This window comes from Somniosus microcephalus, unplaced genomic scaffold, assembly GCF_052327205.1.
Source record: "Somniosus microcephalus isolate GS21.2 unplaced genomic scaffold, FLI_Smic_1.0 unresolved_chr1, whole genome shotgun sequence".
Taxonomy (NCBI): Eukaryota; Metazoa; Chordata; class Chondrichthyes; order Squaliformes; family Somniosidae; genus Somniosus; species Somniosus microcephalus.
In genome coordinates, this window is record NW_028225179.1 from 115,503,443 (window position 1) to 115,575,253 (window position 71,811).

Below are 71,811 nucleotides of genomic sequence, written 5' to 3' on the forward strand. Positions count from 1 at the left end.
CTAAACAGACAATACAACATGGCTGAATACCTGACCATGGTAAAGGATAACAAACTGAGAAAAAGCTTGACAAGGTACAGACTTAGTGAACATAGCCTGGCCATCGAAAAAGGCAGACACAGGCAGACCAGGCTGCCAAGAGAGGACAGGATATGCTCTCACTGCAGTCAGGGAGTGGTGGAGACAGAGATGCACTTCCTCACAGCCTGTGGAATATATCAGGGCATTAGGGAGAATTTCTACCAAAAATTCTCACAAATATGCCCTGAATTCAGAAATTTGAATGACGACCAAAAACTCCCATACCTACTAGGGGAACAGAGAAACTGTGTAACCTTAGCGGCACACTATGTTACAGCTTGCCATAAACAGAGGGACAACCAGTAAACCTAAGAAAAGAGTATATATAAATTATGCGAATGTATATTTATACACTCAGGGATATATCTGTTTATACACTGTATGAATAGATCTGCGTTTATGTGTTCAACCATAAATGTATTTTGATGCTTTGGCAACAAAAGGTGTACCTTATCATGCCAATAAAGCGATTTGAATTGAATTGAATTGAATTGAGAGAGAGAGACATGAAAGACAGAGAGAGAGAGAGAGACATGAAAGACAGAGAGAGAGAGAGAGAGACAGAGAGAGAGAGAGAGAGAGATGAAAGACAGAGAGAGAGACATGAAAGACAGAGAGAGAGACACGAAAGACAGAGAGAGAGAGAGAGAGACATGAAAGACACAGAGAGAGAGAGACATGAAAGAGAGAGAGAGAGAGACAGAGAGAGAGAGAGACACGAAAGACAGAGAGAGAGAGAGACACGAAAGACAGAGAGAGAGACATGAAAGACAGAGAGAGAGAGAGACATGAAAGACAGAGAGAGAGAGAGAGAGAGACATGAAAGACAGAGAGAGAGAGAGACATGAAAGACAGAGAGAGCGAGATAGACATGAAAGACAGAGAGAGCGAGATAGACACGAAAGACAGAGAGAGAGAGAGACATGAAAGACAGAGAGAGAGAGAGTGGAATAGGGGGCAAAGTCTATGACCTTATTAAATCGATGTATCTGAAAAATAAATGCGGTTTCAAAATTGGAGACAAACGCACCGGTTTCTTCACCCAGAGAAGAGGCATCCGGCAGGATTGCAACTTGAGTCCGACCCTGTTCAACATATACATAAATGAGTTAGCAGACAAGCTGGAGCAAAGCGAGTCACCGGGTCTCTGTCTCCTGGATGGGGAAGTGAGGTCCCTGTTCTATGCGGACGACCTAGTTCTGCTGTCTCCCACAGAACAGGGATTACAGCAACATTTAGACCTACTCGACAAATACTGCCAAAATTGGGCCCTGACAGTAAATCTAAAGAAAACCAACATCATGATTTTTCAAAAAAGGCCCAGATGTCAGGAAAACAAATACCAGTTTACTCTCAGTGATACCATCATAGGACACACTATGAGCTACACTTACCTTGGTCTAACCATTACAGCATCAGGGAGCTTCAACATAGCAGTGAATGCACTAAAAGAAAAAGCCCAAAGAGCCCTATATGCAATAAAAAGAAAATTCTACAACATCCAAATTCCAATCAAAATCTGGCTCAAAATATTTGATAGTATAATCCTGCCCATTGCGCTGTATGGTATGGGCCCACTCAATCACCGTAGCTACACTAAATGGGAAAAACACACAATAGAAGCCCTACATGCAGAATTTTGCCAAAGCATTCTTCGCACCCAAAGGAAAACACCAACAAATGCATGTAGAGCCGAACTAGGCAGATACCCACTGATAATAAACATCCAAAAACGAGCACCAAACTTTCTAAATTAGCTCAAATCTAGTTCCCCAGACACCCTTCATTTTAAAGCCCACCAGACCCAAGAGCTGAACCCAGAAACGAGTCCTCTGAGTCAGTTGTTACTGAAACTAAGTTCTCCTACCCAGCCGGACCTTGACCAGTCCCAGACCAACACTGCTCCCCAAACACCAATCCGAGTGAACCAAATCATTAAACAATGCAAAGAAACCTACCTGGAACATTGGAACACAATAACCAAAAGCCAAAGCAGATTAGAATGCTACCGGGCCCTAAAAAGAGAATATAAACTGGCAGACTATCTCTCGACCATCAGAGACACAAAACAGAGACAGACCCTCACCAGATACAGACTAAGCGACCACCAACTGGCAATTGAAAAAGGAAGATACAAGAAATCCTGGCAACCTAAAGAAAATAGAATATGTGATCATTGTCTGGCCGGCGAGGTTGAGACAGAGGTGCACTTCCTCCTAAAATGCGAAAAATTAAACAAGACAAGAAACATATATTTTGACAAGCTCAGCCTTACAACCCCAGATTTCAAAGAATTGGATGACCTGTCAAAATTAAGAATAGTCCTGGGGGAGGGAGACAAACCATATCTTGGTGCCCAATATGTAACAACATGTCACAACCTGAGGAACAGTGAGTGACTAACGAGCACACCCATAGCATATATACGCTAAAAATGTTTAAATCAATACCGAATGTACCCAACGAATGTTTTAAATTAATACTGAATGCACCCAACGAGGGTCAACGACTGTTTAAATTAATACTGTCTGTACCCAACGAGGGTGAAAAACGTTTGACACCTACAGAATGTTGGAAACCTGTACTTTTTGTTATGTAAGCTTTGGCAACATGGTTCCCTGTAAACTTTCATGCCAATAAAGCATTTGAATTGAATTGAATTGAAAATTGAGAGAGACATGAAAGACAGAGACAGAGAGAGACATGAAAGACAGAGAGAGACATGAGAGACAGAGAGAGAGAGAGAGACATGAAAGACAGAGAGAGAGACATGAAAGACAGAGAGAGAGAGAGACATGAGAGACAGAGAGAGACATGAAAGACAGAGAGAGAGACATGAAAGACAGAGAGAGAGAGAGAGACATGAGAGACAGAGAGAGAGAGAGACATGAAAGACAGAGAGAGAGACATGAAAGACAGAGAGAGAGAGAGACATGAAAGACAGAGAGAGAGAGAGACATGAAAGACAGAGACAGAGAGAGACATGAAAGACAGAGACAGAGACATGAAAGACAGAGAGAGAGAGAGACATGAAAGACAGAGAGGGAGACATGAAAGGCAGAGAGAGAGACATGAAAGACAGAGAGAGAGACATGAAAGACAGAGAGAGAGAGAGACATGAGAGAGAGACACGAAAGACAGAGAGAGACACGAAAGACAGAGAGAGACACGAAAGACAGAGAGACACGAAAGACAGAGAGAGACACGAAAGACAGAGAGAGACACGAACAGGGAGGGCAGAACTAGGCCAATATCCATTACTAATTACTATCCAAAAAAGAGCCACAAAATTTTGGAAACACCTAAAAATGAGCAACCCCCACTGCTATCATTACGAAGCCCTGAAATGCCAAGAGAGGACCATAAAGAAGAATACCCTCAGTCAACTAGTCCTGGGGCTCAGTGAAGCAACCACTAACACTACTAACAATAACCAGCCCCAGGACAGTGACATCGTAGCACAGAGAATTCGACCCAACACAATTGTCACTAAGCAAAAGGAAAAATACCTGTCATACTGAGCAGAAACAACAAAAACCCAAAACAAACTCAATTGCTACTTGGCCCTAAACAGACAATACAACATGGCTGAATACCTGACCATGGTAAAGGATAGCAAACTGAGAAAAACCTTGACAAGGTACAGACTTAGTGAACATAGCCTGGCCATCGAAAAAGGCAGACACAGACAGACCCGGCTGCCAAGAGAGGACAGGATATGCTCTCACTGCAGTCAGGGAGTGGTGGAGACAGAGGCACTTCCTCACAGCTTGTGGAAAATATCAGGGCATCAGGGAGAATTTCCACCAAAAATTCACACAAATATGCCCTGAATTCAGAAATTTGAATGACGACCAAAAACTCCCATACCTACTAGGGGAACAGAGAAACTGTGTAACATTAGCGGCACACTATGTTACAGCTTGCCATAAACAGAGGGACAACCAGTAAACCTAAGAAAAGAGTATACACAAATTATACGAATGTATATTTATACACTCAGGGATACATCTGTTTATACAATGTATGAATAGATCTGCGTTTATGTGTTCAACCATAAATGTTTTCCGATGCTTTGGCAACATAAGATGTACCTTATCATGCCAATAAAGCGATTTGAATTGAAAAAAAAAATTGAATTGAGAGAGACATGAAAGACAGAGAGACATGAAAGACAGAGAGAGAGACATGAAAGACAGAGAGAGAGACATGAAAGACAGAGAGAGAGACATGAAAGACAGACAGAGAGACATGAAAGACAGACAGAGAGACATGAAAGACAGAGAGAGAGAGACACGAAAGACAGAGAGAGAGAGATGAAAGACAGAGAGACAGAGAGAGACATGAAAGACAGACAGAGAGACATGAAAGACAGAGAGAGAGAGAGAGACATGAAAGACAGACAGAGAGAGAGAGAGGCATGAGAGAGAGAGAGACACGAAAGACAGACAGAGAGACATGAAAGGCAGAGAGAGAGACGAAAGACAGACAGACATGAAAGACAGAGAGAGAGAGAGAGAGACAGAGAGAGAGAGAGACATGAAAGACAGAGAGACATGAAAGACAGAGAGAGAGACATGAAAGACAGAGAGAGAGAGAGAGACAGGAGTTATTTGATACTCTCCACATGGAAATCAGCCATTTCCAGGCCCAAGGAAAGGTGCTACTATGTGGGGACCTAAATGCAAGGACCGGATGTGAACCTGACTTCATAGACCCACAGGGCAACAACCATGTGTTTGGCCAGACCCCTCTATATGTCACACCAGCCATCGCAAATCGGAACAACCTCGATTGTGAAATAAATAAAAGCGGTAGGGAGGTAGTGCAACTCTGCCGAGCCTTAGGCCTGTACATAGTTAACGGTAGGTTCAGAGGGGACTCCTTAGGGAGACTCACATATTCCTCAACTCTTGGGTCTAGTGTGGTGGATTATACAATCACTGACCTGGACCCCTGCGATATCAACGCATTCACTGTCAGGCAGCAATCCCCCCTCTCAGACCATAACCAAATAAATGTGTACCTTAAATTTTCTGCCCAAACTACAGACACAAAAAAGGAACCCAGTAAGCTACATAAAATAAACCAGACATACAGATGGGCACCAGACAGTGGAGATAAATTCATCACAGCACTAAATTCACCTGATCTCACAAGTAAAATATCAAAATTTAAAGAAAATCTATATGAGGTCACCAGAGATGGTGTAAACATGGCCATAGAGGATATAAATATGATCTTCCATGAGGCAGCTGTAAAAGCCGACCTTGTGAAACAGAAGAGGAAACGTTACAAAAGACAAAATAAAAATGAGAAATGGTTTGACCACGAATGCAAAAATGCCAGAAAAGACCTGAGAAAAATATCAAACCAAAAGCATCGCCAACCAAACAATCCAGACCTACGTATTAGATACAATGAGACCCTCAAAAGATATAAACACACCATTAGAAACAAAACACAAAATTATACCCACAAAATACTCAAAGAAATTGAAAACTCCACTAATCCAAATCAATTCTGGGAAATGTGGAATAACCTGAGTACAACACAATTGCAAGCATTACCAATCCAAGATGGCGACATCTGGAGAACACATTTTGAAAACCTCTACAAAGACATCCCAATAAACGAAACAAACCCAAGTCAACATCATGTCACAGAAAAACTCCACACATTAGAAGCAACAATTAAAGACAACCAAAACCCTCTAGGCTCCCCAATCACATGGAAAGAACTGGCCACAAAAACAAAATCTCTCCACCTAAAGAAAGCCTGTGGTCCAGACAACATCAAAAATGAAATGCTCAAGTTCAGCAATATGGAGATGCGGGGTGCGGTACTCAAGTTATTCAACATCATATTACGTTCAGGCTGTTTTCCCGATATCTGGTGCCAAGGTCTCATCTCTCCCATATATAAAAGTGGAAACAAATCAGACCCAAATAACTACCGCGGCATCTGTGTCAACAGTTGTCTAGGGAAATTATTCTGCAGTATTCTAAATAGTAGATTACTGGATTTTCTTAACAAACATAATATCCTCAGAAAAAATCAAATAGGCTTTCATCCAAAACACCGCACCACCGACCATATCTATACCCTTCACACTCTCATTGAAAAACATATACACCAAACAAAAAATGGGAAAATATTCACTTGTTTCATTGACTTCAAGAAAGCCTTTGACTCTATCTGGTACGAAGGGCTCTATTATAAACTTCTTCAGTGTGGAATAGGGGGCAAAGTCTATGACCTTATTAAATCGATGTATCTGAAAAATAAATGCGGGGTCAAAATTGGAGACAAACGCACCGGTTTCTTCACCCAGAGAAGAGGCGTCCGGCAGGGCTGCAATTTGAGCCCGACTCTGTTCAACATATACATAAATGAATTAGCAGACATGCTGGAGCAAAGCGAGTCACCGGGTCTCTGTCTCCTGGATGGAGAAGTGAAATCCCTGTTCTATGCGGACGACCTGGTTCTGCTGTCTCCCACAGAACAGGGATTACAGCAACAACTAGACCTACTCGACAAATACTGCCAAAACTAGGCTCTAACAGTAAATCTAAAGAAAACCAACATCATGATTTTTCAAAAAAGGCCCAGGTGTCAGGAAAACAAATACCAGTTTACTCTCAGTGATACCATCATAGGACACACTGTGAGCTACTTACCTTGGTCTAACCATTACAGCATCAGGGAGCTTCAGCATAGCAGTGAATGCACTAAAAGAAAAAGCCCGAAGAGCCCTATATGCAATAAAAAGAAAATTCTACAACATCCAAATCCCAATCAAAATCTGGCTCAAAATATTTGACAGCATAATCCTGCCCATTGCGCTGTACGGTAGTGAAGTATGGGGCCCGTTAAATCACCATAGCTACACTAAATGGGAAAAACACACAATAGAAGCCCTACATGCAGAATTTTGCCGAAGCATCCTTCGCACCCAAAGGAAAACACCAACAAATGCATGCAGAGCCGAACTAGGCAGATACCCACTGATAATAAACATCCAAAAACGAGCACTAAAATTCCTAAATCACCTCAAAACTAGCTCCCCAGACACCCTTCATTTTAAAGCCTTCCAGACCCAAGAGCTAAACCCAGAAAAGAGTCCCCTGAGTCAGCTGCTACTGAAACTAAGTACTCCTACTCAGCCGGACCCTGACCAGTCCCAGACCAACACTGCCGTCCAAACACCAATCCGAGTGAACCAAATCATTAAACAATGCAAAGAAACCTACCTGGAACATTGGAACAAAATAACCAAAAGCCAAAGCAGATTAGAATGTTACCGGGCCCTAAAAAGAGAATATAAACTGGCAGACTATCTCTCGACCATCAGAGACACAAAACAGAGACAGACCCTCACCAGGTACAGACTAAGCGACCACCAACTGGCAATTGAAAAAGGGAGATACAAGAAATCCTGGCAGCCTAGAGAGAATAGAATATGTGATCAATGTCTGACCGGCGAGGTTGAAACAGAAATGCATTTCCTCCTAAAATGCAAAAAATTCAACACATCAAGAAACATATTATTTAACAAGCTCAGCCAAACAACCCCAGATTTCAAGGATTTGGATGACCTGTCAAAATTAAGATTAGTCCTGGGAGAAGGAGACAGACCATACCTTGGTGCCAAATATGTAACAACATGTCACAACCTGAGGACTGTTTAAAATTAATACTGAATGTACCCAATGATGTACAAAGACTGTTTAAATTAATATTGTTTAAAAGTAATATCGTATGTACCCTACAAGGGTCAAAATTGTTTGACACCTACAGAATGTTGGAAAACTGTACTTTTTTGTTGTGTAAGCTTTGGCAATATGGTTCTCTGTAAACTTTCATGCCAATAAAGCATTTGAATTGAATTGAATTGAATTGAATTGAGAGAGAGAGTGAGACATGAAAGACAGAGAGACATGAAAGACAGACAGAGAGACATGAAAGACAGACAGAGACATGAAAGACAGACAGAGACATGAAAGACATAGAGAGAGAGAGACATGAAAGACAGAGAGAGAGAGAGAGAGACATGAAAGACAGAGAGAGAGACATGAAAGACAGAGAGAGAGACATGAAAGACAGAGAGAGAGGGACATGAAAGACAGAGAGAGACACGAAAGACAGACAGAGAGACATGAAAGACAGAGAGAGAGGGACATGAAAGACAGAGAGAGAGAGAGGGACATGAAAGACAGAGAGAGAGAGAGACACGAAAGACAGAGAGAGAGAGAGGGACATGAAAGACAGACAGACATGAGAGACAGAGAGAGACATGAAAGACAGAGAGAGAGAGAGACATGAAAGACAGAGAGAGAGACATGAAAGACAGAGAGAGAGACATGAAAGACAGAGACAGAGAGAGAGAGAGAGACAGAGAGAGAGAGACATGAAAGACAGAGACAGAGAGGGACATGGGAGACAGAGAGAGAGAATTTATAAAGTGCCTTTCACATTTTTGGGAGGCCTCAAAGTGCTCCACGGCCAAGAAATTGCCTTTGACATGCAACCATTTTTTGTTCTGAAGGCAACCAATATGCGCACAGCAAGATCCCAAAAGAGCAATGATAAAAAATAACGCGAAAATTGATGTGCAAATGCTGCAAGTTCATGAAATCACTTTCGCGAAAGCTCACGGCAGGGCCAGCGTAATCCGGCCAGCGCGTTGTGGCGATCCGCAGCACACGGGATACTTCTCTCTGATTTGCGCGTCAATCGCAGCGTCCGTTGTTCAGACGCCGTTACTTTTTGTTTTCAGGTGACACCTGGCCAACTCCAGCTCCCTCAATTCCACTCACTCCTTAGCACCTTAAATTAGTGACTCCCAGTTTTGGGCAATGAACTCTAAAGTGCATAAAACTGCTTATCTCCTGTCGTGACTGTTTACATCATTTACTGAAGTGACCACACAAGAAGACCAGTGTTCATAATTTAATCATTTTATCAGGCAATCAGTCAGGCGAGTTCGCCTCAATTGCTCCAATTCAGCTCTGAAACGCAGGAAGTCAATATCTCAAAAAGGACACACCCATATATTCATCAAAACAAAAGATGAGACAACAGATGCTTACCAATGCCCAATAGATTACAAGTTATCTTCTTTTTTCCCCCTTTGGCATAATCTGATAAATCTACTGAAAGTAACCAAGGAGAGATTAGCTCTTGCAGCAAAAACAAGGATCGAAATATTTGTAACATTCTTAACTGTTAACGCCACTAAAGCTTACAAAAGCGACCGAAAATTGAACAATCCCACCGCCGTTCGTCGACAGCACATTAAAAACAAAAGTCATCCTGTGCCCTTTTTCCCCCTCGTTTCAGTTTTATCTTTCAGTTTCTGGTGTTTGCGGTGAGCTTTTAATTTCTCGCTCCCTGTTGTTGAAAAAGGGTTCCTCCTTTTTCTCCATGGTGTCAGCCAGTGGCTCAGTGTGGTAGCACCCTCGCCTCGGAGTCATGAAGGTTGTGGGTTCAAGTCTCTCTCCCGGGACTGTGAGCACGTAAAGCTAGGCTGAAATTTATCTAAATGGAGAAAAACTGCAAAGTGCTACAGTACAAAGGGATCTGGGGGTCCTGGTGCATGAAACACAGAAGGTTAGTATGCAGGTGCAGCAGGTGATCAGGAAGGCCAATGCAATCTTGGCTTTTATTGCAAGGGGGATGGAGTATAAAAACAGGGAAGTCTTGCTGCAGTTATACAGGGTATTGGTGAGGCCACACCTGGAATACTGCGTGCAGTTTTGGTTTCCATATTTAAGAAATGATATACTTGCTCTCGAGGCGGTTCAGAGAAGGTTCACTCGGTTGATTCCGGAGATGAGGGGGTTGACGTATGAGGAAAGGTTGAGTAGGTTGGGACTCTACTCATTGGAGTTCAGAAGAATGAGAGGCAATCTTATCGAAACATATAAGATTGTGAGGGGGCTTGATCGGGTGGATGCAGTGAGGATGTTTCCACTGATGGGTGAGACTAGAACTAGGGGGCATAATCTAATAAGGGGCTGCCCTTTCAAAACTGAGATGAGGAGAAACTTCTTCACTCAGAGGGTAGTAAATCTATGGAATTTGCTACCCCAGAGAGCTGCGGAAGCTGCAACATTAAATAAATTTAAAATGGAGATAGACAGTTTCCTAGCAGATAAGGGAATTAGGGGTTACGGGGAGAGGGCGGGGAAGTGGACGTGAGTCTAGATTCGGATCAGCCATGATCCTATTGAATGGCGGAGCAGGCCCGAGGGGCCGTATGGCCTACTCCTGCTCCTACTTCTTATGTTCTTATGTATGTATATGTATGTATGACACTCCCAGTGCTGTACTGATGGAGTGCTGCCCTGTCGGAGGTGCCGTCTTTTGGATGAGACATTAAACCGAGGCCCCGTCTGTTCTCTCAGGTGGATGTAAAAGATCCCACGGCCACTATTTCGAAGAAGAGCAGGGGGGTTAACCCCGGTGTCCTGGGGCCAATATTTATCCCTCAATCAACATAACAAAAAACAGATTATCCGGTCATCATCACATTGCTGTTTGTGGGAGCTTGCTGTGCGCAAATTGGCTGCTGCGTTTCCTACATCACAACAGTGACTACGCTTTAAAAGTACTTAATTGACTGCAAAGTGCTTTGAGACATCCGGTGGTCGTGAAAGGCGCTATATAAATGCAAGTCTTTCTTTTTTATTGGTGGAAATGGAGAGGTAGAATGACATAGTGCACAGGGTGGGGGGAAGGTGGCTCTGCCTAACCAGCCGAGAGTCTCAGTCCCTTTCTCGGTCCACTTGGCAGAACCGCTACAACTGGTCCTATGTCCTGCAGCACTTCCCATTCTGCATTCCTCGATACTCACGTTCCCTCTCTAGCTGTTTGCTAATCAGGGCCTCTCCACAACTTACACTTTGTGCCCTCTGCTCTGTTAATTGAATCTTTACTATCTCATTCTCAGCTTGCAGGCGGCCCCTGGCTACAGAAACCCTGAAGCCGAGCCACCGAACAAGCCGTCTGCTGTTCTGAAATCTTGCCCTTAAGCTCCTCGATTTCATTCTCCTTTGATTTGTTGCACTGTGCTGAGCACTGTTCTAACTGCTTGGTCGAGACTGGACAGGTTATAGATACTCCTTGAACCCTCAAGAGCTTTAAGAGTCTTTGGACTCCTCAACCAAGAGGGCTTTAATGCATTTAAATGCGTCTCTCTGGCCAACGCAAATTCTACTGAAGGATAAATTTCTCCAAACTCTCATCATCGAGGGCAGGTTTTAATTCTATCATGGCTTTACTGCAACAGGCCAGTGCTGAAAGCTGGCAGAGCGCTCAAAGCACTGACCCTACCTAACAGAGAATTCAGGTTGCGACCCTTAAGTCTGCGTTCTATGATGCACCAACACAATGCCAGGCTGGGGTCCCAACTGTTGGAGGAGGGGGGGGGTCTTATTAATAATTCACTCCTTCAAAGCAATAAGGTTCTTAAACATGGAAGATCAGGTGTCATACGTTTATTAATCGTACAGTACTGAAACATACACGTAAAAGGCAATACTAACAATGATCCCTGATGGGTATCCGAACGTGCTACCATTCTCAGCTGAGTATTTTAGACCTTTACGAATCCAAATACTAATTATAAACCGCCAATTTATCTACATTTCTCTATGTGACAATCCACAAAATTCTGCATTACATAATTATATAAAGGTTAAGCTACAACTCCATATAAAGGAAAATGTAATTGACTTATCGCTTACCAATAACTTTAGCTATCCTTACTTGACAAGCTCCTTTTTTGCACTGAGTGAACAAGAGCAGGGGCGGGGGGTGGGGGGGTGGGGGGGGTGGTTATGCTTCAACTGTATAAAACACTAGTTAGGCCTCAGCTAGAGTACTACATGCAGTTCTGGTCACCACATTACAGGAAAGATGTGATTGCACTAGAGAGGGTACAGAGGAGATTTACAAGGATGTTGCTGGGAGTAGAGAATCTTAGCTATGAGGAAAGACTGGATAGGCTGGGTCTGTTTTCCTTGGAACAGAGGAGGCTGAGGGGAGACCTTATTGAGGTGTATAAAATTATGAGGGGCATAGATAAAGTGGATAGAAAGGACCTATTTCCCTTAGCAGAGGAGTCAAAATCCAGGGGGCACAGATTTAAAGTAATTGGTGGAAGGTTTAGAGGGGATTTGAGGGGAAATTTCTTCACCCAGTGGGTTGTGGGGGTCTGGAACTCACAGCCTGAAAGGGTGGTAGAGGCAGGAACCCTAACCACATTTAAAATGTACTTGGATGTGCGCTTGGGATGCTGAAACCTGCAGGGCTACGGACCAAGAGCTGGGAAGTGGGATTAGGCTGGATCGCTCTTTGTTGGCCGGCGCGGACACAATGGGCCGAAATGGCCTCCTTCCGTGCTGTAACTTTTTATCATTCTATCTATGATTCTAAATAGAACTCCCTTATTTTCTTACCTTATCCACAGTTTCACTCTTGCTCCATGCAATTGCTATTCTACTGAGTGAAACCTTTAATGATAAAAGTCTGCCTTTGTTCCTGCATTATCTGTGCCAATTTTTTAAAAAGGATGATGTATGCCCAGAGGTTTTTCTTTGCCGGGGTAACTGTTTCCCCCCCACACAAATGGCGTGTCTTTAATTAGACCTCGTGCTTACTCCAGCCTGAAACTGTCCACAGCTGCAGGATCAGCCCCCGGCCCAAAACCCAACAATGGTACTTTAAATTGGCTTAAACGCTCCTGCTAAACAGCCAAAGGCTAAAGGTTAACATCACTACAACATAAAAAAAGAAATCAATAGCAGTATAACATTAGTTGACTTCAGGACAGTCTGAAACTGCCCCCCTCAAACTGAGTTGTAACACTTTTCTGCTGCCCCCAATCCCATCAGGGAGAAAATCATGGATTGAAAATTGGTTAACGGACAGGAAACAGAGAGTAGGAATAAACGGGTCTTTTTCGGGGTGGCAGGCGGTGACTAGTGGGGTACCGCAGGGATCGGTGCTTGGGCCCCAGTTATTCACAATATATATCAATGATTTGGATGAGAGAACCAAATGTAATATTTCAAAGTTTGTTGACGACACGAAACTAGGTGGGATTGCGAGTTGTGAGGAGGATGCAAAGAGGCATCAAGGCGATTTAGACAAGTTGAGTGAGTGGGCAAATAAATGGCAGATGCAGCGTAACGTGGATAAATGTGAAGTTATCCACTTCAGTAGGAAAAACAGAAAGGCAGAGTATTATTTAAATGGTGATAGATTGGGAAATGTTGATGTACAGAGGGACCTGGGTGTCCTTGTACACCAGTCACTGAAAGCAAACATGCAGGTGGAGCAAGCAGTTAGGAAGGCAAATGGTATGTTGGCCTTCATTGCAAGAGGATTTGAGTACAGGAGCAAGGATGTCTTACTACAGTTATATAGGGCCTTGGTGAAACCACACCTGGAGTACTGTGTGCAGTTTTGGTATCCTTACCTCAGAGGGTGGTTAACCTGTGGAATTCTCTACCACAGAAGGCTGTGGAGGCCAAGTCACTGAATATATTGAAGAAGGAGGTAGATAGATTTCTCGACACAAAAGACATCAAGGGGTATGGGGAGAGAGTGGGAATATGGTATTGAGATAGAGGATCAGCCATGATCATATTGAATGGCGGAGCAGGCTCGAAGGGCCGAACGGCCGACTCCTGCTCCGATTTTTCTATGTTTCTAAAATACACATTCCACTGATTATGACTGGCGACATGGATTAAGTCATTTATTCTTTAAGATGCGGCTGCGTGCAATGTTCCCGTTAGGCTGTGCGGCCGTGCAGTGGTCTTGAGGTCCCGTGTCAGCTGCTCAACGGCTATTACATGGAAAAATTTGAAATTTGAAGGGAGCTGTGCAGCCCATTAATGGGGCCGCACAGCCCCTGAAAAAAATTAAGTGGGGGTGGGGGGCATTGACTGCGTGGTGCGATTCAGTCCAACCACCATATTGTAACCAGCCTACGGAATAAAGCGAGTTTGGTATTTGCCCTACAATTTAAGCTGGACTTTTGAATTATTAATTGCGACCGTGCGACGTGATTGCGTGGCTCAAAGACTGGTGTGGGAGAAATGGGTTTCGATTCCTGGGACAGTGACACCAGTACTGGGGAAAGTGGGATCTGTATCGTTGGGATGGTCTTCACCTGAACTGTGCTGGGACCAGTATTCTGGCGAGTCGTATAACTAGGTCGGTAGAGAGGGCTTTAAACTAAATATTGGGGGCATCGGATCAAATTTGGGAAGATGTGATAAATCAAAGATTAGAGACAAGGCAATAGAGAAAGGTATTAATATGGAAAATGATAAACAGACCGTGACAGGAAGGGATAGAGAGTACAAATCTAAGAGTAAATCAACAGATAAGGTTAGAGGTTACAAAAATAATGAAAGGACAAAACTGAAGGCTCTGCATCTGAATACACGTAGCATTCGAAACAAAACAGATGAACTGATAGCGCAAATGGAAATAAATAAGTACGATCTGATAGCCATTACAGAAACATGGCCGCAGGATGACCTAGATTGGGACCTGAATATTGAAGGGTACATGACATTTAGGAAGGACAGGGAGCTAGGAAAAGGTGGAGGGGTGGCTCTGTTAATTAATGATGGTATTGGTACAATAGAGAGGGATGACCTAAGTTCAGGAAACCAGGATGTAGAAGTGATTTGGGTAGAGATAAGAAATGATAAAGGCAAGAAGTCACTTGTGGGAGTGGTGTACAGGCCCCCTAACAGTAACCACACAGTAGGATGGAGTATAAAGGAAGAAATAATGGGAGCTTGTCAGAAAGGTACAGCAATAATCATGGGGGATTTTAAGATACATATAGACTGGAAAAATCAGATGGGCAAAGGTAGCCTCGATGAGAAGTTCATGGAATGTTTTCGGGATAGTTTCTTAGAAGAGCATGTTCTGGAGCCAACCAGAGAGCACGCTATACTAGACCTAGTATTGTGCAACGAGATAGGATTCATTACTGACCTCATAGTGAAACGCCCCTAGGTAGCAGCGATCATAATATGATTGAATTTTACATCCAGTTTGAGGGAGAGAAGAGTGGGTCCAAGACTAGTATTTTAAACTTAAATAAGGGCAATTATGAGGGCATGAAAGCAGAGCTAGCTAAAGTGAACTGGCAAATTAGGTTAAGGGATAGGTCAATAGAGTTGCAATGGCAGACATTTAAGGGGATATTTCAAAATACACAGAATCTATACATTTCAACGAGAAAGAAAAATTCCAACTAAAAAAGTTAAAGATAGTATCAAACTTAAAGAAAAAGCATATAATTGTGCAAAGATGGGTGGCAGGTCAGAAGATTGGACAGAATATAAAAAACAGCAAAGACTGACTAAAAGATTAATAATGAGAGAAAAATTAGAGTACGAGAGAAAGCTAGCTAGAAATATAAAAACTGATAGTAAGAGTTTCTACAGATATTTTAAAAAGAAGAGTTAACAAAGTGAGCGTTGGTCCTATAAAAAGTGAGTCTGGGGAATTAATAATGGAAAATAAGGAGATGGCAGTTGAATTGAACAGGTATTTTGCATCGGTCTTCACTATAGAGGATACAAGTAACATCCCAGAAATAGCTGTAAATCAGGAAATGGAAGGGAGGGAGGAACTCAACAAAATTATAATCACCAGGAAAGTGGTACTGAGCAAACTGTTGGAGCTGCGGGCTGACAAGTCCCCGGGTCCTGATGGACTTCATCCTAAAAAAAGTGGCTAGTGAGATAGTTGATGCATTGGTTTTAATTTTCCAAAATTCCCTAGATTCGGGGAAGGTTCCATTAGATTGGAAAATAGCGAATGTAACTCCTTTATTCAAAAAGGGAGGGAGACAGAAAGCAGGAAACTACAGGCCAGTTAGCTTAACATCTGTCATAGGGAAGATGTTAGAAGCTATTATTAAAGACGTTATAGCAGGGCATTTAGAAAAGTTCAAGGCAGAGTCAACATGGTTTTGTGAAAGGGAAATCATGTTTAACCAATTTATTGGAGTTCTTTGAGGAAGTAACATGTGCTGTGGATAAAAGGGAACTGGTGGATGTGCTGTACTTAGATTTCCAGAAGGCATTTGATAAGGTGCCACATCAAAGGTTATTGCAGAAAATAAAAGCTCATGGTTAGGGGGGAACATATTGGCATGGATAGAAGATTGACTAGCTAACAGCAAACAGAGAGTAGGCATAAATGGGTCATTTTCTGGTTTGCAAGATGTAACGAGTGGTGTGTCACAGGGATCAGTGCTGGGGCCTCAACTTTTTACAATTTATATAAATGACTTGGATGAAGGGACTGAAGGTATGGTTGCTAAATTTGCTGATGACACAAAGATAGGTAGGAAAGTAAATTGTGAAGAGGACATAAGGAGGCTACAAAGGGATATAGATAGGTTAAATGAGTGGGCAAAGATCTGGCAAATGGAGTATAATGTGGGAAAATGTGAAATTGTCCATTTTGGCAGGAAGAATAAAAAAGAAGCATATTATCTAAATGGTGAGAGATTGCAGAGCTCTGAGATGCAGAGGGATCTGGGTGTCCTAATGCATGAATCGCAAAAGGTTAGTATGCAGGTGCAGCAAGTAATTAGGAAAGCTAATAGAATGTTATTGTTTATTGCGAGGGGAATTGAATACAAAAGTAGGGAGGTTATGCTTCGATTATACAGGGCATTGGTGAGCCCACATCTGGAGTACTGTGTACAGCATTGGTCTCCTTATTTAAGGAAGGATGTAAATGCGTTGGAAGCAGTTCAGAAAAGGTTTACTAGACTAATACCTGGAATGGACGGGTTGTCTTATAAGGAAAGGTTGGACAGGCTAGGCTTGTATCCGCTGGAGTTTAGAAGAATAAGAGGTGCCTTGATTGAAACATATAAGATCCTGAGGGGTCTGGACAGGGTGGATGCGGAGAGGATGTTTCCTCTTGTGGGAGAATCTAGAACTAGGGGTCACTGTTTAAAAATAAGTGGTCGCCCATTTAAGACAGAGATGAGGAGAATTTTTTTCTCACAGAGGATCGAGAGTCTTTGGAACTCTCTTCCTCAGGGGGCGGTGGAAGCAGAGTCTTTGAATATTTTTAAGGCAGAGGTAGATAGATTCTTGGTAAGCAAGGGGGTGAAAGGTTATCCGAGGTAGGTGGGAATGTGGAGTAATCAGATCAGCCATGATCTTATTGAATGGCGGAGCAGGCTCGAGGGGCCGAGTGGCCTACTCCTGCTCCTAATTCGTACGTTCATATGCATGTTTGTAAACAATTCCCATGGAAGATTTGCTCCAGTACGAGTAGCACAATGGCAAGTCTCATTGATAAAGAATTGGGCTGACGGGGCCCGTTACATAAAGCGCAAAAGGGCACTCTTCCCCCTTTCCTGGAGGAACCGTGGGCACAACGCTGACGATTTCGCCCACCGTTCTATCCTCTACTTCTGAAATGAGCATGAAAGGCATCAGCAGGCAGCCCTTTGGAAGTTATTATGAATCAATCGCTGCTTACAGTTCAAGGGCGACCAGTTTCAGTGGTTCTGTTTTGCTCTCGGTGCTGAAGTAAGGGTAGATGGGCTCGGCGAATGTTTCACTGAAGGTGTAGATGTGAGACATGCTTTCGGCATTGTAGAACGACACCTGCCCTTCCTCATAGTCCAGGTAGACCCCCAGCTTCTTTGGCGTCACGCCGAGGGACAGCACGGTGCGAGGGGTGGTGAACGCGGTGTACTCCTTATCCCACAGCCCCACCGCCCAGACGCCGCTCTCCGGGATCGCCTTGCGGGTCACTGAGGCCTTGGCGGCGCCCACGTCCCAGGCGGCGTTGCTGCCCACCTCGACCTCCCAGTAGTGCTGGCCCGCCGTGAAGCCCTGCGACGCCAGGACACTGAGCAGGAAACTAAAGCGCTTGGGGAGGTCGGGCAGCTTCCGCCAGTCGCCGCGCCGCACCTGGGTGTCTTCGTTCGAGAGGATGAGGCGGGGGTGCGCCGTCTGCGGGTCCAAGGTCAGGAAGGCTGGAACTGAACAAGAAGAGAAGGTCATGTCTCCGTTGCTCGCTTGTTTAGAGAGACAGCGGTGAGGGGGGGGTGTGAGACGGGCGGGGTGCGTGATGGGCGGAGGGTGTGACGGGCAATAACATAAGATAAGAACATAAGAAACAGGAGCAGGAGTAGGCCATTCGGCCCTTCGAGCCTGCTCCACCATTCAATGAGATCATGGCTGATCTTCTGCCTCAACTCCATTCACCGGCCCTATCGCCATATCCCTTGATGCCCTTACTAGTCAGAAATCTATCGACTTCTGTTTTGAATATACCCAATGACTGAGCCTCTGGGGTAGAGAATTCCAAAGATTCACCACCCTCTGTGTGAAGAAATTTCTTCTCACCTCAGTCCTGAATGGCCGACCCTTTATCCTGAGGCTATGGCCCCCGGTTCTAGACTCTCCAGCCAAGGGAAACATTCTCCCAGCATCCACCTTATCAAGCCCTGTAATCATTTTGTATGCTTCAATGAGATCCCCTCTCACTCTTCTGAATTCAAGAGAATACAGGCCTAGTTTACTCAATCTCTCCTCATACCACAGTCTCACCATCCCAGGAATCAATCTCGTGAACCTTCGTTGCACTCCCTCTATGGCAAGTATATCCTTCCTTAGGTAAGGAGACCAAAATTGTACACAGTACTCCAGGTGTGGTCTCACCAAGGCCCTATATAATTCGAGTAAGACTTCTTTACTCCTGTACTCAAATCCTCTTGTAATGAAGGCCAGCATACCATTTGCCCTCCTAATGGCTTGCTGCACCTGCACATTCACTTTCAGTGACTCATGTACAAGGACACCCAGGTCCCTTTGAGCATCTGCATTCCCCAATCTTTCACCATTTAGGAAATACTCTCCCTTTCTGTTTTTTTCTACCAAAGTGGATAACTTCACATTTATCCACAATATATTCCATCTGCCATGTTCTCGCCCACTCACTGAGCCTGTCGAGATCCCCTTGAAGCCTCTTCACATCCTCTTCACAACTGACACTGCCACCTAGCTTTGTATCATCAGCAAATTTGGAAATGTTACATTTAGTCCCCTCATCCAAATCATTGATATAGATTGTGAATAGCTGGGGCCCAAGCACTGATCCTTGCAGTACCCCACTAGTCACAGCCTGCCATTCTGAAAAAGACCCGTTTATCCGTACTCTTTGTTTTCTGTCTGTTAACCAATTCTCAATCCATGCTTGTATTTTACCCCCAATTCCATGTGCCCTAATTTTGTTTACCAACCTCTTGTGTGGGACCTTATCGAAGGCCTTCTGAAAATCCAGATACACCACATCTACCGGTTCCCCTTTGTCTACTCCACTAGTTACATCCTCAAAGAACTCCAATAGGTTTGTCAAACAGGATTTCCCTTTCATAAATCCATGTTGACTCTGCCCAATCTTTCTATTAGTTTCTAAGTGCCCAGTTATTGCATCCTTTATAATAGATTCCAACATTTTCCCAACTATTGATGTGAGGCTAACAGGTCTGTAGTTCCCCGTTTTCTCTCTCCCTCCTTTCTTAAATAGCGAGGTTACATTTGCTATCCTCCAATCTGCAGGAACCGTTCCAGAATCTATAGAATTTTGGAAGATGACAACCAATGCGTCCACTATCCCAATGGCCACCTCTTTCAAAACCCTAGCATACAGGTGGAGCTTTTATTGAAAAGAAAGACTTGCATTTATATAGCACCTTTCACGACCACCGGACGTCCCAAAGCGCTTTACAGCCAATGAAGTGCTTTTTGAAGTGTAGTCACTGTTGTAATGTAGGAAACGCGACAGCCAATTTGCACACAGCAAGCTCCCACAAACAGCAATGTGATAATGACCAGATAATCTGTTTTTGTTATGTTGATTGAGGGATAAATATTGGCCAGGACACCAGGGATAACTCCCCTGCTCTTCTTCGAAATAATGCCGTGGGATCTTTTATGTCCACCTGAGAGAGCAGATGGGGCCTCGGTTTAATGTCTCATCCAAAAGATGGCACCTCCGACAGTGCAGCACTCCCTCAGTACCGCACTGGAAATGTCAGCCTAGATTCTGTGCTCAAGTCTCTGGAGTGGGACTCGAACTCACGACCTTCTGACTCGGAGGCGAGGGTGTCTACCCACAGAGTCCCAGCAGACACAACTGAGACTGTTGCCCCATGTCCACTGCCGGGCTCGCCCAGGATGAGGAGGTCACAGTGGGAGCAGCGGTGGTTTTCATTCCCATAATCTACAACCGCAGGGCGAAAAAAACCTCTGCCACCAACGAAAAGATTGCTCATCCCTCAGCTTTATGATGCATCGCCGTGGTTCTAATAAGTAGAAAGGATGGCACAGTTGGATATTGCTTCTCTATGAAAACCGTTAAAAAAAGCAACCCTTCCGATCTCTAGCCATTCTCTCCGTTATATTTACGATTCTGCGGCGTGACATTGAATAAAGGAAAAACAGAGTTCGGGCAAGTATGTCGAGTGATTTGGTTTTCTCTATCCTCTCACTGAACACATATGGATATTTTGTACCCAACCCTATGTGGTAAAACCCTCCTTCAGAGAACTCAGTGAAACCAATTGGACAATGGATTGCATTTAATACTGAGCTCACATAAGCATTAGCCTGTGATAATATAAAGCGGGGCAACTGTATGCAAAGTCCTTTGGAACAAAATGGCAGGGCAATTTTGACCAAAAAACCCAAACATGGGGCCAACATTTGACTTCCCGTGGGCGGATGTCTCCGACCTGCAAAAATTCTATGAATGTACCTGGTGGCCCGGGAGATACGGAGACTCGCGCTCCTGGGCCTCTCCGGGTACGCTCGGGCAGAGCTCCACGTATCCCGGGGGTGAACGCGGTTTGAAAGTGCCCCTGGGACCACTGGGGTCGGCCCAACCAATAAAAGAAGGGAAGCCCCATTCATACTTACGGGTGTTTTGTACGTACGGAATCCCCAGAAGTATGAATGGGGTTCACTTAAAAAATACCCCAACACATGAAATAAAAAAATGTTTAAATGACATATTTTAAATGAATTAAAATGCCATTTAATTAAATATTTTAATCAAAAATTTAATGTTTATTTTGAAAAAAATAGTTTTTTACGGGGCTCAAAATAAACTTACCTTATTGAAGAGTATTTTTAATTTATAAATGAGTGATAAAGTTTTATTTTTCTGTTTTTTAAAACTCTTATGCTGGTGAAAGCAAGCCTTGCGCTGATTCTACCAGGCGTAAGAATTTCACAGGCATTCAGCGGGCGGCAGTTGGGCAAATAACGCAACTCTCCGCCCGCCCGCGGAGGCCCATCTCCCGGGGCTGTGGAGGATCTGTCGAGAGGATTCCTGACAGATCGCACATTCCTGGTTTTAGCACGTGCGCTTCGCAGGCCTAAACCCGGAACCTGCGCGGCCCCTACAGGCGCGAACACACCTCATTCGTACCCATAGGGATCGCAAAATACGGCCCATGATAATTGATTAAAATAGCTAACATCACCGCGATATTTTCTGGAGGATTGCTTAGAATCCTACAGCGCAGAAGCAGGCCATTCGGCCCATCGTGCCTGTGCCGGCTCTTTGAAAGAGCTATCCGATTAGGCCTACTCCCTTGCTCTTTCCCTGTAACCCTGCAAATTTATCCTTTCCAAGTATTTATCCAATTCCCTTTGAAAGTTACTACTGAATCTGCTTCCACTGCCCTTTCAGGCAGCGCATTGCAGATCAGAACAACTCGCTGCGTAAAATAAATTCACCTCATCTCCCCTCTGTTTTTTTTTGCCAATTATCCTTAAATACTCTGGTTACCAACCCTTCTGCCAGTGGAAACAATTTCTCCTTATTTACCCTTCATCAATTTGAACACCTCTATTAAATCTCCCCTTAGCCTTCTCTGCTCTGAGGAGAGCAATCCCAGCTTCTCCAGTCCATCCACGTAACTGAAGTCCCTCATCCCTGGTCCCATTCTAGTGAATGTCCTCTGTGCTCTCGCTCCAAGGCCTATTCAAATATACATGATACTGATCTTTGAAATCACGTTGCTCATATTTCAGTTGCTTCGCTTGCAATCACATGGTTAGCAAACCTTGAAGTTGACGAAATTTCAGTAGAATACTTTCCATTTAGGGCCATAACTAAGACCACCTATTTCCACCTCAGTAACATCGCTGGTCTCCGCCCTTGCCTCAGCTCATCCGCTGCTGAAACCCTGATCCATGCCTTTGTTACCTCTAGACTTGACTATCCCAACGCACTCCTGCCTGGCCTCCCACATTCCACCCTACGTAAACTTGAGGTCATCCAAAACTCGGTTACCCGTGTCCTAACTCGCACCAAGTCCCGTTGGCCCATCACCCCTGTGCTCGCTGACCTACATTGGCTCCCGGTTAAGCAGCGCCTTGATTTTAAAATTCTCATCCTTGTTTTCAAATCCCTCCATGGCCTCAGCCCTCACTATCTCTGTAATCTCCTCCAGCCCTACAACCAACGTTGTCTGCCGATCCCGGGAACTGGCTTTTCCAATGTGAAATTTCGTGCATGCGTGAAACTGTGAATGGGCCGCACAGCCTGTTAAAGGGACCGTGCACCCAAATTTAAAATTGGGGCGAACATTGCCTACAACCTCCCCGAGATCGCCGCGCTCCTCTAATTCTGCCCCCTTGAGCCTCCCTGATTATAATCATCCCACCATTGGCAGCTATGCTTTCAGCTGCCAAGGCTGTAAGCTCTGGTATTCCCTGCCTAAACTTCTCCGCCTCGCTACCTCTCTCTCCTCCTTTAATACACTCCTTAAAACCTGCCCCTTTGACCAAGCTTCCTGCCCTAATATCTCCTTATGTGGCTCGGTGCCACACGTTGTTTGATAATCGCTCCTTTCTACGCTAAAGGTGCAATATAAAAACAAGTTGTTGTTGTTAAACTTGCCTGGATTGATAACCTTTAGCATCCGTTTCCACACCGTATACTGCAGAGGTCCAAGAGATTCATGTAGATTCAGATTAACACCGACTTCTGTGGGTTTGACGTACGTCACCTCCGTTCTGTGTAAATAGTGACATTTGTGCAATGTCATTGAATCTAATTGAATGTTGTCTGTAATCTTTCATTAAAAACATATACATCAGAAATATATGAATAAACTGCGGGTTGGGTGAGATATTCCATTCTTATTTAAATATGAATTCAAAGTATGCTTGGCGAGATAACGCTTTGGTGAGCTTTCAAATACGACTACTTTCATAGGACAGGAAAAGCTTATAATGGGATCTCTAGCTTGACTATCAATTCGACGGCCTCCTGAGATTCCGAGTGGAGAGCTGAGGTGCCTCCCGTCAACAGATCTTAGTGGAGTGGGCAGGTCGGTGTGATGTGTTCCGCGGTGTGGGACTCATGGCTACAGTCGCACTTTGGGCCGCCCCTCATCTTCCACTTGTGGGGCAGGTCGCTGCATCGCCCGTGCCCTGGGCGGATTGGGTCGAGCGCTGTGCTCCGGGTGGATTGGGTCCAGCGCTGCGCTCCGGGCGGATTGGGTCGAGCGCTGTGCCCTGGGCGGATTGGGTCGAGCGCTGTGCCCCGGGCGGATTGGGTCGAGTGCTGTGCCCCGGGCGGATTGGGTCGAGTGCTGTGCTCCGGGCGGATTGGGTCGAGCGCTGTGCTCCGGGTGGATTGGGTCGAGCGCTGTGCCCCGGGTGGATTGGGTCGAGCGCTGTGCCCCGGGTGGATTGGGTCGAGCGCTGTGCTCCGGGCGGATTGAGTCGAGCGCTGTGCTCCGGGCGGATTGAGTCGAGCGCTGTGCCCCGGGTGGATTGAGTCGAGCGCTGTGCTCCGGGCGGATTGGGTCGAGCGCTGTGCTCCGGGCGGATTGGGTCGAGCGCTGTGCCCTGGGCGGATTGGGTCGAGTGCTGTGCTCCGGGCGGATTGAGTCGAGCGCTGTGCCCCGGGTGGATTGAGTCGAGCGCTGTGCTCCGGGCGGATTGGGTCGAGCGCTGTGCTCCGGGTGGATTGGGTCGAGCGCTGTGCCCCGGGCAGATTGGGTCGAGTGCTGTGCTCCGGGCGGATTGGGTCGAGCGCTGTGCTCCGGGTGGATTGGGTCGAGCGCTGTGCCCCGGGCGGATTGGGTCGAGCGCTGTGCCCCGGGCGGATTGGGTCGAGCGCTGTGCCCCGGGTGGATTGGGTCGAGCGCTGTGCTCCGGGCGGATTGGGTCGAGCGCTGTGCTCCGGGCGGATTGGGTCGAGCGCTGTGCTCCGGGTGGATTGGGTCGAGCGCTGTGCCCCGGGTGGATTGGGTCGAGCGCTGTGCCCCGGGTGGATTGGGTCGAGCGCTGTGCTCCGGGCGGATTGAGTCGAGCGCTGTGCTCCGGGCGGATTGAGTCGAGCGCTGTGCCCCGGGTGGATTGAGTCGAGCGCTGTGCTCCGGGCGGATTGGGTCGAGCGCAGTGCTCCGGGTGGATTGGGTCGAGCGCTGTGCCCTGGGCGGATTGGGTCGAGTGCTGTGCTCCGGGCGGATTGAGTCGAGCGCTGTGCCCCGGGTGGATTGAGTCGAGCGCTGTGCTCCGGGCGGATTGGGTCGAGCGCTGTGCTCCGGGTGGATTGGGTCGAGCGCTGTGCCCCGGGCGGATTGGGTCGAGTGCTGTGCTCCGGGCGGATTGGGTCGAGCGCTGTGCTCCGGGTGGATTGGGTCGAGCGCTGTGCCCCGGGCGGATTGGGTCGAGCGCTGTGCCCCGGGCGGATTGGGTCGAGCGCTGTGCCCCGGGTGGATTGGGTCGAGCGCTGTGCTCCGGGCGGATTGGGTCGAGCGCTGTGCTCCGGGCGGATTGGGTCGAGCGCTGTGCTCCGGGCGGATTGGGTCGAGCGCTGTGCTCCGGGCGGATTGGGTCGAGCGCTGTGCTCCGGGCGGATTGGGTCGAGCGCTGTGCCCCGGGTGGATTGGGTCGAGCACTGTGCTCCGGGTGGATTGGGTTGAGCGCTGTGCCCCGGGTGGATTGGGTCGAGCGCTGTGCTGCGGGTGGATTGGGTTGAGCGCTGTGCCCCGGGTGGATTGGGTCGAGCGCTGTGCTGCGGGTGGATTGGGTTGAGAGCTGTGCTCCGGGCGGATTGGGTCGAGCACTGTGCTCCGGGCGGATTGGGTCGAGCGCTGTGCCCCGGGTGGATTGGGTCGAGAGCTGTGCTCCGGGCGGATTGGGTCGAGCGCTGTGCTGCGGGTGGATTGGGTCGAGCGCTGTGCTCCGGGCGGATTGGGTCGAGCGCTGTGCCCCGGGTGGATTGGGTCGAGCGCTGTGCCCCGGGTGGATTGGGTCGAGAGCTGTGCCCCGGGTGGATTGGGTCGAGCGCTGTGCCCCGGGCGGATTGGGTCGAGCGCTGTGCTCTGGGTGGATTGGGTCGAGCGCTGTGCTGCGGGTGGATTGGGTCGAGCGCTGTGCTCCGGGCGGATTGGGTCGAGAGCTGTGCTCCGGGCGGATTGGGTCGAGCGCTGTGCCCCGGGTGGATTGGGTCGAGCGCTGTGCCCCGGGTGGATTGGGTCGAGAGCTGTGCCCCGGGTGGATTGGGTCGAGAGCTGTGCCCCGGGTGGATTGGGTCGAGCGCTGTGCCCCGGGTGGATTGGGTCGAGAGCTGTGCCCCGGGCGGATTGGGTCAAGCGCTGTGCCCCGGGTGGATTGGGTCGAGAGCTGTGCTCCGGGTGGATTGGGTCGAGCGATGTGCTCCGGGCGGATTGGGTCGAGCGCTGTGCTCCGGGTGGATTGGGTCGAGCGCTGTGCTCCGGGTGGATTGGGTCGAGCGCTGTGCCCCGGGTGGATTGGGTCGAGAGCTGTGCTCCGGGTGGATTGGGTCGAGCGATGTGCTCCGGGCGGATTGGGTCGAGCGCTGTGCTCCGGGTGGATTGGGTCGAGCGCTGTGCCCCGGGTGGATTGGGTCGAGCGCTGTGCCCCGGGTGGATTGGGTCGAGCGCCGTGCTACGGGCGGATTGGGTCGAGCGCTGTGCTCCGGGCGGATTGGGTCGAGCGCTGTGCTCCGGGTGGATTGAGTCGAGCGCTGTGCCCCGGGTGGATTGGGTCGAGCGCCGTGCTACGGGCGGATTGGGTCGAGCGATGTGCTCCGGGCGGATTGGGTCGAGCGCTGTGCCCCGGGTGGATTGGGTCGAGCGCTGTGCCCCGGGTGGATTGGGTCGAGCGCTGTGCTCCGGGCGGATTGGGTCGAGCGCTGTGCTCCGGGTGGATTGGGTCGAGACCTGTGCTCCGGGCGGATTGGGTCGAGCGCTGTGCTCCGGGTGGATTGAGTCGAGCGCTGTGCCCCGGGTGGATTGGGTCGAGCGCTGTGCTCCGGGCGGATTGGGTCGAGACCTGTGCTCCGGGCGGATTGGGTCGAGAGCTGTGCTCCGGGTGGATTGAGTCGAGACCTGTGCCCCGGGTGGATTGGGTCGAGCGCTGTGCTCCGGGCGGATTGGGTCGAGCGCTGTGCTCCGGGCGGATTGGGTCGAGCGCTGTGCCCCGGGTGGATTGGGTCGAGCGCTGTGCCCCGGGTGGATTGGGTCGAGCGCTGTGCTCCGGGCGGATTGGGTCGAGACCTGTGCCCCGGGTGGATTGAGTCGAGCGCTGTACTCCGGGCGGATTGGGTCGAGCACTGTGCTCCGGGCGGATTGGGTCGAGCGCTGTGCCCCGGGCGGATTGAGTCGAGCGCTGTGCCCCGGGTGGATTGGGTCGAGCGCTGTGCCCCGGGTGGATTGGGTCGAGCGCCGTGCTATGGGCGGATTGGGTCGAGCGCTGTGCTCCGGGCGGATTGGGGCGAGCGCTGTGCTCCGGGTGGATTGGGTCGAGCGCTGTGCCCCGGGTGGATTGGGTCGAGCGCCGTGCTACGGGCGGATTGGGTCGAGCGATGTGCTCCGGGCGGATTGGGTCGAGCGCTGTGACCCGGGTGGATTGGGTCGAGCGCTGTGCCCCGGGTGGATTGGGTCGAGCGCTGTGCTCCGGGCGGATTCGGTCGAGCGCTGTGCCCCGGGTGGATTGGGTCGAGAGCTGTGCTCCGGGTGGATTGGGTCGAGCGATGTGCTCCGGGCGGATTGGGTCGAGCGCTGTGCTCCGGGTGGATTGGGTCGAGCGCTGTGCTCCGGGTGGATTGGGTCGAGCGCTGTGCCCCGGGTGGATTGGGTCGAGAGCTGTGCTCCGGGTGGATTGGGTCGAGCGATGTGCTCCGGGCGGATTGGGTCGAGCGCTGTGCTCCGGGTGGATTGGGTCGAGCGCTGTGCCCCGGGTGGATTGGGTCGAGCGCTGTGCCCCGGGTGGATTGGGTCGAGCGCCGTGCTACGGGCGGATTGGGTCGAGCGCTGTGCTCCGGGCGGATTGGGTCGAGCGCTGTGCTCCGGGTGGATTGAGTCGAGCGCTGTGCCCCGGGTGGATTGGGTCGAGCGCCGTGCTACGGGCGGATTGGGTCGAGCGATGTGCTCCGGGCGGATTGGGTCGAGCGCTGTGCCCCGGGTGGATTGGGTCGAGCGCTGTGCCCCGGGTGGATTGGGTCGAGCGCTGTGCTCCGGGCGGATTGGGTCGAGCGCTGTGCTCCGGGTGGATTGGGTCGAGCGCTGTGCTCCGGGCGGATTGGGTCGAGACCTGTGCTCCGGGCGGATTGGGTCGAGAGCTGTGCTCCGGGTGGATTGAGTCGAGACCTGTGCCCCGGGTGGATTGGGTCGAGCGCTGTGCTCCGGGCGGATTGGGTCGAGCGCTGTGCTCCGGGCGGATTGGGTCGAGCGCTGTGCCCCGGGTGGATTGGGTCGAGCGCTGTGCCCCGGGTGGATTGGGTCGAGCGCTGTGCTCCGGGCGGATTGGGTCGAGACCTGTGCCCCGGGTGGATTGAGTCGAGCGCTGTACTCCGGGCGGATTGGGTCGAGCACTGTGCTCCGGGCGGATTGGGTCGAGCGCTGTGCCCCGGGCGGATTGAGTCGAGCGCTGTGCCCCGGGTGGATTGGGTCGAGCGCTGTGCCCCGGGTGGATTGGGTCGAGCGCCGTGCTATGGGCGGATTGGGTCGAGCGCTGTGCTCCGGGCGGATTGGGGCGAGCGCTGTGCTCCGGGTGGATTGGGTCGAGCGCTGTGCCCCGGGTGGATTGGGTCGAGCGCCGTGCTACGGGCGGATTGGGTCGAGCGATGTGCTCCGGGCGGATTGGGTCGAGCGCTGTGACCCGGGTGGATTGGGTCGAGCGCTGTGCCCCGGGTGGATTGGGTCGAGCGCTGTGCTCCGGGCGGATTCGGTCGAGCGCTGTGCCCCGGGCGGATTGAGTCGAGCGCTGTGCCCCGGGTGGATTGGGTCGAGCGCTGTGCCCCGGGCGGATTGGGTCGAGCGCTGTGCCCCGGGTGGATTGGGTCGAGTGCTGTGCTCCGGGCGGATTGGGTCGAGTGCTGTGCTCCGGGCGGATTGGGTCGAGCGCTGTGCTCCGGGCGGATTGGGTCGAGCGCTGTGCCCCGGGTGGATTGGGTCGAGAGCTGTGCTCCGGGCGGATTGGGTCGAGCGCTGTGCCCTGGGCGGATTGGGTCGAGCGCTGTGCTCCGGGTGGATTGGGTCGAGCGCTGTGCTCCGGGCGGATTGGGTCGAGCGCTGTGCCCCGGGCGGATTGGGTCGAGTGCTGTGCTCCGGGCGGATTGGGTCGAGTGCTGTGGTCCGGGCGGATTGGGTCGAGCGCTGGGCCCCGGGCGGATTGGGTCGAGTGCTGTGCTCCGGGCGGATTGGGTCGAGCGCTGGGCCCTGGGCGGATTGGGTCGAGCACTGTGCCCCGGGCGGATTGGGTCGAGAGCTGTGCCCCAGGTGGATTGAGTCGAGCGCTGTGCCCCGGGCGGATTGGGTCGAGAGCTGTGCTCCGGGCTGATTGGGTCAAGCGCTGTGCCCCGGGTGGATTGGGTCGAGCACTGTGCCCCGGGCGGATTGGGTCGAGCGCCGTGCTACGGGCGGATTGGGTCGAGCGATGTGCTCCGGGCGGATTGGGTCGAGCGCTGTGACCCGGGTGGATTGGGTCGAGCGCTGTGCCCCGGGTGGATTGGGTCGAGCGCTGTGCTCCGGGCGGATTCGGTCGAGCGCTGTGCCCCGGGCGGATTGAGTCGAGAGCTGTGCTCCGGGTGGATTGGGTCGAGAGCTGTGCTCCGGGTGGATTGGGTCGAGCGATGTGCTCCGGGCGGATTGGGTCGAGCGCTGTGCTCCGCGTGGATTGGGTCGAGCGCTGTGCCCCGGGTGGATTGGGTCGAGCGCTGTGCCCCGGGTGGATTGGGTCGAGCGCCGTGCTACGGGCGGATTGGGTCGAGCGCTGTGCTCCGGGCGGATTGGGTCGAGCGCTGTGCTCCGGGTGGATTGAGTCGAGCGCTGTGCCCCGGGTGGATTGGGTCGAGCGCCGTGCTACGGGCGGATTGGGTCGAGCGATGTGCTCCGGGCGGATTGGGTCGAGCGCTGTGCCCCGGGTGGATTGGGTCGAGCGCTGTGCCCCGGGTGGATTGGGTCGAGCGCTGTGCCCCGGGAGGATTGGGTCGAGCGCTGTGCTCCGGGCGGATTGGGTCGAGCGCTGTGCTCCGGGCGGATTGGGTCGAGCGCTGTGCTCCGGGTGGATTGGGTCGAGCGCTGTGCTCCGGGTGGATTGGGTCGAGCGCTGTGCTCCGGGCGGATTGGGACGAGACCTGTGCTCCGGGCGGATTGGGTCGAGAGCTGTGCTCCGGGTGGATTGAGTCGAGACCTGTGCCCCGGGTGGATTGGGTCGAGCGCTGTGCCCCGGGTGGATTGGGTCGAGCGCCGTGCTACGGGCGGATTGGGTCGAGCGATGTGCTCCGGGCGGATTGGGTCGAGCGCTGTGACCCGGGTGGATTGGGTCGAGCGCTGTGCCCCGGGTGGATTGGGTCGAGCGCTGTGCTCCGGGCGGATTCGGTCGAGCGCTGTGCCCCGGGCGGATTCGGTCGAGCGCTGTGCCCCGGGTGGATTGGGTCGAGCGCTGTGCCCCGGGCGGATTGGGTCGAGCGCTGTGCCCCGGGTGGATTGGGTCGAGTGCTGTGCTCCGGGCGGATTGGGTCGAGTGCTGTGCTCCGGGCGGATTGGGTCGAGCGCTGTGCTCCGGGCGGATTGGGTCGAGCGCTGTGCTCCGGGCGGATTGGGTCGAGCGCTGTGCCCCGGGTGGATTGGGTCGAGAGCTGTGCTCCGGGCGGATTGGGTCGAGCGCTGTGCCCCGGGTGGATTGGGTCGAGTGCTGTGGTCCGGGCGGATTGGGTCGAGCGCTGGGCCCCGGGCGGATTGGGTCGAGTGCTGTGCTCCGGGCGGATTGGGTCGAGCGCTGGGCCCTGGGCGGATTGGGTCGAGCACTGTGCCCCGGGCGGATTGGGTCGAGAGCTGTGCCCCAGGTGGATTGAGTCGAGCGCTGTGCCCCGGGCGGATTGGGTCGAGAGCTGTGCTCCGGGCGGATTGGGTCAAGCGCTGTGCCCCGGGTGGATTGGGTCGAGCACTGTGCCCCGGGCGGATTGGGTCGAGCGCCGTGCTACGGGCGGATTGGGTCGAGCGATGTGCTCCGGGCGGATTGGGTCGAGCGCTGTGACCCGGGTGGATTGGGTCGAGCGCTGTGCCCCGGGTGGATTGGGTCGAGCGCTGTGCTCCGGGCGGATTCGGTCGAGCGCTGTGCCCCGGGCGGATTGAGTCGAGCGCTGTGCCCCGGGTGGATTGGGTCGAGCGCTGTGCCCCGGGTGGATTGGGTCGAGCGCCGTGCTATGGGCGGATTGGGTCGAGCGCTGTGCCCCGGGTGGATTGGGTCGAGTGCTGTGCTCCGGGCGGATTGGGTCGAGCGCTGTGCTCCGGGTGGATTGGGTCGAGCGCTGTGCTCCGGGCGGATTGGGTCGAGCGCTGTGCCCCGGGCGGATAGGGTCGAGCGCTGTGCTCCGGGCGGATTGGGTCGAGTGCTGTGCTCCGGGCGGATTGGGTCGAGCGCTGTGCCCCGGGCGGATTGGGTCGAGTGCTGTGCTCCGGGCGGATTGGGTCAAGCGCTGTGCCCCGGGCGGATTGGGTCGAGCACTGTGCCCCGGGCGGATTGGGTCGAGCGCTGTGCCCCGGGCGGATTGGGTCCAGCGCTGTGCTACGGGCGGATTGGGTCGAGCGCTGGCCTCCGGGTGGATTGGGTCGAGCACTGTGCTCCGGGCGGATTGGGTCGAGTGCTGTGCTCCGGGCGGATTGGGTCGAGCGCTGTGCTCCGGGCGGATTGGGTCGAGCGCTGTGCTCCGGGCGGATTGGGTCGAGCGCTGTGCCCCGGGCGGATTGGGTCGAGCGCTGTGCCCCGGGCGGATTGGGTCGAGCGCTGTGCTCCGGGCAGATTGGGTCGAGAGCTGTGCCCCAGGTGGATTGAGTCGAGCGCTGTGCCCCGGGTGGATTGGGTCGAGCGCTGTACTCCGGGCGGATTGGGTCGAGCGCTGTGCCCCAGGTGGATTGAGTCGAGCGCTGTGCCCCGGGTGGATTGGGTCGAGCGCTGTGCTCCGGGCGGATTGGGTCGAGCGCTGTGCTCCGGGCGGATTGGGTCGAGCGCTGTGCTCCGGGCGGATTGGGTCGAGCGCTGTGCTCCGGGCGGATTGGGTCGAGCACTGTGCTCCGGGCGGATTGGGTCGAGCGCTGTGCTCCGGGCGGATTGGGTCGAGCGCTGTGCTCCGGGCGGATTGGGTCGAGCGCTGTGCCCCGGGTGGATTGGGTCGAGCGCAGTACTCCGGGCGGATTGGGTCGAGCGCTGTGCTCCGGGCGGATTGGGTCGAGCGCTGTGCTCCGGGCGGATTGGGTCGAGCGCTGTGCTCCGGGCGGATTGGGTCGAGCGCTGTGCCCCGGGTGGATTGGGTCGAGCGCAGTGCTCCGGGCGGATTGGGTCGAGCGCTGTGCCCCGGGCGGATTGGGTCGAGTGCTGTGCTCCGGGCGGATTGGGTCGAGCGCTGTGCTCCGGGCGGATTGGGTCGAGCGCTGTGCTCCGGGCGGATTGGGTCGAGCGCTGTGCTCCGGGCGGATTGGGTCGAGCGCTGTGCCCCGGGTGGATTGGGTCGAGCGCAGTGCTCCGGGCGGATTGGGTCGAGCGCTGTGCTCCGGGCGGATTCGGTCGAGCGCTCTGCTCCGGGCCGATTGAGTCGAGCGCTGTGCCCCGGGCGGATTGGGTCGAGCACTGTGCTCCGGGCGGATTGGGTCGAGCGCTGTGCCCTGGGCGGATTGGGTCGAGCGCTGTGCTCCGGGCGGATTGGGTCGGGCGCTGTGCTCCGGGCGGATTGGGTTGAGCGCTGTGCTCCGGGCGGATTGGGTCGAGCGCTGTGCTCCGGGCGGATTGGGTCGAGCGCTGTGCCCTGGGTGGATTGTGTAGTGTCCGTGTGTTGATAGAGGCACTGAAGACAGGAGTTGGTTCGTAGGTGTTTACTAAGCAAAGTCTGGAGGGGTACCAACGGATATAACACAATATACAGGCTTATATAGCCCGAGTGGCCATTACCGGCATTACAGCACATATGGGGCTCTTAAAGGCACATACACTACAATTCCTCCCCTTTTAGCTAACCAGTACATCATATCTTAAGTAATTATTAATTACATGTTATAAGAAAAATAATATACACATTGCTGTAGTTAATTAATTATAAGTCAGTCTCTCTGGAGGCTCAAATTTCTCTCCACGGATGTTGCCTGACCTGCTGAGTTTTTCCAGCATTTTCTGTTGTTATCTCTGGAGGCTTCCTGACTCGGTCCGGAAAACGCCTCGGTGGTGTAGTAGTTTCTGGTGGTGTAGTAGGTTCTTTTGGCAAGGCTGATTCAGCTTGAATGCCAGTGTCAGGTTCATCGGGTTCCAATATCACCGGATCGGAGGTAGATATGGGTATCTCTACTTCATCGTTCGGCGTATAGAGTTGTGGTGTAGGTTGTCCCTTTTCGGATGACTCTTGGTCAGCATGGTGCCTTATTATGCTTTCTCCGATATCCACGGTATACATCAGTGGTCCTAGTCGTGTGCAGATAGTTCCAGGCTGCCATTTCTCGGTACGGTAGTCCCGGGCCAAAACTTGTTGACCTATCTGGAAGGTTCTAGCTGGCCTTTCATTCATGCCTTGAAACTGCCGGTTCTCCACGTCCCTTCTGATGTTGGGCTTGACCAAATCCAGCCGGCATCTTAGGCTTCTATAGAAGAACATCATGGCGGGAGTTTGGTTGGTAACCATATGTGTTGCATTCCTGTATGCGAACAAGAAGTTATCCACCTTGTGCTGAAGTTTTATGTCTTCATTACCCATGGCCTTTATGGCCTTCTTGAAGGTCTGGACAAACCTTTCAGCCAATCCATTGGTGACGGGATGGTATGGGGCGGACGTGTAGTGCTTAATCCCATTGTTTTTTAAGAACTTCCTGAATTCCTCGGACACAAATTGCGGTCCATTATCAGAACAGATCTGTTCCCGCAGCCCATTCCTGGCAAATATGGTCCTTAATACTGTGATGGTTTTTTCCGTGGTGGTGGAGGACATCTTTATTACCTCCGGCCACTTGGAGTGTGCATCAACCGCGATTAAGAACATTGAGTCCATAAATGGACCAGCAAAGTCGATGTGTACCCTTTGCCAGGGAGATGAGGGCCACTCCCATGGATGTAGAGGGGCTTGTGGTGGAGCGTTTTGGACCTTCTGGCATCCTAGGCAGCTCTTGGTCATTTCTTCGATGTCTCCATCGATACCTGGGCACCATACAAACACCCTGGCTAGGTTCTTCATTTTCACTCCACCCAGATGCCCCTCGTGAAGCTCCTTTAGCACTTTATCCTGGAGTTTGGGTGGAATCACCACTCTGGATCCACACATCAAGGTTCCTCGGCACACTGACAGCTGTTCTCTTCTTTGCGAGAATGCTGGCAACAGTGGTTCGCCATGTGCTGGCCATCCCTTCACTGTCAAATCGTAGACTCGTGAGAGAGTCGGGTCATTTCTCGTTTCCCTTTCAATGGCAGAATTTGTTACTGGTAGACATTCCACTATGGTAGAGTGCAACATCTCCACTGGGTCCACTGTAGGTGCCTCTTCTACCGTTGGCAACGGTAGGCACGATAAACCGTCAGCATTCCCATGCTGTTTTGATCCTTTGTATTCCATGTTGTATTGGTGTGCCCCTAGAAAAAGGGACCACCTCTGTAGCCTTTGCGCTGTCATAATGGGAACACCATTTTTAGGGTTGAATATGGAGATGAGGGGTTGATGGTCAGTCAATAAGGTAAATTTTTGTCCGTGTAGGTAATGGTTGAATTTCTTCACTCCCCATACCAGGCTGAGTGCTTCCCTGTCGATTTGGGCATACTTACGCTCAGCTGAGTTCAATGAGCGTGACGCAAAAGCTATCGGCCGTTCCGAGCCATCAGGGAATTTATGCGATATACTGCTCCTATGCCCTAAGGGGATGCATCGCACGCCAGTCTGATTGGCAGTGATGGGTTGTAATGAGCCAAAACTTCTTTGGATGTGATTAAGTCTTTGCATTTATGGAAGGCACGTTTGCAGTCTTCGTTCCATTTCCAAATTACTCCTGTTTGTAGCAGTTCATTAAGAGGGTGTAGAAGAGTTGATAAGTTCAGTAAAAATTTATGATAGTAATTTATTAATCCCAGGAACGACCTTAATTGTGAAACATTTTCAGGTGCTGGGGCTTTTATGACCACTTCAATTTTTTCAGGTGACTTATGCAACCCTTCCTTAATTATTATGTGGCCACAATACGGTATTTGATTTCGGAAAAATTTGCACTTGGGGCGATTTGCTCGTAGGCCCCGTTCTCTCAGCCTAGTGAGCACCTGCTCCAAATTGGCAAGGTGCTCGTTGTCGTTTTCTCCTGTTACAAGGATGTCGTCTAGGTAGCATTGAGTCCCCGGAATCCCTTGGAGGACTTGCTCCATAGCTCTTTGCCAGATAGCTGGAGCGGATGCTACTCCGAAAACCAGTCGATTGTACTGGTACAGACCTTTGTGTGTATTTATCGTGAGATATTTTTTAGAGGCCTCTTCAACCTCCATCTGTAGATATGCCTGTGCCAAGTCAATTTTGGCGAAACGTTTCCCTCCGGATAGTGAGGCGAAAATATCTTCTATCCTCGGAAGAGGATACTGTACCGTGTGAAGGACCGGGTTTACAGTCACCTTGAAGTCTCCACAGATGCGAATTTTTCTCTGTTCTTCAGATTTATCATTCTTCAATGCTTTCTTCATGACTGGGACGATGGGTGTTGCCCACTCGCTCCAATCTATTTTAGATAATACGCCTGCATTTTCCAAATTCTCCAGCTCTGCCTCGACTGCTGGACGAATTGCGTATGGCACTGGTCTTGCCTTAAAAAACTTGGGAATTGCTGCATCTTCCACTTTTATTGAGGCGGTGATGCCTTTCAAGGTTCCTAGTTTCTCTTGAAACACTTCCTTGGCGTTGGCCAAGATGTCTTTTAATCGTTCAGGTATTACGTCATCATTTTTTTCCTTACTGGTCACCGTCAGTGCCTGAATGGAGTGCCAGTCTAAACGTATTTTCCTGATCCATTCACATCCCAACAGCGGTGGACCACCATCTTGTAGAACGTATAAATACAACTTCTGTATTTCCTTGCCGTTGTATACAACAGGCACCCTTATTTTTCCTTTGGGGTATACTTTCTGCCCCGTATATGTTTTCAAGATAATGGATGTGTCTTTTAAAGGTATATGCAGAAATAGCCGCTCGTAATCCCGTCGATTTATGACGGTCAGAGCTGATCCTGTATCTAGCTCCATTTTAACTGGGGACCCTGCTATTGTGAGGGTAACCCAAATGGTCTGGTAATCTTCTTTGGCAATTACATTATGTAATTTGAGAGAGCTTAGTCTCTTGTTCCCGGAGTCGCTATCGCTCTTCTGGTCTTCGGAGCTACTGTCCGTCATCATTTGTACCTTTCTGTGCTTTTCCTTATTGATTCTTTTCCTGTTAGTGGATTTTTTGTTTCCAGATCGGCACACACGTGTAATGTGTCCCATCTTTCCGCATTGCCTGCATGCTTTGTCCTTGAACCAGCAGTCTCTCTGGTCATGGGTGGATCTGCCGCAGTGATAACATCTCTCGAAACCCCGTGTGATTTTATGGGTGCTGAAGTCCTGTGGCTTTTGCTGTATCTCTGCAGCTCCTCTTGCACTGAAAGCCTTGTCCAGTGTTAAATCTTTCTCAGAAAATAGCCTTTTATGTGTTCCTACACTCAGGAGACCGCAGATGAATTTGTCTCGCAGAGAATCTGCCAGTCCTGCCTCGAATTGGCAGTGTAGGGTATCAACAATCTCCTTAAAATTCTTGTCCATCGGTTCGGCTGGAGTGATTAAGTTTTGTAACAGCTTGTATGTCTTTGCGCCCATTAGATCCAGAAGTACTGAAGCTTTTTTTTCATCTTCTATTCCATTTGCGGTGCAATATAACTCCACTCTTTCCACATATGTGGTCCAATCCTCTATCTCGTTATCAAAAGCATCAATATTGCCAGAATTAGGCATCTTAGAAAAGATATGGTGCTTCCCGCGCTTTTCTTTCTTTTCTGCAGAAAAGATATGGCGCATCCCGTGCTTTCCCGCCACTGCTGCCGATGACAGCGCTGTTTCCCGCGGTTTCCGTTTTTATTTGTTTATTTATTTACAGTTGGAGACTTGTTCCCGCCGGACTCTCTCTGTTGGTCTGAACGCCGACCTGCTTGCAGCCGCGGCCGCCTCCTGAGTGCTCCCTCCCCGTCTGTTACTGCTTGCCTCCGCCCCCGCTGCTTGGCCCAGCTGTAGAGCCAGCCGCTGGAGCCCCAGCCTGACGCCCAGGAAGGATTACCGCAGTACCTGCCACCAGCTTGGCCAGCTGGTGAAACAACACCTTCTTTCACTTCTTGATTCTTCTGGACGCCAGAAGAATCGATGTCCTTGAGGTGCTGCCGAATTGTAGGTAAGTCCGTTTCCACTTCGTCGCCACTGTAGTGTCCGTGTGTTGATAGAGACACTGAAGACAGGAGTTGGTTCATAGGTGTTTACTAAGCAAAGTCTGGAGGGGTACTAACGGATATAACACAATATACAGGCTTATATAGCCCGAGTGGCCATTACCGGCATTACAGCACATATGGGGCTCTTAAAGGCACATACACTACAGATTGGGTCGAGCGCTGTGCTCCGGGCGGATTGGGTCGAGCGCTGTGCTCCGGGCGGATTGGGTCGAGCGCTGTGCCCCGGGCGGATTGGGTCGAGCGCTGTGCCCTGGGTGGATTGGGTCGAGCGCTGTACTCCGGGCGGATTGGGTCGAGCGCTGTGCTCCGGGCGGATTGAGTCGAGCGCTGTGCTCCGGGCGAATTGAGTCGAGCGCTGTGCTCCAGGCGGATTGGGTCGAGCGCTGTGCTCCGGGCGGATTGGGTCGAGCGCTGTGCACCGGGCGGATTGGGTCGAGCGCGGTGCTCCGGGTGGATTGGGTCGAGCGCTGTGCCCTGGGCGGATTGAGTCGAGCGCTGTGCTCCGGGCGAATTGAGTCGAGCGCTGTGCTCTGGGCGGATTGGGTCGAGCGCTGTGCACCGGGCGGATTGGGTCGAGCGCGGTGCTCCGGGTGGATTGGGTCGAGCGCTGTGCCCTGGGCGGATTGAGTCGAGCGCTGTGCTCCGGGCGGATTGAGTCGAGCGCTGTGCTCCGGGCGAATTGAGTCGAGCGCTGTGCTCCGGGTGGATTGGGTCGAGCGCTGTGCTCTGGGCGGATTGGGTCGAGCGCTGTGCACCGGGCGGATTGGGTCGAGCGCGGTGCTCCGGGTGGATTGGGTCGAGCGCTGTGCCCTGGGCGGATTGAGTCGAGCGCTGTGCTCCGGGCGGATTGAGTCGAGCGCTGTGCTCCGGGCGGATTGAGTCGAGCGCTGTGCTCCGGGCGAATTGAGTCGAGCGCTGTGCTCCGGGTGGATTGGGTCGAGCGCTGTGCTCTGGGTGGATTGGGTCGAGCGCTGTGCACCGGGCGGATTGGGTCGAGCGCGGTGCTCCGGGTGGATTGGGTCGAGCGCTGTGCCCTGGGCGGATTGAGTCGAGCGCTGTGCACCGGGCGGATTGGGTCGAGCGCGGTGCTCCGGGTGGATTGGGTCGAGCGCTGTGCCCTGGGCGGATTGAGTCGAGCGCTGTGCACCGGGCGGATTGGGTCGAGCGCGGTGCTCCGGGTGGATTGGGTCGAGCGCTGTGCCCTGGGCGGATTGAGTCGAGCGCTGTCCACTGTCTGCGAGAGAGGTCGAAGCCAGGGACCTCTGCTGCTGGGTCAGTGATGAGGTGTTGGTTCCTTAACGTTGCATGCGTCCCACGCTTCCGTCCGTCTGGGGATAGTGGCTGGTATTATGGAGGATTAGTTAGATAGTGTTCAAATTTAGTGCTACACATTCATGTTCTTAATGTTGACTGTTGCTTCCCACAAAGAAATTGTGCTTGACTTTGTCGTGTCTAAACAGGTCACAGAATCAGAGGATGATGCAGCACAGAAGGAGGCCATTCGGCCCGTCGTGCCTGTGCTGGCTCTTTGGTAGAACGATCCGATTAGTCCCACTGCCCTGCTCTTTCCCCATAGCCCTGTAAAAAAAATCTCTTCAAGTGTGTATCCAATTCTCTTTTGAATGTTAATACTGAATCTGCTTCCACCACCCTTTCAGGCAGCACATTCCAGACCACAACAACTCGCTGTATAAAAGAATATTTCCTCGTGTCGCCTCTGGTTCTTTTGCCAATCCCCTTCAATCTGTGTCCTCTGGTTACCGGCCCTACAAGACAGCGATCGATAGATTTTTGGGCACTAAGGGAATCAAGGGATATGGGGATGTACGGGAAGGTGGAGATGAGGTAGAAGATCAGCCATGATCTCACTGAATGGTGGAGCAGGCTCAAAGGGCCAAATGGCCGACTCCTGCTCCTATTTCTTATGCTCTTCTGCCAGTGGAAAGAGTTTCTCCTTACTTACTCTACCAAAACCATTCATGAATTCAAACACCTCTATCAAATCTCCCCATAATCTTCCCTGCTCTAAGGAGAACATCCCCAGCTTATCCACTCTCTCCACATAAACTGAAGTCCCTCAGCCCTGGTACCATTCTAGTAAACCTCCTCTACACCCTTTCCGAGGCCTTGGCATCCTTCCTAAAGCGTGGTGCCCAGAATTGGACACAATACTCCAGCTGGGGCCTAACCAGTGGTTTATAAAGGATTCAGCATAACCTCCTTGGTTGTTGAGTGTTTTTAATCAAAGATAGGTTATGTCCTCATAATCCCACAGAGTTCTGGTTTTAGCATATGACGAAAAGCCCCAAAGAAAGAGTCCAAACTGGAATCAAAGACTTTACGGGTTCCCACGATAGTCTGCAGTGACATTCTGAACATTGCTCGTAGCTCTTTTTGCCGATACTCCGTCTGTTAGATTACTCGCAACACCTCTCACCCTTTGGGTAAAGAAATTCTTTCCTATCTGTTTGAAATGTACTTCTCACTAACTTAAATTTCTACCCTCTGGCCTTCCTTCCTGAGTTATTTTGAAGCAATAATCTGAGGACCTCATCCATGCGATTCATTATTTTATACCCTTTCAACACCTTCTTTCTAGAAAGTAGCGGTTGTGCTTTCTAATCCTTCCAGAAAACTAATTCCAGGGGGTAATTTTAACCTGACCCGCCGGTTGGGAGGCTGATGGGATCGGGGGGGGGGGGGGGGGCAATGCTAGTTTTACTCTCCATTGAAGCCAGTAGAGATTAACATCAGACGGGGTGTAAATCAGACATTCCACCCAATCCCATGGGATTCCTGCCCGGCGAATCAGGTTAAAGTTGCCTCTACCTCAACACCCTTCCCAACATAATTTTTGAGTGTCCAGAATTCAGCAGACTATTCCGTGTAGTAAGAACATAAGAAATAGGAGCAGGAGTCGGCCATTTGGCCCCTCGAGCCTGCTCCGCCATTCAATAAGATCATGGCTGATCTTCTACCTCAACTCCACCTTCCCGCACTAATCCCATATCCCTTGATGCCCTTAATATTCAAAAATCTATCGATCTCTGTCTTGAATATACTCAATGACTGAGCCTCCACAGCCCTCTGAGGTAGAGAATTCCAAAGATTCACCACCCTCTGGGTGAAGAATTTCTCCTCATCTCAGTCCTAAATGGACGATCTCTTATTCTGAGACTGTGACCCCTGGTTCTAGACTCCCCAGCCAGGGGAAACATTCTCCCTGCATCTACCCTGTCAAGCCCTGTAAGAATTTTGTATATTTCAATGAGATCACCTCTCCATTGAAGTCTGGTCAATGTCAGTGCATTATAAAACCATGTATACCTCCGTAGATGCCTACTTCTCAGGCTACGTACGGTAGCATCCTATTTGCTGGTTATCATTCTTCCTCCGCATAGTCTGGATATTGAAAGTGACAAATTTACTGTCAGTCCCTGGTTTCTGTCACAGTCCCCCTGTGCACGTTCAAGCCCATTCTCTGTCTACTTATATCGTTCCTTTGGGGGTCAATGTGCTCATCTGCTATTTGTTTCCCAAGTTTATAACAATTCAAGGTAACATTCGCGCCACAGAAGTGCCAGGCAATGACTATCTCCAACAAACGCGAGTCTAACCACCTCCCCTTGACATTCAACGGCATTACCATCGCCGAATCCCCCACCATCAACATCCTGGGGGTCACCATTGACCAGAAACTTAACTGGACCAGCCACATAAATACCGTGGCAACAAGAGCAGGTCAGAGGCTAGGTATTCTGCGGTGAGCGTCTCACCTCCTGACTCCCTGATGCGCTATCAATTACTCATAAAAGACGGAGAGTTAGGAGAGTAACTAAAAGGCTTTTATTAACAAAGAACAGAGCATGCCTCTTGTGGTTGACTGGTTTCCAAGAAGGCAGGGGGCTGCAGAGCAGTCACCTTTATACCTGGGCCTGTGGGTGGAGCCAGGGGCGGAGCCAGCAGAGGCATGCTGAGGCATGCCTAGATACAACAGTGTGCAACAACAACAACAGTGAACAACAATAACAGTGGTTTACCACATTCACCCCTTGTTTAAAATTGAGTCCGGCGGGGTGAAGTGTACTAAAGGTTCATGTAAGTAAGTCTATCAGGTGGCCTTGTATGCCGTCCTGATCGTCGTGGTGGCGGCGGTGATGGTGCAGCATCCAACGTTGAATCTGGCGTCTCATTGAGTGGTTGGGTGGTCAATGACGGGTCCTGAGGCTGCGGCATGCCGTCTACCGGGGTTGGGTTGTGGGTAGTGGTGGATGGCAATGGTAGTGTTTCAGGGGCACCCGAAGGTGCGAGGTCTTGTATGGAGACTGTGTCCTCCCGCAATGGTAGTGTTTCAGGGGCACCCGAAGGTGCGAGGTCTCGTATGGAGACTGTGTCCTCCCGCCCGTCCGGGTACGCTACGTAAGCATACTGGGGGTTGGCGTGAAGGAGGCCCACCCTCTCGACCAGGTGGTCCGTTTTATGGGACCTCACGTGCTTCCGCAGTAAGACGGGTCCTGGAGATGTCAGCCATGTCGGTAGCGAGGTCCCCGATGTGGACTTCCTGGGGAAAGTGAACATTTTTTCATGGGGGGTGGCATTGGTGGCCGTACAAAGCAGTGACCGAATGGAGTGGAGCGCCGCAGGGAGGACCTCCTGCCAGCGAGAGGTCGGAAGGCCCTTAGATTTTAAGTTTAAGAGGACGGCCTTCCAAACCGTCGCGTTCTCTCTTTCCACCTGGCCGTTCCCCCGGGGGTTGTAGCTGGTGGTTCTGCTTGTAGCAATACCTCTCGTGAGCAGGTACTGACGGAGTTCGTCGCTCATAAAGGATGAGCCCCGGTCGCTATGGATATAGCTAGGGAAGCCGAACAAGGCGAAAAGGTCATTCAGACATTTAATGACCGTGGTACTGGTCATGTCTGGGCACGGGATGGCAAACGGGAAACGGGAGTACTCATCAATTATGTTGAGGAAGTACACGTTGCGGTCAGAGGAGGGGAGGGGCCCTTTAAAATCGACGCTCAGGCGCTCGAAGGGGCGAGTGGCCTTGATCAGGCTTGCTCTGTCTGGCCTATAAAAATGCGGTTTGCACTCGGCACAGATTTGGCAGTTCCTGGTCATGGTCCTGACCTCCTCGATGGAGTAGGGCAGGTTACGGGATTTGATGAAGTGGAAGAACCTGGTGACCCCCGGGTGGCAGAGGTCATTGTGGAGGGTCTGCAGTCTATCAACCTGCGCGTTGGCGCATGTACCACGTGATAGGGCATCTGGGGGCTCATTGAGTTTCCCAGGCCGGTACAAGATATCGTAATTGTAGGTGGAGAGTTCAATTCTCCACCTGAAGATCTTGTCGTTCTTGATTTTGCCCCTCTGATTATTATTAAACATAAAAGCTACTGAACGCTGGTCAGTGAGCAGGGTAAATCGTTTTCCGGCCAGGTAATGCCTCCAATGTCGCACCGCTTCCACAATGGCCTGGGCCTCCTGTTCGACAGAGGAGTGTCGAATCTCGGGGCCCTGGAGGGTCCTTGAGAAAAAGGCCACGGGTCTCCCCGCCTGGTTAAGGGTTGCAGCTAGGGCGAAGTCGGATGCGTCGCTCTCCACTTGGAAAGGGATGGACTCATCCACTGCGTGCATTGTGGCCTTCGCAATATCTTTTTTTAATGAGAGTGAAGGCTGCACATGCCTCTGCTGTCAGGGGGAAGGAGGTGGACTTGATGAGGGGTCTGGCTTTGTCTGCATAGTTGGGCACCCACTGAGCATAGTAAGAGAAAAACCCTAGGCATCTCTTCAGTGCTTTTTGGCAGTGGGGGAGGGGGAGCTCCATAAGGGGGCGCATTCTGTCGGGGTTGGGGCCGATGACTCCGTTCTCCACTACGCAGCCAAGAATGGCGAGGCGCGTGGTGCGAAACATACATTTGTCCTTGTTGTATGTTAGATTCAGCCGCTGGGCCGTACGGAGGAATTTCTCTAGGTTAACGTCATGGTCCTGCTGGTCGTGGCCACAGATGGTGACGTTGTCTAGATAGGGGAAGGTGGCCTGCAGCGCGTTCTGGTCAACCATTCGGTCCATCTCCCTTTGGAAGACCGAAACCCCATTGGTGACGCCGAAGGGGACTCGGAGGAAGTGGTAGAGACGACCGTCAGCTTCAAAAGCTGTGTACTGGCGGTCCTCAGCCCTGATGGGGAGCTGGTGGTATGCCGACTTCAGATCAATCTTCGAGAACACCCAGTATTGTGCTATCTGATTGACCATGTCAGATATGCGGGGGAGTGGGTATGCATCTAACTGGGTGTAGCGATTGATCGTCTGGCTGTAGTCAATAACTAGGCGCTGTTTTTCGCCAGTCTTCACTACCACCACTTGTGCTCGCCATGGGCTAGTGCTACCCTCAATAATCCCTTCCTTCAGGAGTCTTGCTACTTCGGATTTAATGAAGCTCCTATCCCCGGCACTGTACCGCCTGCTTTTGGTAGCGATGGGCTTACAGTCGCGGGTGAGGTTAGCGAACAAGGGGGGGGGGGGAGACTTTAAGCGTGGAGAGGCTGCAAATGGTGCGCGGCGGGCGATTTAAAAGCTGCTGGCTGCAGACTGTGAGTGGGGGGAGGGGTCCGCCATACGCTAATGTGACACTTTTAAGGTGGCACTGAAAATCCAACCCCAGTAGAACGGCAGCGCAGAGATAGGGCAGGACAAGAAGTTTAAAATTTTTGTATTCTGTGCCCCTTACTGAAAGGGTCACTACACAGTAGCCACCGACGTCTGCTGAATGGGATTTGGAAGCCATAGAGATCCGATGGCGCATTGGCAGGACCGGGAGAGAATAACCGCGCACCGTGTCGGGGTGGATAAAGCTCTCCGTGCTCCCGCTGTCGAAAAGTCAGGTAGTGGCACGGCCGTTTACCGTAATGTCCATCATGGACCTGGACAGTTGGTGAGGGAGAGATTGGTCCAGCGTCACGGAGGCCAGCGTATGGTCGAGCGAGTCGCTGTGGTCGTCAGACGAGGCGGTGGAGGCGTCCAAGATGGCGGACAAAATGGCTGCGCCCATGATCCCGATCCCCACGCGGCTGGAGGTGTCCAAGATGGCTGCCCCCACGGTTCACACGCGGCGCTGCTGGCGTTAGCGGTTTTACCTTTGCAGGCGCTGACGTAGTATCCTTTCTTCCCGCAGCCAGAGCAGGTAGCGTTTTTCGCCGGGCAGCGTGCTCTGGGGTGTTTTGCCTGGCCACAAAAGTAACATTTCGGGCCCTTGGACATCGCTGCAGCAGTTGGTGCCGGGGGTCCCATGACCCAAGGTTGCAGCGTCCACGGTGCGGAGCGGTTAGGGGAGAATGCGTCCATATTCCGGTGGGCCGCGTCTAGCGAGAGCGTGAGGGACACTGCCTTCTTCAGGTCGATTTCACCGTTCTCCAGCAGTCTCTGCCGGGAGTAGTCAGATTTGAGGCCCGCAACGAAAGCGTCTCAGATAAGTCCCTCCGCGTGTGTCGCGGCCGATACCTCTTTACACTCGCAGGCTCGGCCGAGTATCTGTAGTGCCCGTAGGAATGCCTCCAACGATTCCCCGGACTGCTGTTTGCGGGATCTCAGGAGGTGTCTGGCATACATAGATACATAGATACATAGAAGATAGGAGCAGGAGTAGGCCATTCGGCCCTTCGTGCCTGCTCCGCCATTTAATGAGATCATGGCTGATCCTTTAATTCAGTATCCCGTCCCCGCCTTCTCTCCGTAACCCTTAACCCCTTTTGCCCGTAGAAATATATCTAATTCCCTCTTAAATATATTTAATGAGCTGGCATACACTGCCCTCTGTGGCAATGAGTTCCACAGGTTCACCACTCTCTGAGTGAAGAAATTCCCCCTCATCTCTGTCCTAAATGGTTTAGCCCTTATCCTTAAATTATGTCCTCTAGTTCTGTTCTCACCCGCCAAGGGAAACATTCCTTCTGCATCCAGTCTGTCTAGACCTGTCAGAATTTTATACACTTCTATGAGGTCCCCTCTCAATCTTCTAAACTCCAGTGTGTACATCCCTAAACTACATAGTCTCTCCTCATAGGTCATTCCCGCCATTCCTGGTATCAGCCTGGTGAATCGCCGCTGCACCCCCTCCATGGCAAGAACATCCTTCCTCAGATGAGGCGACCAAAACTGTACACAGTACTCGAGGTGTGGTCTCACCAGTGCCCTGTACAGCTGCAGCAAGGTATCCCTGTTCCTGTATTCTAACCCTTTTGCTATGAAGGCCAGCATACCGTTTGCCTTCTTGACCGCCTGTTGCACCTGCATGCTCGCCTTCAGTGACTGGTGTACAAGAACACCCAGGTCTCTCTGTACTTCCCCCTCTCCCAATCTATTGCCATTTAAATAATAATTTGCCCTCCCGTTCCTGCACCCAAGGTGGATAACTTCGCACTTGTCCACATTATAGTGCATCTGCCATTTATCCGCCCAATCGCCCAGTCTGTCCAAATCGCTCTGGAGCTTCCTGGTCTCTTCCTCTGAGCCCACCCCCCCTCCTAGTTTAGTGTCGTCTGCAAATTTGGAAATGCTGCATCCGACTCCCTGATCCAGGTCATTAATGTAAATTGTGAACAGCTGGGGGCCCAGGACAGATCCCTGTGGTACCCCACTTGTTACTGCCTGCCATTCAGAAAATGAGCCGTTTATTCCAACTCTCTGTTTTCTATCTGACAGCCAGTTCCCTATCCACGCCAAAACTTTCCCCTTTATCCCATGAGCCTCAATTTTCCATGCTAATCTTTTATGTGGGACCTTATCGAAGGCCTTTTGGAAGTCCAGGTACACCACATCTACTGGCTCTCCCCCATCTATTCTACCAGTTACTCCCTCAAAAAATTCCAATAGATTAGTCAAGCACGATTTACCCTTTGTAAATCCATGTTGACTCTGTCCTATCCTGTCCCCATTTGCTAAGTGCTCCGCTATTTCATCCTTAATGATGGACTCCAGCATTTTGCCCACAACTGATGTAAGGCTTACAGGTCTGTAATTACCTGCTTTTTCCCTACCCCCCTTTTTGAATAGTGGGGTAACGTTAGCTACCCTCCAATCCATCGGCACTGTTCCCGAGTCTAATGAATTCTGAAAAATCATCCTTAGTGCATCCGCTATCTCTAGGGCCACCTCCTTCAGTACCCTAGGATGCATGTTATCAGGCCCTGGGGATTTGTCCACCTTCAATCCCTTTAGCTTCCTTAACACCATATCCTTAGAGATATTGATTTGCGTCAGTTCCTCCTTTGCCAATGTCCCTATTTTTCCCGATATCCCAGGGAGGTTTTTTGTGTCTTCCTTCGTAAAGACTGACCCAAAGTATGCATTTAGTTGATCTGCCATTTCCTTATTTCCCATTATATATTCCCCCGTATCTGACTGCAATGGACCAACTTTGGTTTTCACCAGTCTTTTCCTTTTGATATACTTATAAAAGCTTTTGGAGTTAGTTTTTATATTTTCCGCCAGCTTGTTTTCGTAAGCTATTTTGCCCCTCTTGATTATGCCCTTTGCCCTCCTTTGCTCTATCTTAAACTGTTCCCAATCTTCCGCTCTGGCGCTTTTTTTGGCTATTTTATACGCCCTATCTTTGGATTTTATGCTGTCTCTAATTTCCCCTGTTATCCACGGTTGAGTCACCTTTTTAGATTTCCTTTTATGCCAGATTGGTATAAACAATTTTTGCAATTTTGTCATTCTATCTTTAAATGTTTGCCATTGTTTATCTACCTCCAGTCCTCCCAGGAACGTTGTCCAATCAGACGTATTTACCGGGCATGTGTATTGTCCTTTTAGCAGATCGATAGCCGCCGTGTAGGTAGTTGCGTCCTGGATGAGCGTGTAGACTTGGTGGCCCACCTTGGAGGCCAGGATTTTTAGTTTGTTTCCATCTAGTGTCACGGCTGAGGCTTCCAGGTAAGCTTCGAAGCAACGCAGCCATTGTGCGAACTTGGTAGACGAACCCGCCTCTTGAGGGTCTAGGTCCAGGCATGTTGGTCTGAGGGCATGCAGCAGCGCCTGCTGCTCAGCGTTTGGTGCCGTCGTTTGCTGCAGCGCCTGCTGCTCAGCGTTTGGTGCCGTCGTTTCCTGCTGCTCAGCGTTTGGTGCCGACATTTTGTTTTTGTTAATAAAATTGATGCGCTATCAATTACTCATAAAAGACGGAGAGTTAGGAGAGTAACTAAAAGGCTTTTATTAACAAAGAACAGAGCATGCCTCTTGTGGTTGACTGGTTTCCAAGAAGGCAGGGGGCTGCAGAGCAGTCACCTTTATACCTGGGACTGTGGGTGGGGCCAGGGGGCGGAGCCAGCAGAGGCATGCTGAGGCATGCCTAGATACAACAGTGTACAACAACAACAACGGTGAACAACAATAACAGTGGTTTACCACACTCCCCAAATCCTTTCCACCGTCTACAAGGCACAAGTAAGGAGTGTGATGGAATACTCTCCACTTGCCTGGATGAGTGCAGCTCCAACAACACTCAAGAAGCTCGACACCATCCAGGACAAAGCAGCCCGCTTGATTGGCACCCCATCCACCACCTTAAAGATTCACTCCCTCCACCACCGGCGTACCATGGCTGCAGTGTGTACCATCTACAAGATGCACTGCAGCAACTCGCCAAGGCTTCTTCGGCAGCACCTCCCAAACCCGCAACCTCTTCCACCTAGAAGGACAAGGGTAGCAGGCGCATGGGAACAACACAACCTCCAAGTTCCCCTCCAAGTCACACACCATCCTGACTTGGAAATATATCCCCGATCCTTCATCGTTACTGGGTCAAAATCCTGGAACTCCCTCCCTAACAGCACTGTGGGAGCACCTTCACCACACGGACTGCAGCGGTTCAAGAAGGCGGCTCACCACCACCTTCTCAAGGGCGACTAGGGATGGGCAATAAATGCTGGCCTTGTCAGTGACGCCCACATCCCATAAACTAATTTAAAAAACCAGATCCAAATCATAACCATCCCTCAACCAACACTGTCACAATAACCCGAGAAAATCATTCACGTACCTGCGCAAAAAACGATGCCCCATTCAAATACTCTGCAAAATGGTTTACTCAATGGGCCAGATTGTGCTGTCAAAATAACGGTGAGGCTAATGGTGCACACCGTTATTTAGGCGTCAATGGTACCAGTTGCACGCGAGGTGCTTTGGGAGATCCGGAGAGATGCGTTTAGGTACAATATCAAAATAATATAGAAAACATAGAAAAATCGGAGCAGGAGTCGGCCATTCGGCCCTTCGAGCCTGCTCCACCATTCAATATGATCATGGCTGATCCTCTATCTCAATACCATATTCCCGCTCTCTCCCCATACCCCTTGATGCCTTTTGTGTCTAGAAATCTATATCTCCTTCTTAAATATATTCATAATAAATCTATCTGGTCAAAGTTGATCTGCCGTCCCTAGTCGCTCTCCTGCCACAGGTTTGAGGATCGTGTTCGCGAGCAAAGGAACTTGTGAATGAATTCCCTCTAACAATGTACACTTGTTCATTGAATACAATCTGTTTTGAAATGATATTCACACAAAAAGGAAACATAAGGATACTCGGCGTTAGAAAATCGAATTAGAACTGGATAGACAGAGAAAAGATTACATACCCTTCAAGCACCACTTTTATGTTCTAGGCATAAAGAATGGAGGAGGTTAGAGGTCTTGGAGATGGAAATAAACAGTCAAGCAGTTAAAATTCAAACAGATTCCAATGGGATCGGCTCTACCTCGATATATTAAAATGACATTTATATCTCAATTAACAAATGCTCCCTCTAGCATTTTTTTTCTCCCTGCATGGTCCCTTTAAATTTGCCGCACCGGCAGCAGCGTCCAGCACGGGACCTCCTGATAGGTGCACGGCCTCACGCCCGCGCACCTTAGGGGGAAACATCGATTCCAACACTATAGAACCCACTTCCCCACCCTCGACCATAGTGTCCTCAGCAATCCTAGTCGAAATGATCCTAACCCTACCCGGGCCCTGTTCTCCTAAACCCTACCCAGACTAGATTATCCTCAGAGCTGCCCGAGACTATTATTCTCAGCTTCACCTCGCACTACGTTGCGCTCAGTCCCTGTAATTTATTCAACAGACTTCGGTCCATAATATTCTCTTCCAGGCATCAGTGCGAATTCCATTTCCCCCTCACCCCGTCGCAATACGTCTCGCGAATGATAATGTAGCCCCTTCCACTGACTCCCCAGCACGTGCGGTGACTGTCCCCTTTCCAACTCGTACTCTGACGCACTGTCATTCTGTTTGACCTTTGGTTGGCTCGGCCCACGTTTTGACCTCCGACCGCAATCACTTCTGATCTGCAAGCTTCCGTTCTGCCCACGGTCTCGGCTGCAACATACTTGCCAGTTCTGCCATGTCTCTGAAGCGTTATCCTGATGTGGGGGGCAATTTGAACCTAACTCCGCCCGTCAGGAAACATAGAAAAATCGGAGCAGGAGTAGGCCGTTCGGCCCTTCGAGCCTGCTCCGCCGTTCAATATGATCATGGCTGATCCTCTATCTCAATACCATATTCCCACTCTCTCCCCATACCCCTTGATGCCTTTTGTGTCTAGAAATCTATCTATCTCCTTCTTAAATGCAATTGATGCAGAGAGGATGGAAATCTAGAACTCGGGGGCATAGTTTCAGAACAAAGGGTCGCCCTTTTAGAACCGAGATGAGGAGGAATTTCTTCTCTCAGAGGGTCGTAAATCTGTGGAATTCTCTGCCCCAGAGAGCCGTGGAGGCTGGGTCATTAAATACATTTAAGGTGGAGATAGACAGATTTTTGCAAGGTAAGGGAGTGAAGGGTTATGGGGAGCGGGCAGGGAAGTGGCTTTGAGCCCAAGATCAGCCATGATCTTATTGAACGGTGGAGCAGGCTCGAGGGGCCAAGTGGCCTATTCCTGCTCCTATTTCTTATGTTCTTAAATATATTCAGTGACTTGGCCTCCACTGCCTTCTGTGGTAGAGAATTCCACAGGTTCACCACCCTCTGAGTGAAGAAATTTCTCCTCATCTCAGTCCTGAATGTCCTACCCCGTATCCTGAGACTGTGACCCCTCGTTCTAGACCCCCCCAGCCAGGGAAACATCCTCCCTGCGTCCAGTCTGTCGAGCCCTGACGGGGATCGGGTGCGATGCTGCTTTTACTCCCCCCTCCTTCACCGCGCCCCGATTTTCTTGCCGTTGAGCTCAGTGGAGAGTAATATCAGGCGGGGTTGCAAAGACCGGCGTTCCGCCCGATCCCGTGGGAATCCCGCCTGGCAAGCTCGGTTCAAATTAACCCCATCACGTCAGCGTCCCTGGTTCCCCCTGCGTGAACAATGCTCTAAAATGTCAACCACTCCCTACCTTAAGTAATTCCGTCTCCTCCATGGTCAGCCTCTTCTGTACATCTGCTATTCGTTTGTTCATCCGGGCACTCTCCGTCGAAATTGACTTCACGTTTTCTTCCAGCTGCAGCAAGACGCTGTCTTCCTTCATTTTAATCTTCCCCAACAGCAGCTTCTCCTCGTCACGCAGATACTGGCGAAGCTTGGCAAATTCAGACTCGACGTTCCTCCGAATATCATCGGCTTGTTTCTGTGGAAAGAAAGCCCCGCTGTCACAAATCCGGAGAACAAGACCTTCCCAAGTACAGGAAACTTTGTGATATCCGGCACCGACGGGACCAAGCTGTTGCCGTCCCATCAAAACTGCCGGACAAACCAGCGCTAATGTTGAAACATACGGAGATTTTGAGCTCCGTATCTGGCAACAAACCCTGTTGCTTAGCAACAGCTTCTAAACAGTCGGCCATACCTTGCAAGCGTCTCTGTAGCTAAGCAACAGCTTCAGCGAGACCTTGCAGAGCCTGACTGGTGAAAAAAAAGCAACGAAAAGAAAAAAAACCTAACGAAACGGCTCCTGATTTTTGCCGGTGGCTCGAGCATTCCGGACAGTTAACTTCCGGATAAACCAAAGTTTCCTGTAAGCCAAGGAACCAGAACCTTCTCCCTGACAACCCTTCACTGCTGGTCAAGTCTAAGTCCTCCCAAAACTTTAATATTGCGATGGAATCGAAGAATCTCTCTCGTACCTCTGGAGCGAGACCATGTCTGTCCTCAGATAGGGAGGGGGCTGTGGCTCACCTTTAGCTTCTAAGCTTTCTCTCATGGCAACTTACGCTATTTTATCCACACTAGAATGCACAATTTCCCACCGCCCCTCCACCCTCACCTTGAACTTTCCTTTCTTGGAATTACGACATCAACACGTTCTTCCTAATCCCTGCATCTTCTACGTCCTCAAATATTTAAGAAGGAGATAGATAGATTTCTAGATGCAAAAGGCGTCAAGTTGTATGGGGAGAGAGCGGGAATGTGGCATTGAGATAGAGGATCAGCCATGATCATAGTGAATGGTGGAGCAGGCTCAAAGGGCCAAATGGCCGACTCCTGCTCCTATTTTTCTATGTTTCTAAATGAAGACTACTTGCTCAGTCACTTAATCTAACTGGCCGGGCAGGAATCCTACCGGATAGGGAGGAATGCCAGCTTTACACCCCGCCCAATATTAGTTTCCATTGACTTCAGCCCACTCATCTCTTACTGATTTGCCCCTTTTGTTTTCATTTCCAGCCTACACAATAGCCCTTGGCCCTCCACCTCCTTTTCTCGGTGAGCAAGGTGGAGCGCTTGTCGTCCCGGTAACCCGGCTGTGTGCCCACCACCTGCACACCTGCACAGCTGGTCAGGTTAATGCCTCACCTTCAGCTTAGTTATGTTGTTCTGTTGACTGGTCCTGCAGCTGGAGATTTCATCCACTTGCTTCTTGAGGAGGTCCAGCACAGTTTGCAGCTTTCCCTGAAAGTATTATTGGATGGTTATAATGGCACGCTGTCCTGAGACAGAATGGGGTCGATTGCCACCTTGGCCGCCTGGGCGTTAAGCATCGCCGGTGCGGGGAGAACAAATTTGGGCGGGAGGTGCTGTAACAAAACACCCCCCGGCCTCCCCACCCCCCTTGGATTTTCCTTCCATTGAAAGACAGACTTACATTTATATAGCGCCTTTCGGACCACCGGATGTCCCAAAGCGCTTTACAGCCAATTAAGTACTTTTTGAAATGTGGTCACTGTTGTAATATAGGCAACGCGGTGGTCAATTGGCGCACAGCAAGCTCCCATGATATAAATGACCAGATGATCTGATTTAGGTGATAATGGTTGAGGGATAAACATTGGCCCCAGGACACTGGGGAGAACTCCCCCTGCTCTTCTTCAAAATAGGATCTTTTGCATTCACCTGAGAGGGCAGACGGGGCCTCGGTTTAACGTCGCATTGGAAATGCAGTACCTCACTCCATCAGTGCTGCACTGGGAGTGTCAGCCTTGATTTTGTGCTCAAGTCTCTGGAGTGGGGACTTGAACCCACGACCTTCTGACTCCGAGGTGAGAGTGCGGCCCACTGAGCCAGGGCTGACTCCGAGTCTGGCCGGCTCTGTAAGGGGTGCGCGATGCCCTCCACCAGATTGCCCTCTCTGTGCTTAAGGCAGTAAAGGGGAAAGTCACTCCCATGTTTCACAAGGCAAACACAACAGAGTAGAAACAGCCAGCATGGCACCATCTTTCATGTAACAACAGAAAATGCTGGAAATACTCAGCAGGCCAGGCAGCATCCGTGGAGAGAGAAACAGAGTTAACGTTTCAGGTCTGGGACCCTTCATCAGAACTGGTAAAAGCTGGAGATGTAACCGATATTAAGCAGGTGCAGACACAGTTGGGGCGGGGGGGTAGGAGGGGAAGAAGGAATAGAAAGAACACCCTGTACTTTTGTAAGAGGCAGGAAAGATAAAATGTTGTTATTTCAGATTTCCAGCATCCGCAGTATTTTGCTATTATAACCATCTTTCATGTATTTGTTCTCGAGACCTATTGCCCAACCCTAGTTACACTGAGAAGACCTTCAACTGAGAAGTTGGTGGCCGGAAAGTGGATTCCTCAGTTGACGGAGTGGCTTTCCGGGTCACTTCAGATGCCAATAAGACTCGACTGGGACTGGAGTTACGTGTAGGCGGGTTCCCTATCCCTGAACGGCTTTAGCGAGCCGGTTGGGTTTTTACTGACAATCCAACAGCCTCCATGGTGATGTTTCTGGCGCGAACCCAGGATTTTCGGAAGTCATTTGAACTGAGGACCCCTGGGTTGCTAGCCCAGCGCCCTAAGGATTACAGTACGACACCATCATGAAGAGATTGCATGCTTGGGCTGGTCTGGGTAGGGATGACAATCAAAAGAGCGCGAGTGTGTAGAACAGATGGACTTTTCCTGAACCAAACATAAAGGGTCCAAGAAGAAGAACGGTTTCCATCTCTATCGCACCTTTCACGATCTCAGGATATCCCAAAGCACTTTACAGCCAATGAAGTACTTTTGAAGTGTAGTCACTGTTGTAATGTAGGAAACGCAGCTGCCAATTTGCGCACAGCAAGCTCCCACAATCAGCAATGTGATAATGACCAGATAGTTTTTTTTTAGTGATGTTGATTGAGGGATAAATATTGGCCCAGGACAGCGGGGAGAACTCCCCTGCTCTTCTTTGAAATAGTGGCCGTGGGATCTTTTACGTCCACCTGAGAGAGCAGACAGGGCCTCGGTTTAACGTCTCATCCGAAAGACGCCACCTCCGACAGTGCAGCATTCCTTCAGTACTGCACTGGAGTGTCAGCCTGGATTAGGTTCTCAAATCTCTGGAGTGGGACTCGAACCCACAGCCTTCTGGCCTCAACTCCCACCCACCCAACCCCAGCCAGTTCCAAAGTGTCAAGAGAGCATCTCCCAATCCCACCCAACCCCAGCAGCCGATCACAGTATCCTGAAAGAATGGAGAGATCGCCATACCGAGCTTGGCTTTGTGAGTTTTGCACGCCCAATTTTAACAGGGGAGGGGAGAGGCAAAGAAAGAAAGACTTGCATTTATTTAGTGCCTTTCACGACCACTGGACGTCTCAAAGCGCTTTACAGCCAATAAAGTCATTTTTAAGAGTGCAGTCACTGTTGTAATGTGGGAAATGTAGCAGCCAATTTGCGCACAGCAAGCTCCCACAGACAGCAATGTGATAATGACCAGATAATGTTTTTTAGTGATGTTGGTTGAGGGATAAATATTGACCAGGACACCGGGGAGAACTCCCCCTACTCTTCTTCGAAATAGTGCCATGGGATCTTTTACGTCCACCTGAGAGGGAGAGGGGGGGGGGCCTCAGTTTAACGCCTCATCCGAAAGACGGCACCTCCGGCAGCGCAGCGCAGCGCTCCCCCCCCCCGGTGCCGCACCAGGAGTGCCAGCCTAGCTTTATGGGCTCAAAGACCCTGGGAGTGGGAGTCTTTGAACCCACAACCTTCTGACTCCAAGCCGACTGAGCCACTGGCGTTCTCGCCGCCCCACATTCGCACTTTACCTTGTAGACTTCCGCGACGTCCTTCAAGGGGCTGATTTTGTGGTCCCTGTGCTCGTGCGAGACGGCGCAGACCACGCAGATGGCCGTGCGGTCGTTCTCGCAGAAGAGCTTGAGCTTCTCGTCGTGCTGAACGCAGCGCGAAAATGTGCCGTCCTTGGGCTTGAGGCTGAGCTTGCGGACGCTCTCCACCATGTTGGCGGCGAAGCGGTTGAGCCTGAAGTTCCGCTGCGGGAACTCCTCCCGGCACTTGGGGCAGGAGACCAGGTCTTTCTGCTTCTCCCAGTACTTCAGGATGCACGCTTTGCAAAAATTGTGCCCGCATTCGACCATCACCGGCTCTTTGTAGAACTCCAGGCAGATCGAGCAGATGGCTTCGTTTATGATGTTTTCCAATTCCTTTTCGGATGCCATGGTCGCCAGCAATTAATTACTTTAAAAAAAAATTATTCTTATTTTCACCCACTTGTCAGTTTCTTGCGAGTGTTTTCAGATTGCAAAGCCAATCTTAAATGCTATTCTTATTTTCACCCACTTGTCAGTTTCTTGTCGGTTTCTTGCGAGTTTTTTCAGATGGCAAAGCCTATCTTAAATGCTGAGCGATTTATCATCTGTTCCTCGTGTTTGCAGTACCTTTTTTATCTAAGATGCAAATTTCTTTAATAATATATATCATTTTTTTTTAATTGTCGTTGCTGCAATTGCTGGACTCGAACTTACTTGCTCAGGCACTGACCGGTGTCTGTGACGTCCCCAGGGGGCTGCAGTCCCCATTCTCGGCCAACAGGCGGCGCTGTGCTGGCCGGAAGCTTCATAGAAAGGCAGGAGTTGTTCCCTGGGAAATGAGTCCCTGAGTGATTGCATTGTACAGGAAGTCACAGGATAGGCACCAGTAAAAGGGGTTCATCTTAACCCAGCCATTCACAATAAAGGAACTACATTCACCCGGCCCTTCCCCTCCCCATCAAACTCAACTGAACAGACCCCTGATTTTTTTTAAATTATTGGTTCACAGGATGTGGGCGTCGCTGGCCAGGCTGGCATTTATTGCCCATCCCTAACTGCCCTTGAGAAGGCGGTGGTGAGCCACCTTCTTGAACTGTTGCAGTCCATGTGGTGAAGGTACTCTGCAAGATCCTGCAAATCCATTGGCAGGATAGGCGCACCAACGTCAGTGTTCTTGCTCAGGCCAACATCCCCAGCATCGAAGCTCTGACCACGCTCAATCAGCTCCGATGGACGGGTCACATTGTCCACATGCCCGATACAAGACTCCCAAAACAAGCGCTCTACTCGGAGCTCCAGCACGGCAAGAGAGCCCCAGGTGGGCAGAGGAAACGCTTCAAGGACACCCTCAAAGCTTCCTTGAAAAAGTGTAACATCCCCACCGACACCTGGGAATCCCTGGCCCAAGGCCGCACAAAGTGGAGGCGAAGCATCCGGGAAGGCGCCGAACACCTCGAGTCTCTTCGCTGGGAGCAAGCGGAAGCCAAGCGCAGGCAGCGCAAGGAGCGCACGTCAACCCAAGCACCCCACCCACCCGCCCCTTCAACCACCATCTGCCCCACCTGTGACAGAGACTGTAGGTCCCGGATTGGACTCATCAGTCCCCTGAGAACTCATTTTTAATGTGGAAGCAAGTCATCCTCGGTCCCGAGGGACTGCCTAAGATAGAAGAGGTGGGGAGTTCCAGGATTTTGACCCAGCGACGATGAAGAAATATATACATAAAAGTCTTAAGCATTTCACCTCCTCCCTTTTACCTTGTGCACGCTCCAAGTGTTCAACACTTTGTGTGAGGAAGTTCCTCCTAAACTTTCCTTTGATTTGTAACTTACAACCCCGTGCTCTAAAATCCTGACATACTTTGAAGTAATCCTCCTGATTAAATGTTTATATACCTTCATATGGTCACCTATCAGTCTTCTAGAATCATAGAATGGTTACAGCACAGAAGGAGGCCATTCGACCCGTCGAGCCCGTGCCGGTTCTCTGCAAGAGCACTTCAGCTAGCCCCACTCCCCCCGCCCTTTCCCTGTAGCCCTGCAAATTTTTTTCCTTCAGGTGCATATCTTTTGAAAGCCACATTTGAGTCTGCCTCCACCACCCTTTCAGGCAGTGCATTCCAGATCCTAACCACTCACTGCGTAATAAAGTTTTTCCTCATGTCGCCATTGGACTTTCTGCAATCACCTTAATTCTGTGTCCCTTCCGCAAATGGGAACAGTTTCTCTCTATCTAGACTCCTCCTTCACCAAATCCCCCACCATCAATATCCTGGGGGTCACCATTGACCAGAAACTTAACTGGACCAACCACATAAATACTGTGGCTACAAGAGCAGGTCAGAGGCTGGGTATTCTGCAGCAAGTGTCTCACCTCCTGACTCCCCAAAGCCTTTCCACCATCTACAAGGCACAAGTCAGGAGTGTGATAGAATACTCTCCACTTGCCTGGATGAGTGCAGCTCCAACAACACTCAAGAAGCTCGACACCATCTGTTGTGTATGTAACCTGTTCCACCTTAAGAGAGCTTAAGCCTGTTCCACCTTAAGAGATGTACTACTTTCTCAGGCTGCTGTAGACGTAATACCGGGGGTGAACACACCGGTATATAAGCACTGTGCAGTAATCTTGTATTCAGTATAGTCCCTACCTCCAACCAGTAAAGACCTGTTTTTATTGTTACTCATTAGTCTGTTTTAATTAACTAAATAATTCACAGACTTAACACTGGCGACGAGTCAGGTTCTTACCCTGCGGCAGTTATTCCACGACGGTTGAAGAGAGGTTTCAAACCTCACCACTCACCACCCCACTGGAAGTGACAGGCATTAGGACCCTGAAGCCTCCATCAGCTTGTGAACCGGAGTAGAAGACAGGACTGGGGAAGAGAGAGGTATAGGGCGATAGCGATCGGCAGATAAGGGCCGGGCCGCTTTCAAGTGCGAGGCGCAGCCGGGCCATCGATCGGATCCGCTGATAAGGGCCGCACTTGGGGGCTGAAGGGAGACGGCGTCGGGGGACGGGTGAAGACCGCCAAGCGCGGGAAAACCGCCATTTTGTCGGCGGAGGACGACGGCAAGAGCGGGAAGCCACCATCTTTGATAACAAGTAAAGAAAATAAAATCTGAGAAATTGCAAATCTACAATGCCTAAACACGGGAATATTAGCACCTTTGATAGTGACCTCGAAGATTGGGCCATATATGTTGAAAGAGTAAAAAATTATTGTAAGGCCAATAAAATTCGTGACCAAGATAAAGCTCTAACATTATTAAATTTAATGGGTGCGAAGACATACGGGCAATTGAAACACCTGTTATCACCAGATGAACCGGCGGATAAGACGTTCGATGAGATTGTTACTGTCCTGAAAGATCATCTAAACCCCACGCCGCTGATGCTAGCGGAACGATTTAAATTTTACGACAGAAGGCAGCTACAGCATGAAAGCAATGCTGAATATTTGCTGGAATTGCGTAAATTAGCGAAATATTGCCAGTTTGGAACGGGACTGACAGAGGCACTTCGAGACAAATTTGTGTGTGGTTTATTTAAACAGGATACACAAAAGCGACTGCTCGAGGAGAATTAGCTGACGCTTGAGAAGGCGGTCACTATGACAGCAGCACACGAAGCCGCAGCGAGAGGCACGGCAGTAATGCAGCTACGGTCACCGGAGCTCAGTGCACACAAATTGGGTGTGAGTTCTGGCAAATGTTATCGTTGTGGAAAGACAACGCATGATCAGAACCAGTGTTGGTTTAAAAACCAAGAATGTAGAACTTGTGGTAGGCTTGGACATATAGCTAGAGTATGCAGGTCAGCGAAGAAGACCAGCAACAAGAAGTCACCGCAAGGGAAATACGCAAAGGTACACAAGGTGGCCGAACAGGAGTCCGATTCAGACGCAAGCAGTATTGAACTGGCTAGCTTAAGGGTACTCAACGTTGGTAAGGGTGCAGACCTCCAGACAATTTGGGTTACTCTTCAGATAGAAGGAGTCCAAGTAAAAATGGAATTGGACACTGGATCGGCATTGTCGGTCATGAATAAGAAAGATTACAGAAGGTTATTCCAACATATTCCCCTACAGGATACGGAGATTATATTGACAACCTACACGGGGCAGAGAGTGTACCCCATCGGGACAATAAAGGTTGCAGTGGCCAACAAGGGCGAAGGAAGTCAAATAATGGACTTATATGTGCTACCGGAGGGAGGTCCACCACTACTAGGCCGGGAGTGGTTTAGAAACATAAATATGGACTGGCACTCGCTAAAAGCCATAAAGAGTGAGAACTCGGTGCAGATAATCAGCCCAGACTCTAGAACTGATGATGGTAAGACCAACCCATGTGCAAAAGACAAAGTTTCAGCACAGAATTCCACTGAGCAACAACAACATAGTTTAACAGAGAATTCTGAGTCTGGCAAGTCTACTGATATGCACATTTTTGAGGGACACTGGGCTCGAACTCAACTCCATTTCAAACTACAACAGCAATTAGAACAAATGATTCGTCGTTTTGAGCAAGAGATGAATGAAATAAAAAAGTTCTTTGTTACAGAGTGGGAGAATCTGGAAAGTCAACAGAAGCAACTGATGGAGAAAATGGAGCAGGAGCACACCAACCATCTGCGCGAGGAGGCCGAACGAATCAAAGCTGATTCAGGTTCTGAAGGTGCGTGCCATAATCTGGTGTCAGAAGAGTTAACGGTCAGACAACTCCTTCATATGCTGAGGGACAAGACTCTGAAATGGGAAAAACTTGAACACGAGCTGCGATCTTCAAAGGAAAAGGGTTCGGAGCTCTCAAAAGTCATTGAGATGGCTGATGTGACGACACAGACTGAAACGACTGCAACAGAGCAGCCATTGGATGCCAAAAGTACGCTGACTCACGTCAATGTAGAACAACAGACCGCTGAAACAGCTGCTCCGGTAGAGGGATTGCATAGTCCGATCAATCAATCTCCAAAGGAAGTTGAAGTATTAAAATCACAAATGAGGTCACTAGTAAACGACTTGCTGAAAGCCCAGAAAAAGCTGGATGCAGAGGTACACATGAAGAAGTCTCTTCAGGAAAGATGTCTGGATTTGGAACAAGAGCTGGCTAGCGTCCAGCTGGGTATGGAGGAAATAGACGACCCTCTCACTGGTCTAGCTCAGGACGACACCGAATATTACCATGACCTGGTGGACGACACCGAATATTACGATGTCCTGTCCTGCCCAGCTTGTAACTTCAACTCCCAAAGTGCAGAAATCATGGAGGAGCACCAAACGTCTACGGAACATCGGGAGAAGCTGGCTCTACGACGGAAACAGGAGGAAGAGAAGGAGGAACTGCGCATGCAGCTGGCAGCTGTGGCAGCTGACAATGGAGCCCAGAGAGTCTCCAAGAAGCAGAAAAGGAAAAGTAAAAACAGAAGATGACCCATCTGAACCATAATCACCTCTACCAGATCACACACGTGGTCCCTCCGAACGGAGCCAAATCAGTTCGGAAGTTCAAGCTGTTAAATCCATGAAAGGACTATTGAATGAGTAACGTGAACCGACTACACCACAGAGATTGAATCTGTGAACTGTTTTCCGCAGAGACTGAATCTGTGATATGTTACGTTAAACATGAAGTTATATATGTATATATGTTATTACGTTATGTTAAATGGGGGGGATGACTATAAAGCTAAGAAGGGAGGAGTGTTGTGTATGTAACCTGTTCCACCTTAAGAGAGCTTAAGCCTGTTCCACCTTAAGAGATGTACTACTTTCTCAGGCTGCTGTAGACGTAATACCGGGGGTGAACACACCGGTATATAAGCACTGTGCAGTAATCTTGTATTCAGTATAGTCCCTACCTCCAACCAGTAAAGACCTGTTTTTATTGTTACTCATTAGTCTGTTTTAATTAACTAAATAATTCACAGACTTAACACCATCCAGGACAAAGCAGCCCGCTTGATTGGCACCCCATCCACCACCTTAAACATTCACTCCCTCCACCACCGGCATACCGTGTCTGCAGTGTGTCCCATCTACAAGATGCACTGCAGCAACTCGCCAAGGCTTCTTCGGCAGCACCTCCCAAACCCGCGACCTCTTCCACCTAGAAGGACAAGAGCAGCAGGCGCATGGGAACACCACCACCTCCAAGTTCCCCTCCAAGTCGCACACCATCTTGACTTAGAAGTATATCTCCATTCCTTCATCGTCGTTGGGTCAAAATCCTGGAGCTCCCTCCCTAACAGCACTGCGGGAGCACCTTCACCACACGGACTGCAGCGGTTCAAGAAGGCGGCCCACCACCACCTTCTCAAGGGCAACTAGGGATGGGCAATAAATGCTGGGCTTGCCAGCGATGCCCACATCCCATGAACGAATAAAAAAAAAGCCGAAAGCTTCTCAAATCTTACCAAATTTTTTGGACCAGGTTCTGCATGGGAAATGAATGGCTCGGGTAATGAGTCACAGGATATGAGCTGAAGTTCTCCAGTATAACTTGAGGCTTGTTCATTTTATATACACCCCACCGCCGCGCTCCCCCCCCCCCCTCCTGCCACCCAGCAGGTTTGGACTCAATACTATCAGAGGATGTTATGGATTTCAATAGAGTCATGAATAAAGTTTTGAGAGATGAAGCTATGAAGCGGGAGAAGAGATAGAGCGGCTGGGCAGTTAGATAAATATGTAGGGATTTAATTGTCCAATGCTGTATAGTCCTACATTCCTAAGGACGTTGGGACAGATTGGGAATTGGCTACATGCTTGAAAAGGAAAGATTTGCAGGGCTATGGGGAAAGAGCGGTGTGGTGAATGGCCTCCTTCTGTGCTGTATGATTCCATGATGCAGTGTGGAGATAGTGGAGTATGTCTGGTGATGCATTATTCTGGGCTCCTGAGGTTTCCTCGACTGTCTTGATTTGGTGGGGAGGAACTTTACAGAGTTTTTTTCCCCAACCCTAAATCTGGCCACAGTATTTTTCTCTCTTTTATTTCTGCTTCATTTAGTCATTCCTACATTACTACAGTGACTCCACTTCAAAAAGTACTTCATTGGCTGTGAAGCGCTTTGGGACGTCCGGTGGCCGTGAGAGGGACCGTGTGTGCTGCAGCCAAATTTGCTGATGATACAAAGATAGGTGGGAAAGCAAGTTGTGAGGAGGACACAAAGCGTCTGCAAAGGGATATAGATAGGCTAAGTGAGTGGGCAAAAATTTGGCAGATGGAGTATAATGTGGGAAAATGTGAGGTTATCCACTTTGGTAGGAAAAAGAGAAAAGAAAAATATTATTTAAATGGAGAGAGACTACATAATGCTGTGGTACAGAGGGATCTGGGGGTCATCGTACATGAAACACAAAAAGTTAGCATGTAGATACAGCAAGTAATTAGGAAGGCAAATGGAATGTATAGTAATCTGGAATGTTATGATTAAGGTTATCCACCAGGTGGTGCTGTAACTAGTGCTGCTACTAGCTAAGGTCAGTGGAGGTGGAAAGAGAGGATGTAGGCCTGTATGTTGTTACGCAGTTGTTTAATAAAGTACACGGACTAATTCTAATATCTTGCCTCTTCGAGTTCCTTGTTTCACTACATGGATTTATCACATTTGGCGATGAGGTAAAAGGACACTGAATAAAGAAGAGAAGTGTGCCGGGACTTTTAACAAACAAACTCACGAGCTAAAGTTAGCTACCAATTGGACGAGAGCATGGCTGCCACGGTAGCAACGGTCTCCGCTTTTGATATTCAAGCACAAACCTGGGAGGAATACTGTGAAGTGTTGGGTTATTTCTTCGAAGCAAATGAAATAAATGATGCCGGAAAAAGGAAAGCCATTCTGCTTAGTTCAGTGGGAAGCCAAATCTACAGTTTGATGAAGAATCTGCTCAGTCCTGAAAAGCCTGGAGACAAATCAATTGTTGAATTAGTGGCCTTGCTAAAAGAACATTTCAAACCTAAGCCTAGTGAGATTGTGCAGCGGTTCAAGTTTAATTCAAGGAACAGAAAAGAGGAAGAGAGTGTAATGGACTATGTAGCAGTGCTGCGTAAATTAGCACAAGATTGCAATTATGGGAACAACCTGAAGGAAATGCTGAGAGATAGGCTAGTTTGCGGAGTAATGGACGACCGCATGCAGCGTAGATCATTATCTGAGACTGGGCTTACTTATGAAAAAGCATTGGAACTTGCTCAAGCCATAGAGACAGCGAACCGAGATGTAAAAGAAATACAGGGTTCAGACAGGGCTAATGCTAAGCAAGTTGCAGGTCAGGTTGTTGTGCACAAGTTAAACATACACCAGAAACCACAACGTGAGCATGTGAAGGCATGTTATGGATGCAAGGGCGATCACCTGGCGAGTGAATGCCGGTTTCTGGAGGAGAAGTGCCACAAGTGTGGGAAACAAGGACACATAAAACGAGCATGCAGGGCAAAATCACCTGTGAAGGAATCCAAACCAAAAGGGGGAGGAAAGCAAAACCAAGGAAGAGAAGTGAAAAAACATGGAGCACACCACATCAGCAGGGAAGCTGAGGAAGAAGAGGACATTTTCATAATGTATAGCATGTTAAAGAACATTCCAAAAGTGGCTCCTATCACATTGCAACTGACAGTAAATGACTCTAAGGTGAACTTTGAAGTTGATACAGGGTGTGGTATAACCATAATGAACAGGGCAGAGTACTCAAAATTGTGGAACCGTGCAAAAGTTCCAGAGTTAAAGTCTTGCTTTCTGCATCTTAAAACATATACACGTGAACGAGTAGCGACATTAGGTGCAGCTAATGCAACTGTGCAACACAGGGACACAGTGGAACAGCTACCTGTAGTTATAGTATCGGGTACCGGACCAAACCTGTTAGGTTGGGGCTGGATAAAAGAACTTAAATTAGACTGGGGAACAGTAAATCAAATAGATGAGGGCAAACAGTTGACTTTGCAAGAAGTGTTGAGGGAACATGAGAATGTGTTCAAGGAGGAACTTGGCACATTTAATGGCCCCCCAGCTAAGATTTATGTAGACAAGGAGACACCGCCAAGGTTTTTTAAACAACGACCTGTGCCTTATGCCATGAAACCAAAGGTAGAGGGTGAGCTTGACCGTCTATTGAGGGAGAACATACTGGAGCCAGTGAAATGTTCAGAATGGGCAGCTCCCATAGTACCTGTTTTAAAACCGGACAATTTGGTAAGACTCTGTGGAGATTATAAATTGACAGTCAATTGGGTGTCCAAACTAGAGCAGTATCCTATTCCCAAAACAGAGGATCTTTTTGCAAACCTGGCTGGAGGAAAGAAATTCACAAAGTTGGATATGAGTCATGCATACTTGCAGATTACACTGGATGGCGAATCAAAGAAGTATGTTACCATAAATACACACAAGGGCTTGTTTACATATAACCGCTTACCGTTTGGTGTCTCATCTAGTGCAGCTATCTTCCAGAGGACAATCGAAAGTGTACTGCAAGGGATTCCGCATGTTTCCATCTATCTGGATGACATTCTGGTGACGGGAAGAACCGACCAGGAGCATCTGAGCACTCTGAGAGAGTTACTACAGAGATTGGAGAGGGCAGGGTTACGGCTCAAGAGGAGTAAGTGCACTTTCCTGGGGAATGAGGCAATGTTCCTGGGACACAGAGTGGATGCCACCGGGCTCCATCCAATCAAAGAGAAGGTACAAGCACTGCAGGACGCCCCTGTTCCTACCAATGTGGCTGAGTTAAAAGCTTACCTGGGACTGCTGAACTATTATAACAGGTTTTTACCAAACTTGTCAACAGTGTTAGCACCTCTTCACAAACTACTGCGCAAGGAGACACAGTTGCAGTGGGGAGAGGAGCAGGGGGTTTCATTTGAACAGTCCAAGAAACTGATGCTGTCGTCGGATGTGCTGGTTCACTACAATGAAGAGAAAGACATCATTCTCTCTTGTGACGCTTCACCTTACGGGGTGGGGGCAGTTCTTTCACACAGCTTGGAAGATGGAACTGAAAGACCAATAGGGTTTATGTCCTGAACTCTAACACCAGTGGAAAAAAACTATTCCCAGTTAGACAAGGAGGGGTTAGCAGTAATGTTTGGGTTACAGAGGTTCCACAAGTACATATATGGCAGGAAGTTCACCATATGCACCAGTCATAAACCTCTTCTCTCTCTTTTCAATGAAATGAAAGCAGTTCCACAGATGGTGTCACCCCGGATCCAGAGGTGGGCCGTGACTTTGAGGGCATATGAGTATGTCATCATCTACAAGGCGGGCAAGTACCATGGGAACGCAAATGCCTTGAGCCGTCTTCGACTGCCAGGCACACCTATCCTTGCAGCTCCAGAGGACAGAGTTTTGATGTTGGAGGACACGGACACGGCAATTGTGACTGCAGAGCAAGTAAGAACATGGACAGGTAAAGATCCAGTACTGTCTAGAGTTCGAGAATATGTGGTGAGGGGATGGCCTCAGCATCCAGAAGGGACTGACTGCACACCCTACAGTGTCAGGAAAACAGAGCTGAGTGTGCAGGATGGTTGCGTGTTGTGGGGAGCACGAGTGATTATTCCACAGCCAGCATGACAGTCTATCCTAGAGCAACTACATCAGTGTCATCCTGGGGTGTCGCGTATGAAAGCCTTGACTAGGAGTTACTTGTGGTGGTCAAAGCTAGATGAGGAGATAGAAAATCTAGTCAAGACATGCAGCACTTGTCAGGTACACAGGAAGGCACCAGCAGCGGCTCCTCTCCACCCCTGGGAGTGGCCGGATAAACCATGGAGAAGATTGCACTTAGATTATGCGGGTCTATTCATGGGGAAGATGTTCCTCATAATCATTGATGCACATTCCAAATGGATGGATGTTTATCCTGTTAATTCTGCTTCCTCCACTACTACTATAGACTGCCTGCGTCAGAGCTTCAGTAATCAAGGGCTACCGGAGATCGTGGTAAGTGACAATGCCACTTGTTTTGTGAGTACAGAGACAAAAGAGTTCATGAGAAACAATGGCATAGTGCAGGTGACCTTGGCTCCATGTCATCCGTCCTCAAATGGACTTGCGGAGAGAGCCGTACAAACATTTAAAGAGATGATAAAAAAAAGTGCAGAAGGGAGTTTAGCAGCCAAAGTGTCACGGGTTCTGTTCAGCTACAGAATAACACCTCAATCCACCACAGGACTCTCTCCTGCTGAGATGTTATTAGGTCGTAGACTACGCTCCACTCTTGACCTTGTCCACCCAGACCTAAAAAGGAAAATGGAAAACAGACAAAACAAACAAAAAGAGAACCATGACAAAAGAACAAAGAGATGAAGTTTTGGAGAAGGAGATGCGGTCCTTACCAAGAATTTCAGTTATGGACTAAAGTGGATTCCTGGCTTCATAGGCTCAATGACAGGTCCAGTATCATACAAGGTCATGTTGGGAGATGGTAGGGTAGTATGCAGACATGTAGATCAGATACTTACCAGACAAGGGGAACATAAGAACATAAGAAGTAGGAGCAGGAGTAGGCCATACGGCCCCTCGGGCCTGCTCCGCCATTCAATAGGATCATGGCTGATCCAAACCTAGACTCACGTCCACTTCCCTGCCCGCTCCCCGTAACCCCTAATTCCCTTATCAGCTAGGAAACTGTCTATCTCCATTTTAAATTTATTTAATGTTGCAGCTTCCACAGTTCTCTGGGGTAGCAAATTCCATAGATTTACTACCCTCTGAGTGAAGAAGTTTCTCCTCATCTCAGTTTTGAAATGGCAGCCCCTTATTCTAAGATTATGCCCCCTAGTTCTAGTCTCACCCATCAGTGGAAACATCCTCCCCGCATCCACCCGATCAAGCCTCCTCACAATCTTATATGTTTCTATAAGATCGCCTCTCATTCTTCTGAATTCCAATGAGTAGAGGCCCAACCTACTCAACCTTTCCTCATAAGTCAACCCCCTCATCTCCGGAATCAACCGAGTGAACCTTCTCTGAACTGCCTCGAGAGCAAGTATATCTTTTCTTAAATATGGAAACCAAAACTGCACGCAGTATTCCAGGTGTAACCTCACCAATACCCTGTATAACTGAAGACTTCCCTGTTTTTATACTCCATCCCCCTCGCAATAAAAGCCAAGATTCCATTGGCCTTCCTGATCACCTGCTGTACCTGCATACTAACTTTTTGTGTTTCATGCAGCAGGACCACCAGATCCCTTTGTACTGTAGCACTTTGCAGTTTCTTTCCATTTAGATAATAACTTGCTCTTTGATTTTTTCTGCCAAAGTGCATAACCTCACACTTTCCAACATTATATTCCATCTGCCAAATTTCTGCCCACACACTTAGCCTATGTCCTTTTGCAGGTTTTTTATGTCCTCCTCACTCACTGCTTTCCATCCCATCTTTGTATCGTCGGCAAACTTGGATACGTTGCACTCGGTCCCTTCCTCCAAATCGTTAATATAGATTGTAAAGAGTTGGGGTCCCAGCACTGACCCCTGCGGAACACCACTAGTTACTGATTGCCAGCCCGAGAATGAACCATTTATCCCCACTCTCTGTTTTCTGTTGGATAGCCAATCTTCCACCTATGCCAATATATTACCAATAAAGAATGCCACAAAGATGCAGCAGCATTTATCCAAATGCAACAACTTCACTCAAAGCTCACAGCAGTCAGCGCAGAGTTCCTCTGCTTCCATTCAAGATGATGGTTCATTCAGCATCAGGCTCCTTATCAGCAACTCCTGGCCCACTTGGAAGGTTCTTTGATACAATGGATAGCCATAGCCAGAAGAATGCAGATGAGTGCCTTGCTCGAGCTGTATATGCGACAATCTCAGCCCTTATGCTCACAGCCAGTGTGTACTGGAAGAGATTTTTCAATGTTGTTCGCCCTGCATACTGTCCTCCCACCAGACATGCTTTGTCTACTTATTTGCTGGAGGCTGAGTATAACAGAGTCCAAGGAAAGCTCAAAGAAACGATAGAGATGGCAGACTGTGTTGCAGTTATCTCAGATGGGTGGTCAAATGTATGAGGGGAGGGCATCATAAACTACATCGTCTCCACTCCTCTCCCAGTGTTCTTCAAGAGCACAGACACGAAGGACGACACACAGGCACATACATTGCTGATGAGCTGAAAGTGGTCATCAACGATCTTGGATCACAAAAGGTCTTTGCAGTAGTTACTGACAATGCTGCGAATATGAAGGCTGCTTGGGCTCAAGTGGAGGAGGCCTACCCTCATATTACGTCTATTGGTTGCGCAGCTCATGGGCTCAACCTGCTCCTCAAGGACGTCATGGGTTTGAGAACCATGGAAACACTGTACAAGAGAGCCAAGCAAGTTAAGTATGTCGGGGGAAAACAGGTAGTTGCAGCAACCTACAACTCCAAGCAAACGACAAAGAACAAGAACACCACACTGAAGCTGCCCAGCAACACTAGATGGGGTGGCGTTGTCATAATGTACAACAGCCTTCTGGAGGGTAAGGAGTCGCTGCAAGAAATGGCAATATCCCAGTCTGGGGATATGGAAACCACCATCAAGAAAATACTGCTGGATGATGTGTTTTGGGAGAGAGTGGTTAGCAGCCTTAAACTACTCTCACCAGTAGCATCTGCAATTGCTCAGATTGAAGGAGATGACGCTGTCTTGTCAGATGTTCTCAGGCTTTTTGCTGATTTAAAAGAACAAATCAGCATTGCCCTACCCACATCCCTGCTGCTCAAAGCAGAGAAGGCAATTGTTCAATTCATATAGACGCGTCAAGAATTTTGTGTCAAGCCGATTCATGCTGCAGCATACATGCTGGACCCAAAGCATGTTGGGAGACCAATACTTTCTGGAGAACAGATCAACAGTGCTTACAGTGTGATTTCTACCCTCTCACACCATCTCAATCTGGATGTGGGCAATGTTCTGGGAATCTGGCAAAGTTCTCTACCAAGCAAGGTCTTTGGAATGGGAATCATGCAAGCATATCAGTGCACATACCTGGTGGAAGGGACTTTGTGCATCTGAGGCCCTGTCACCCATTGCATCGGTGATAGTCCAAATCCCACCTTCATCAGCAGCCTCTGAACGAAACTGGTCACTTTTTGGGAATACGCATACAAAGGTGCGCAACAGGCTGACTAACAAGAGTGGAGAAACTGGTGGCTATCCGGGCGAACCTACAACTTATTGAGCCAGATACAGAAGTGCCCACCACACAGCTAGACAGTGACACGGAGGAGGAAATGGACACGTCAGAGCCAGAGAATCAGGAGGAGCAATGATGAGTAGACGACTCAAAGGGACAAAATAAGGACCAATTACAGGCTAAATAAGCTGATGCTCTTTTTATTTTATTTTAGATGGGTCTTTTTTTGCGGGGGTTCAATAAAGTTCAAAATTATAACCTAAATAAAGTTTTGAAAGCCTGTTTTTATTTGTATGGAACAGTATGTCTATTTTGATGTCAGAGACAAAAACCATCAGCGTGCAAAAAAACTCAAAATTCCCATGGAAAGTTTCCTCTTTTAAAAATTCCCGGAATTTTGAAACCCTATTCTCCAGTCTCTCTACCTAACTGAAGTCCCTCATCCCTGGTACCATTCCAGTAAATCTCTTCTGCACCCTCTCCCAGGCCTTGGTATTCTTCTTAAATTGTGGTGCCCATTTGAAAAAGCAGATTTTTCATTTCTTTTTTAAAATCGAATATACGATAGCCTCAATCCTCAGAAATGGCATCTTTAGAATTTAATTTATGAGATCCTACCAACACATCTCAAACCCCGTGGGCTCCAGCTCCCTAGATCTGGAGTGACAGAAATGAAACCTGTGTACTAGGGCACCCGATGTAGACAAAGTCAGGCTGGCGCGCAGATAGTTTGCTTGGCCCCGTCTCACATTCGAAATGGACACCAAACATTCCTTTAAATTCGATGTTAAGTTATACATTTGCAGTGTCGGTGGATTGTTACTTGAGGGACAGTCACCTTGCATGGAACGCGGAGCCTGCACTCTCGCCTCAGAGTTGGAAGGTCGCGGGGTCAAGCTCCTCTCCAGGACGACGCTTGAGTTTCAGCCCTGACAGAGGCTCCACATCAGATTTCGGCTTGAGTGACGAGGATGATGCATTTTGGCAGAAGGAACAGGGAGAGGCAATATACTCTTAATAGCACAGTTTTAAAGAGTGTGCAGGGACAGAGGGACCTGGGAGTTAATGTGCATCGGTCCCTGAAGGTGGCAGGACAGATTGAGAGAGTGGTTAGCAAAGCATATGGGATCTTGGGCTTCATAAATAGAGGTATTGAGTACAAAAGTAGAGAAGTTATGCTGAACCTTTATAAAGTGTTAGTTAGGCCACAACTGAAGTACTGCGTCCAGTTCTGGTCACCACACTTTAGGAAGGATGTGAAGGCCCTTGAGAGGGTGCAGAGAAGATTCACCAGAATGGTTCCGGGGATGGGGGATCTTAGCTACAAGGACAGGTTGGAGAAGCTGGATTTGTTTCCATTAGAGCAAAGGAGGTTGAGGTGTACAAGATTATGACGGGTTTGGATAGGCTAGACGGGGAAAGGCTGTTCCCACTAGTTGATGGTACAAGGACTAGGGAACATAGATTTAAGGTTTTGGGCAAGAGATACAGGGGGGGGGGGGACGTGAGGAAAAACTACGCAGCAAGTGGTGAGGATCTGGAACTCGCTGCCGAAGGAAGTGGTGGAAGCGGAGACACTCAATGTTTTCAAGGGGAGACTGGATAGGCACTTGAGGGAAGTAAACTTGCAGGGCTACGGGGATAGAGCAGGGGAATGGGACTGACTGGATTGCTCTACAGAGCCGGCACGGACTTGATGGGCCGAATGGCCTCCTTCTGTGCCATTATGACGATGACATAACTGAGAATAGAAATAAAGGTTAATGTTTCCGTGTAACTGCCAAAGGGACTACACCCGAACATTAATCGGCCGTTTCTCTCTCAAGGTGATGAAGGGGACCCTCTATTGGGGTTTTGTGGTAAACCACTGTTTGTATTCCACTGTGTACATGCCTGGACATGCCTCGGCTGACTCCTCCCACAAGTCCTAGTATAAAGGTGACTGCTCCCCAGCCCTTTGTATTCTGGACCGGTCGACCACTCGAGGCAGACCTTCATTCTTTTGTTAATAAAAGCCTTTAGTTACTCTCTTAACTCTCAGTCTTTTATGAGTAATTGATAGCGCATCAATTTTATTAACAACATTTTTATAATGGAGAAGATCCTCACACCAGCATGCCTGGACTTAGATCATCGGGAGGCGGACTCATCCACCAAGTTTACTCACTGGCTTAAGTGTTTCGAAAAATTCCTGACCGCCTCCGCAGCAATCAAATCGGACGGGGACAAACTGGATGTCCTGACCTCCAAAGTGAACCACCGAGTGTACTCGGTCATCCAAGACGCGACCTCTTACGCGGACGCTATCAAGCTCCTCAAGGACCAGTACACGCGCCCAGTGAACGAAGTGTACGCCAGGCACCTTCTGGGGAGTCGTAAACAACAACCTGGGGAATCGACCGTGGAATACCTTCAGGCACTGTCTGTGCTTGGCCGGGCCTGTGGTTGTAAGGATGTAAAGGCCGCCGTGTACACAGAGGAACTTATCCGGGACGCTTTTGTAGCGGGCCACAGATCCAATTACACCCGACAGCGACTGTTGGGGCAGAGTGACCTCGACCTCAACAAGGCCTCTGAACTCGCACTATCATTGGATGCAGCCTACCGGGGCATGGATGCCTACTCCTCTGCACCGTGGACGCCGCAGGGAATGACAGCCTGGGACACGGTAGGACCGCCTCATAGCGCCGTGCCACCCCAGCCACACCCCAGCAACGGCCCAACTACCGCAGCAGTGTCCCAAGGCCAGAAATGCTACTTCTGTGGCCAGGCAAAACACCCCAGAGCGCGCTGCCCGGCGAAAAACGCGATCTGCTCGGGCTGCAGGAAGAAGGGACACTACGCTAGCGTCTGCAGGGCCAAAGCCACCCCGAACCCCAACAGCGCCGCGTGTGGGCCATGTGGGCCGCCATCTTGGGCCTCCCCGGCCATGTGCGAACCACCGGTACAGCAGCCATTTTGGACGCCTCCAGCCACATGGGGATCATGGACGCCGCCATCTTGGACGACAGCCGGAACGCAGCAGGCCCCCAACACCGCCTCATCTGATACCCGCAGCG

The 71,811-nt window shown here is 49.9% G+C and overlaps 1 protein-coding gene across 1 annotated transcript; it reads right to left on the minus strand.

Annotated features, from left to right (window-relative positions):
* Positions 1–11,567: 11,567 nt before the first annotated feature.
* LOC147095729 (E3 ubiquitin-protein ligase TRIM39-like) lies at positions 11,568–55,014 on the minus strand. The gene is made up of 6 exons (XM_085974778.1): positions 54,604–55,014; positions 51,912–52,007; positions 50,515–50,745; positions 48,766–48,788; positions 23,071–23,186; positions 11,568–18,136 (listed from the first exon to the last, which is right to left on the minus strand). The coding sequence occupies exons 1-6, from the start codon at positions 55,012–55,014 to the stop codon at positions 17,625–17,627; spliced, it is 1,389 nt and encodes a 462-aa protein (XP_085830904.1). The 3' UTR covers positions 11,568–17,624.
* Positions 55,015–71,811: the final 16,797 nt, after the last annotated feature.

Coding starts and splice junctions, on each gene's coding strand:
- LOC147095729 (XM_085974778.1), bottom strand. CDS start 55,014: ATGGCATCCGAAAAGGAATTGGAAAACATCATAAACGAAGCCATCTGC. Junction 50,746..51,911: donor ACAACATAACTAAGCTGAAG/GTGAGGCATTAA, acceptor TTCTTTCCACAG/AAACAAGCCGATGATATTCG. Junction 18,137..23,070: donor GCTAAAGGTTATCAATCCAG/GCAAGTTTAACA, acceptor CTTCTTGTTCAG/TTCCAGCCTTCCTGACCTTG.